General features: G+C 41.1%; 1 protein-coding gene across 3 annotated transcripts; it reads right to left on the reverse strand.

Annotated features, from left to right (window-relative positions):
- Positions 1-20,767: 20,767 nt before the first annotated feature.
- Positions 20,768-51,032, reverse strand: LOC112566867 (ras guanine nucleotide exchange factor P-like). Of its 3 annotated transcripts, none has more exons than XM_025243275.1 (4): positions 50,653-51,032; positions 47,963-49,191; positions 35,413-35,491; positions 20,768-22,664 (listed from the first exon to the last, which is right to left on the reverse strand). In XM_025243275.1, the coding sequence occupies exons 2-4, from the start codon at positions 49,112-49,114 to the stop codon at positions 22,513-22,515; spliced, it is 1,383 nt and encodes a 460-aa protein (XP_025099060.1). In that variant the 5' UTR covers positions 49,115-49,191; positions 50,653-51,032; the 3' UTR covers positions 20,768-22,512. The 3 variants fall into 3 exon arrangements, with proteins under 3 accessions (XP_025099060.1, XP_025099061.1, XP_025099059.1); XM_025243276.1 differs by having other exon boundaries at positions 50,638-51,032; XM_025243274.1 differs by having other exon boundaries at positions 50,623-51,032.
- Between the last annotated feature and the right edge of the window lie 21,057 nt (positions 51,033-72,089).

The raw sequence follows: 72,089 nt of genomic DNA on the forward strand, positions 1-72,089 counted from the left end.
TAGATGCATTGACGAGCACAGTTGGCATTCCCGTTCCGAATACATGTAATAAATACATATTGTAATCTAGCTGATGCCATTTTAACTCTTGTAAATGTACAACCTTTAGCTAAACACAAGCACATATATATATATGTCTTTGTATGTATGTTTCGTGTTAACATACATCAGCACGCTTGCAATTATATGGATAGATATAATATATCCATAAATATTATATCCTTACTAAATGATCAGCGTCTTTGGCCTGCAAATAAATTAGGACGTTAAACACTAATCTTGAATTTTACAATTGAGTTTCCCAAGTTCATTGCATTGTATATATAGCTTGCTAGACAACTTGTAATACTACGTTGGTTATTTGATATGAGCATTGAAAAATGGGAAAATGATGGGTAGTACCAAAATTTGGGAGAGAGAAATTTTTCCCGTAAGCGAGTATATTGTGGATAACACTATAAAAATGTAATTCAGTTTCTTCAATGTTTTTGCATAGGAAACAATTTTTGATTAATTCTTGAGAGTTATATACCTTAATTTGTGGCACTTTAGGTTAGTAACACCTAGTCTAAATCTGACTAGGGCACTTCTCATCCCTATGATTTAGATTTTGTAAATAAGAACACTGGGAGAAACTAGTTTTAAAACAACGATAAGGATAGAAGTGGTCACTACTAGACTAGTTAGCCTCTCACTCCACTCTTCCTTGTAACTATCAATCTTTGTTTAAATTCTTTAAAAAGATAATTTCCTGCACTTTGTTGACCCCATACAAAGCCAAAATCATATCTGTACAAAACCATCATGATGCTGTTAACCTGGGTGATCTTATTGTTTACATGATTATTATATAACATTGTGTAAACCTTTCTAGAAATCCTGCTCTTAGGAGGGTAAACTATTCTTAACCACTACTCTTAAAAAATCTTATATAACAGTTTATACAGGATACATCCCATATTCTCCATAAACTATTATCTTTGGTTTTTTTAAAGACAAAGGTATGAACCCTTTCAATTTTTGTATCAGCACAAGTCAGCAGGATTCAAAACCACACAGAAGGACAGGATGAATTAGTGTCTAAAAAAATGTTGAAATAGAGGGAAGGAGAATGATTGTTAAGCCAATACAATATTTTCAATGTTCACATCACTGCCTTGCGGGATTGGTAAATCCTTTAGTGCCTGTGTAGACACACAGTGGGTTGATAATATAATTCCCAGGTATTTGTATGTTTTTTCATCTCAGGGTTATATGGTGCTAGTAGCACACACATACACACACATTAGGGATGGTAATATTCTCTAACAATCTATACTTGTTAAACAGTCAATGTGAGATAGGTTTGGTTTTGGCTCTGCGGTGGTTTATCGTTCATTTCACTGTGTGTGTAAAAAGCTTAAAGCTTTGTAGTATTATATATTGGCATTCAGTCTTTGGGGCTATTTAAAAGCTTTCAAATAATTGATCGAGGACTTCACGACTATTAAAATTTCTTTCGAACTGCAGAGCTTTGAAAATTTGTTTCCTTAAAGTTCGTCATAACAAGACAAACATGGAAAAAAAAAATAAACAAGTTTAGCAAACTGTTTATGTGACGGTTATACAAAATCTTTGGTCAACCATCCACTCATATTTGTCCTGCAGAATTTAGAGAGATTTAGTTATAAAGGGGAGAACCGCTAGAAACACAAAGGGCCACAACTCTTAAATTGCCGAGCGCAGATTGTACTATTTATGTCCCCTATCGTATTTTCCTCCAAAAATTGGTTTTTGAGATACATTTAAGCTAAAGATTTTGTTTAACATTAAAGATTCTTTTTGCCTTATGTTTGTTATTTGGGGGTGAAAATATGTATGTGTGTATATAGCATGGATGCACGTGTATGTTTTCTTTTTGGTTGGGGATGTTGTATAAGTAGAGGAACATGAGTGCGTGGCCGTTTTTATACACGCACAACAGACATACTAAACTCTTCGTCCAGTGCTTCAAGCGTAAACCGTTCAGTAACCATGCAAGAATTACAAGACTGTGTGGAGATCGAGCAAAAGCTAACAGCAGACGACAGCTGTAGCTACAGTGAGATGAAACTCGGCCTCAAATCACCACAGCCCCACATCCCCCCACTCGCGTGCGACTCTCTCCCCCAGCGTCCCGAGGACCCTCGACAGTGTTTACCTTTCGCTGCAGTGAGATCGTGTCGCGCATAGTGTGGGATGCTCCGATTCCAGACAGATTCTTCAGTAGCATCGGACAGGTGCGCCGAGGGGGGAGAGTTGGGGAGGGTGAATTTTGTTAAGGAAGAGAACGTGACTCTTAAAGTCACATAAACTTAGTGACCGTCATGCTGATAGAAGTTGATAGTTCTTGCACTGGATCACATTTTTGCACTTCCGGAAATAATGTCATAGCAAGCTCCATGTTACTGGGGTTTTTTTTTTTTTTTCCCCGTAAATAATCGTATAAAATAAAATCTTTAGAAGACATGACACCAGGCAGATGGTAAAAGAAACTAGTATGGTGTGACTTACCATGTCTTAAAAACTGAAATAAATAGGGGCTTAGGCTACAGATCTTACACAGAAGTTCCTTTTCTTACAGGAGGGAATTAAAAGAAACGTTCATTATTGTCTATATCAACGTTTCACTTCAACTTATTTTCATACATTTTAAAAAACTCTCCACGTTGATATCTTATACCATGCTCCTTTCATAAATTATGCAAGTGCGTCACTGAGTGCGAAATATCTCAACACATAGGATGGTGTGTATTTTTTAGACTTACTTTCAATTCACAGTCATAATAGCTGTGTGTGTGTGTGAAGGTGGGGCACAGGTGACTCGGAGTGATCACAGACGAAGCCCATTATTTACACACACACGCAGACAGCAATATGATTTCCCATACCACATCATCAATAGCAACAGTCTACAAACCTCAAAATAATGACAGGTCTCTGTTTTCTTATCCTACCCACCCACCCTGTTAGTATTAATCGCAAAAGGAAACCGAAAGAGTGCGCATCCTTGCCCGACATACCGCATTCCTCCAGCTGGTATGTCAACAGAGGCCCACGGAGACGCACTGCTCACCTCGCCGCGCCACCTGGCCGCTGGTGATCGACTTAACGGCTTCAGCAACAGTTCAAAAGACTCTGGAACCGCCGCAGACACCAACACCCAGTGCCTCCTGTTCCCCACCGCACGTTACGGAACCCCAAACATTCGAGAAATCAGGTAAGGTAACTCCAGCTATGCAGGCGCCTGGAATGGAGGAGTTGTGAAAAGGATCTCCTCCCCTGTTCACGCACAATTTGCACAAGAACTCGCGGTCTGCTAAACGATCGTGATTGGTGTGGAGCAGAGGAGGTGGGAGGACGAGGGGGACCTAGAAGCAGGCAGGAAATGTTTGTTATGTGGGGTATGAATCAGTCCTTGCTATGGCGTCTTAAAAGTGTTGACGGTTTCTATTTTCTTAAAGAATAATAAATTCATTTTGGGGGGGGGGGAAAAATTCTGAAAAATGTTTAGTTGTTCACAATAAAGATATATACGCTCAAGGTACAGCGTTAGACAAAGAGTGGATGAGATAGGAAGACAGGGATCGAGAAAGATTTGGATACATTTGAAAGGGAAGTCAAAGATAATAATTTGTACGAAGTGAATTAGCGAGCGAAAGAAAGATGAATTTATTTTCGAGCACAAATTGATGGCAAGCCTCCGATCCTTTCTCATAGTTCACGCATTTATGGTCAGTCTGAAAATTGATGATCATTTCGTCTATCTAAATTAAAATAAGCAAATAGAAAAACCCGCTCTACCGTCCCACCTTTTCTCTTGATCAGTCGCCTGCACAAATTAACAGCACGATGTCAAAGCGACTTTTTTTTTATCAAGAATATAAAAAAGTCCACATTAACTCATTGGTGCTTTTGTATAATTAATTGAGAACACGAGGTCGTTTCTTCAATACCTTGTATTATTTTTCTGTTATATTTGAATACACAGTGCTTACATAAGCATCCACTTTATTCTCAATCACACCTGGGCAGAAGAGACAATGATGATATATGGAAATTCAAATTACGGAGATGTAAGAAACAATAACAAGTCATTTATGACTTCAAATAACTGGGGATTCTGTAGCAGGGGAACTTAGTCTACGTTTTTCATCTTTTATCTTCTTTCCTTCATCCTTTATTTCTTTCATTCATCATTTGTTTATTTCTTTTGTTTGTTTGTTTTTTTGGTTTTTTTGGTACCGTTGCTTGCGTTCATTTTTTAATTAATTTCTTCTATCCATTCTTGTTTACTGTCTTTCCCTCTGTTTTTTTTCACGTTTCTTCGTTTCTCTTGTCCTAACTTACCTGGCGCGTTCAAGCATTTTCTTCCTGTCAACAAAATCTATCCACATTTTTGAACAAGTCAAGAGGTAAGCTGATAAACAACTAGATCATTATTACAACCTCCCGAGCATTATTATAGTCAGAAATAGGCTGTATATTTCTCTAAACCCTCGTGTAGTGCTCAGATTTATTCCTGCAAAACTTGTTAATACAAGAAATTTACTGGTTTTATCTCCCGAACAAGGCGATAAATCATCGAGCGATGTCGAAAACAGTGCATCGTCCGTACATCAGCCAGGACATGGACGCACATTTAAGCAGTAAATTGTATCACAATAAAAACTTGAAGCGCTGATGTATTATAGCCAATGGAAATTTACTCGCTAGCATCACCTCCCTTTGATGCTCCCCGACGACGCTGACGAGCATCCCAACTCTCCTTGGTGTTAATTGCGGTCCGCCATGACAGTTGGCTCCGCGAAACCTCTGGCGCGAAGAAGGCGCGTGACTTACGACCAATTTACGCTCAAGGCCCCTAACCCTGCGCTCCTCTAAGGGTTAGGGGAGTTAACTCTCGGGAGAAAAAAGCCTGTACGCAAGATGGGTATAAACTAAAGAGGGTTTTGCTAAGGCTGTGTGCTGAATGTGGGCAGCTTAAAAGGCCCGCAACTACGGAAGTGGAAATGTCGAGAGTATGTAATAGCTCAAGAATCCTGATATTGAGGATCCGCCCATTAGTGACATGAATAGGCGAGAGTAAATATTCATTTAGGGAACACTAGTGACAGAGAACGTGAGGCTCCGAGTGCTTTATAGCAAGAAGGATGCTAAAAGAGTTATCTTCCGTGGGCTGGCGATAACCGCAGAGTTATCTCTTCGAATTTGGCGCGTGCCACCGTGTGCAAGTGTATTAGACTAGAGTTGTCTTCCCTACCCCCCCCCCTTCTCTTCATCCTTAAAATTAAATAGGTTTTGGGTCAGGGCGAACAAGGAAAGAGTTACCTACCCATTTACCCGATAATTCTTGGCTTTCCACCCGCTTGTCCCTCCTCCTGCACCCAGTCTACACTCTCCATCACCTTTCCTTGGCTAAGCGTCTTCATTAATGCTGCTTGTGGGAGGTTGGTGTGGGGGGACGATTATGCCGATCAAAATCGAGCGAATCATGAGAGCTGTTTCGTCAACAAGACCAATGTTTTTGGTGTCTCAATTAAGGTGCCATTCTAAACATCACTCGCCGCTTTTTTCTGCTGTGGACTGCGAGTTTCCTGTTTTCCAGAGGCTGCGAGGAGCGTATCGTTTCCAAGGCTGCGCCGAAACCCGAGAACGCAATCCCAAGGTGCACCACGGGGATGTTGTTTTCTCGGGCATTCTGTTCGCTCAAAATTCGGCTTCTTCTTTCGAGATTTAATAAGAAGACGAGCTTTTTTTTTTTTTTAATTTCGGAATAAATCGTTTTGTGGCGGAGCCGCAAGCCCGGATGTTCCTATCCCGGATAGTTCATTAATCCTCTCCTGCGCATGCGCACGTTCGAAACCCTACTTAGCACGTCGGCAGGATACTGTTGCACGTGCCGGGTACCACACCCTCTGTACTCTCGCTCCACCGTCTGAGAACGACGACTTCTTGGCGTCTGCGCATCCCAGGGCTGCCATTCCATCATAAGGGAGGTGACTCCGCAGTTTGCCATCACTTAAACGGTCCTGTGTGGTTAATTAAGTCCCCTCAAGCCTGTGTTAGTCGCCTTCATCCGTCGATGCCCGTTGTGCTACAACAGGAGAGCTTTTGGTTTCTTGGGAGGGCAGGATGTGAAGGCATGCTAGTGAGGTGATCACTCACAGAACTCACAAACCCGCTTCTTGTGTTTTCATGGCAACCTGGTGAAGGTTCAAACACATATCAGTAATTCGGGATTCATATTCCTAATTCCACATGTGATGCCAACTTCATGGCGCCCATCTTCAGTATCGTAAACATACTTTTAGTGACAATAAAATAAACATCGCTTTATCATGATGAAATTATCCTCACATCTTGTTTATTCCTAGTGTGTTGTTTATCACCTTTACCTTTGTCTCTTTTAAAGCCTTCCTCTCTCTCTCTGTATATATATAAATATATAAATAATATACAGCAGCGTGAACGCTGTTGATGTTGCCGTCACCTCTGTACACACACTCAAACGAGGCAACAGCAGTTGCATTTTTTATTCTCTCTCTGTATAAATTATTTATTGAATATTTGCCACATTGTTTTATTTGTTTGTTTATTATTTGCTAGTAAGGCCATCCACATATCATATCATGTTATACTGCAGAAGCAAATCATGAAAGGAGTTCAGGCAGAAGCGGATGAGACCGTAGTAGTTGGATATTTAAATAAACCCGAGGTCCAGCCCTGTGAGCATCCAGCCCTGTGAACAATGTTTCAGGTCCAGAGACAAGCAAAGTGTCTAGACATGTACTAGTATGTATACTTGCTGTTTGGTCCACTGTCTGTTTGGTCTCACTCCCGACAAATCTCTTCATCAAAAGTGACTTTCCCAATGTCTCCAAAGCCAGAAGTTGCTCAAGGGTTGATCAAACATAAAATTTCTAACGAGACAGAGGAGACTATCGGTGACTGCGGTGGTGCTAATCACCGCTGGCCAGAGAGATTTTATTTCGCGGATTTCTGTAATGAGTTGTCACGATAAATGCTGGGGCCTGATAAATGACTATATCTACGGCAGTCATTAAAGCGAGTAAAGCCTCGCTCCTGCAGAGGGAATGTATTCTGGGTGGATATCGGGGAGGCCCCCGTCGTTGCCCGTTGCCCTGCCGACAAGAAATCGTGTGTGACACTATCTTCCAGATTTCATGCAACTCATAAGACCACTGGCTTCTGTGACCCGTGGGTATAAAAGTTGTTGTTCGGGGGTAGTGGTGGGTGTGTATGCATGTCTGTGTGTGTGTGTGAGAGAGAGAGACAGAGAGTGGTATGAGAGTTTTTTGTATGTATGAGAGAGAGAAAGAATAAAGAGAGGTTGTGTACACGGATGTTTGTGTTTGTTTGTGTATGTGTGAGAGAGAGAGATAAAGAAGAAAGAGAGATTGTGTTCATGTATGTGTGTGTGAGAGAGATGTAGAAAGAGAAAAGAGAGGTTGTGTCCCCCGTGTACCTTCACTTCTCTTTCCCTCTTTATCAGTCCACTTCATTTTGGTATCTATAAACTCACATCAATTTTTTTCATCTAGTTCTACAATGATATTTTCCTAACTTGTACATTCTAACCCCTCTTTTTTCCTACAAGATCCTCCCCAAACCTCCTTAACCTACAAGAGACACGACCTGCAGAATTACTTTGCGTTTTCGGCAGCCCCTGCACTCAGGTCCCTGTCTTCATCCGGGTCTTCACTCAAGGTGCTGCTCCAGCTTTTGTCTACACAGTCGGAAATTATCGCCCACTTACAGAAGAGGAGTGATGAAAACAGGATTATCTACCTTTTTATCAAACGGCTCCCTTGTATGCTTTAAAAACCGACGAGTGCTTCAAGATCTGTAACGAGCGGTCTCGGTTACTGCCTCTTGCTGAGCTCTCTAATGGGAAGAGAATAATAGGTGAGGCGATAGTTACAGCAAGTGTATTATCGGAGCGGCTCCCCAGGCGTCTGTCTTTTTTTAACTGCCTGGCTGCTGAGAACACGAGATGCAGGCACTCGACAGAACAGTTCCTAGGGGCCAAGGTAATCAGTACTTTGACATCCTCACTCCAGTCCGGGACTTTGATGTGCTGGGGATTCCCGCTGTCAAATATTTAAAAATATAGAAAAATATAGAAAATATATATAAAGTGTATACTAGTGACTATATCACAAAGTAACAAACGATACTTGAGATGGTATTGGCAAATATTTGTAACAAAATTATTTTTAAGTGAAATGACATATCATAACCAAAAATTTAAATTATTAACTAACAATTATTTTTATTTATTTCTATCTTATTTCTTTTTTTATTTCTTTAACTTCACTTCTGGTTTTACTCTGAATCTTAACTGCTTTTTACGGGCAAGCAGCTGTCTCGCATCCACACATTCCAGGGCCAGCTGGGTTGCATGAGCGGGTGTATCTTCAGTTCCATACATAAAGCTGCCCATAGGAACTGTCCACGTTGTGAGATTTATGGGCGCTACTATGTGCGGAAAGGAGATATGATCCACCCAGGGTCTCCCCTCATCGATCTCTTTTAGGATCCTTGAAACTTTTGTGTCTCTTTTTAGGATCCTTGCATCTGCAATGTGTCTTTCTAGGTCTACACATATTCTGGGACTCTTTGAGTGTCAGTGTCTCTTCTGAAATTCAGAATCCGTGGGTCTGATGGGATTTTCTTCTCTGAGAATTTAACCTCTTCGACTAACATTTTTGTATCAAAGGACAATGTTTTGTACACTTCAGATAATGTCGAAATGATAGTGGCCATTGATGATGGATGTATCAAAGACATCTAACACTGATGCATGTCACTCTCTGCATACATGAATATCAAATTATTAATTCCAAAGTTTTCAGTATAGTTTATAACAGGATACCCTTCTATGTAGATGTCCTGGTCAACAAATGCTTGCTTTGTCTTCTTATTTTGGTGATAAAGGGGTTAAAACCTCTACAGCCTTCGCTTGGAACACTTCTCAGGCAGGCAAGATCCAAACTCAGCTCACTTGGCATGGTCCTGGGTTATCACCGACGAGCATCCATCATGGTCTTAATTCTATCGCCTACCTCTCTTCACTTGGATCAACAATTTTATGCGCGCCGCTCTATCACACTGTGTCCTGCCGAGATAAAATATAGCCCACTCGTCTACAATCTGTTGGCGCGTGCAGATCGTGAGGGATGCCCGGAAGACGAGCAAGAGTTTGGGGAAAAGAGGGGAACAGGTACTTTCAACTGTGCTGAGTGGGATAGGTGCCTGAGGACGATATGAATATCGCCATCTTTGTTACGTACCCACACAGAGAGAGAACCGAGATAAAGGATGGAAGATAGAAGGGAGAGACAGAGAAGGAGAGAGAGAGGTTCTTAACACTGATTGATGCACTGTGCAAGGAACTTGTTCACACTGATTCCGATCGTGATAGGAAGGCGGTTGTCAGCCATTCTCTCCAGAAGAGCGGTGAAGCCGTACGGCATGGCAGAACTAATTCGACATTTTGTCAGCCGCCATAACGTGTGGTTAGACCTGTGTCTGGTCTGTCCGCCTACAGGTTCATTTGGAGACAGTTAACAAAACTGTTTTACTTTGCCTCATGCCTGCAGCAAAGCAGCGGAATCGCAATAAATTAGTGGTATCCTTGGTAACCCTGAGTTTTATGGTACTAGCTTTATCTCTGGGTATGTCGTGTGCACGTGCACACACACAAACAAAAACAAACACCCGCGTGCCCACACTCTCAAACACACAGAAAGGATGTAAAGAAGACTAATATTAATTTAAAGTAGTTTTGATTTTATGTAGGGAGTATTATATGTCTGAAAGGAATTCCATCCTTTCACCTAACATAATTAGAATATTTTTTTTAATTTTTGTAACATTTTAAAGTTTTATTTGATATATGAAAACAACAGACAACTCCTATTCCATCCCTTCATCTAACATAATTAGAATGATTTTTTTAAATTTTTGTAACATTTTAAAGTTTTATTTGATATATGAAAACAACAGACAACTCCTACTCTACTGTAAAAGATAAGTTATGGTCATCCCCTAACCTTTTCAGGTTGTTTTAGGTGTGAGGGGTTAAAAATCTCACTCGGGGCCATCTGTACTCGAGGGCGATGTCCAACTCCTCTACCTCGCTGCCTTACCTTTCTCAACCATCGATAGAGTCAGGTACCCGTTCGCGCCAGATGAGTCTCTGAAGACGTTTACTGCTCTACTCGGGTATCGAACTCTCGCGCTCTCAGTTCAGACACCAGCTCTCACCACCCGCTTCCCCCTGTGTAAGGACAAGGTGATAAATGAACGGATGTGGAGCTTAGGAATACAAATTATGTTCAGCATCTTTATATGCAAGTAGTTTGCACCATAATAAAATAGATGAATGAGGAACGTTAAGCATGGGCAGTCGCACAAACACACTGACAAACTAGTAAGTATCCATGCCTGCTTATCTCAATCAAAGTTATCCTTGACAAGTCATCGCATTTTGAAATCGCCAGAAAGTGACTTTTATAGAGAAAAATAACAAGAAAAAACAAACGTGTATGCGTGAACAAGTTTGCAAGCGCATGTGAGTGAGAGAGAGAGAGAAAGAGAGACGGTGGGGAAGGAGAGAGCGTGGCAAGCCAAGCACACAGTGTATGGGTGTTCCAATTCCTACCCTCCCATGTGCTTCGCTTACCGTGGAAAGGAAACACTCCAGATTATGTTTCGAAATTCCATCCCAAATGCAGCCGACTGCCTCAAGTTTTGCCTTGATAAAACCAGTTTCCATCTGCACTTCAAGACAGTTCTCAAGCAGCTTTTCCTCGGAGCCACGAGTCTTCAAGGGAAAGTTCACCGCCGAGAAAATTGTAGCCCTTTGACGACATAATTTAATTTTGCGAGCCCCCAATTTCTCTCCAAGTGAGAACCGCTTTACTTCGTTTATTTATTCATTTTCATATAGATTTCACACAAAATTATCTTGCATCTCACAGAGTAATTGAGTTGATGGTAGGTTTACAGGAGCTGTCAGAACAGTTTAAAGTTGGGAATCTTTTTAGCATCGCTGGGATCTATCAATATTTATCTACTGATGGAATGTTAAAAAAACAAACATACAGACAAACAAATTCGTTAACTATGGTTAATCAACTTTAAAAGTTGTACCAAAACCATTGTAACAGAAATAGAAACAATACAATAAAGATGAATGAAGTAGAAAAAAGAAGTTATTAAGTATGTGATACTGTTCATACAGTTATATTATATGACATGAGCCAATGACATTCTTAACTTTTAACTAACAAAAAAAAAAAAAGAGAAATCATAACAGATTCGTGAATGAAGTGCAGTAAATATTCAGAGATATAGAAGCATTTGGTGAAAATAAAGTGGATTATTTGTGATGTGGCGAAATCACAGAAGGGATGCTCGACCAACCGTTGATTGTTTCAGATGAAAAGTGTTATAAGCAAAGAAAATATTTGAAGCCGGAGACAAGAAGTTCTCATTTTTATAAACATAGAAACATAAATCTTATGTTTAATAACTGCTGGAAACGAAAAACTAGACTCTACTGAAAATACTGATCACTAAATGATCGCAATTAAATTTCATTCTACTGAATGTTTTCCTAAGAAAACAAAGAAAAAGCACCGAACATTTTTATCATCACAGTTAAACGAATGAGAAAGATCTTTAAAATATGCGTCTACGAAATAAGTAAGAATAAATTCATAATGATTTTCAAAACTCCCTTGGAAACGGGTGTGACTTGTCTCTGGTGATGAAAATAAAAAGACACAGAAGGATGGGGGAAAGTCGGCTCGTTTGGTTACAAATACTTTTTGTTGTCGTTACTGATGGCTTGGAACTGGCTTAAGCTAATTTAAGATTCACTTTAGATAAATTATCTCATCAGCAATGCAGCAACATGTCCACAAGATATAACTTCTGAACACTAATGATAAAAAATACTGAAAAGAAAACAGTAAAGAAGAACAAACATTATAATCTTTACTTAACTCAAAAGAAACAAAAAGCAACCAAAATAAATTTACAGGACGAAAACATCAAATTTGCAGTTTATGAAGCTTAAAGAATCATTTGCACGTTTGCTTTAACCGTTCCAATTCTTCCACCCCACACTCCACTCCCGCTACCCGCGACCACCCTGGCTCGCCGTGTGCACGGTGACGTGCGTCTGTAGCCGGGGAACCTGATTTGATCGCAGGGGGGCACGTGCAACACGTGTGCTTCCAGCAGGCGGCGGAGAACATGATGGTGGTGTTTGGAAACCTCATCTGGCCTTTCGCTTTCCAGTCATGTCTTTACGGGAAAAAACAAGAGTACTCAAACAATGACACACACCCCAGAAAAAGCTCCATCATCACCATCTTAATCGCACTCTGAGTCCAGGTAAACATGGCGGGAATCATAGAAAGGGAATCAAGCGTCGCCTTCATAGTACTAGACACAGTGAACCACTCACGTCACCTGACTACGGCTATTAGACTGTTGGAAGTGTTACCATCACCATCGCCATCTTTCTTTTCTTGCCTCTCGCCCCATTGCTCATCATAGATGATGATGACGAAGACGACGACGATGATGATGATGATGTACTTGTTACTCCTGTAGAAGTCATATCAGAGAAGTAGAGTCGGCACCCTAGGAGAGGACGTTTGCTATCAAGTTCTCACATCTCTTCCCACTGGCCTGACATCCAGATCCGGCCAGTGAACAAATCTCGAGGCCGAGGCTGCCGAGGTCTTGCGTTTCACCTTTTAATCTGCGCGCGACGCCTTGCTAATTGACTGGCGGGGCCCCACCGCCGGGACCTTATCACCTGCAGGGAGAGGGGAGGGAACTCCTGGGGAGTGCGACTGCCAGTCCTGGCATGTAGCTGCCAGAGTCCCAGACACTTTCGTGCTATTGTGACAATTGTGCCCTGGACAAGATACTCCAGTCGTTAAACATGGCCGCTACACGACAGCGCTTCAGTAACCATAGTAACACACGCACGCATACAGAGAGAGAGAGATGCTGGGAAAGACGGAGAGAAATGTCATCTAGTGATGTATCATCAGCCTTATAGGAACTTCATGTGTTCACTGTGGCCACCTTACTTGTAACGCGTGCTCTGACTGGTTGAAATATATTCAACCGTTATAAATGCATTGGATGCGATTTGTTTGCGGCTGGTGGTCCACTTTAAACGCAAAAATCATTCACATTCGCATTTTCAGCGCATGGTCAAGTAATGTTAATGCAGTATTAACAGCCATAATCACCAAATCTGACTAGATGCTTATAAATATCAGCCAATCAGATCACGCTTCTCTCGCTAGCGTAACTATAAAATATTCACTTGTCCCCACTTCTGAGAACCAGAAGGTCCTGGGTCCAGATCTCATCTGAAAGAAACCTCTTTATGTGACACCTGTTCTCATGACTGGCCGTCAGGGATTTTCTTCTGGTTTCGTCCCTACTCCACGTTACCTCTATGAAATCATCTCTAGGTGGAAGCACTTTCCCTCCATACCAACTAATCAGCCAACCACGCTTTTATCAGGTCATTTCTGCACTAGAGTTATTATCGAGAGCAATCATGTTATGGTTTGTCTTCTGATTGATTGATTGATTGATTGATTGATTGATTGATTGATTGATTAGCGTGCAGACCCTTGATGCCATCTTCATCCTTGACACATGCTATCCCCAGAGAGTCTTCTCGGGGTCCTCAATCTCCACACGATCACATCAGGCTCAGGAAGATTCCAGGTATGCGGTCCGAGGATGCCACGTTGTGAAATAGAGTTTTCAAAGTGGTTAATGCCGATGTTTTGACACAAGCGACCATATTATCCGCCAGAAGATCTGAGCTGCCAGGGAGTCAAGTGGCGCATTGAGAGACAGTGCAATCTGGGGCTGCACCAGACCCGTCGTCAGGCTCGCTCCATCACCAACGCCACGAGAGAAAAAGAGAATTGAGAGACCTTCCCACGCGTGGTGTGGACCCCACTTCCATTGAGATGCTGAGTGAGGCCGAGATGCTTTATGAGGTGAACACATTTCGTAACATGCAGCCTGCGACAAGGAGGCAGAAAGATAACGAATATTCTAAACAAAACATGCCTTCCTCCCTCCCGACCCTCATCCCCCAGACACACTCCAACACCTTCCTGTTGTTGCGCTAATGGCTTTGTCACTGTGATGCCTGGTTTTGATAATTTTTGAAGAAGGAATTCAGGCTTTCAAAATCTTGTTTGACGTATTACTTGCACTTTGGTGTGAATATTCTCTTCAGGTGATAAACATTTCGTCAGATTCATCGCTCCTTCTCTCTCACGCGCACGAACACACCAACCAACAAATTCATTTCTACTTTCTCTCCCGTTCTTTGCCTGCAAAGACACACACATGAATGTTTGTTTTAGCTTATATTTGGTCCTGATGATGATGATGATGATGATGATGATGATGATGATGATGATGATGATGATGATGATGATGATGATGATCCAGGAGTGGTTGTTTGTTTACAGAGAGGGTGTCACGGGTGAGTGCGGTGGCCAGACGAACATAATTACGAGACCCCAGCAGTGAAGACGATGAGGTGCATCGATACACCACACACACAAACCTCTATACAGCGTATCGCATGTTCTCGCACTTCTGGTGATGTTGCTGTTGGGGGTGGGGTTGGCGTTAGTAGGATGGACACCTGCACTTGCCAGACATATGTCTGTCATTACTCGAATATTCTCGCAATCACATGCTCAGCTGTGGACACGAAAATTACTTCGTGTCTTCGTGTCTTTATTATAATTTATTCTGCCATTCTTAGATCACCTCGCTCTCGTGACCTTTGTACCACGTATCAGGGGTCAGAATTTTTTTTCCTTTTTTTTTCTTTCTTTATTGTGAGATATCTGTTTGGCTGGTTAGGCAATCTTGTGATGTCTGCTGTATCTGCACAGCGTATTACTTGCCCTTCGCAAGAGCATCGCAAAGAGAAATAAGCAAGGATGCTAGATAACTGCTCTCACACCGGGAAGTTTTTGTTGTGGTAAGTGGCCGACTGCCATTATTCACCTGAATAATTCGAGGGTTTTTAAAAGGTAGGGGAAGTCACGTGACCTAACGGTGGTAGCGGGTGTGAAGTGTTCTAGACATCACTTATCCCTTTCTACGATATTTAATGTTTCCACCCCTGTACAGACTCAGGTACCCGTTCTACAGCTGGGTCGTCACCCGGATGCCAGACCGTACCCGTGCTGTTGCTGTAGCCACGAAACTCTTTCCACATTTTCAGCAACTACGTAACTATTACGACAATGTCGACATCGCTGTTGTTGCTGTTACCGGTGTTGTTCCAACCGTCCCTATTGAAACCTCCTACAGAACAAAACCACGGTCTGTGATGGTGCCAGTGGTTGCGACTGTGGAGATGGTGGCCGCAGCCCTACAGCCGCAGTTGACGAACTTAATTATGATTGGCGGCAGGGTGTTAACAGCCGCCGCGGGTCCCATCGCGAGCTGGATCTGTGAATACTAGTTTGCACTTTCGTGACCGTGGTGAGGGGAGGCTTTTTATCAGCGGGGAACTATGTCTGCGGATGCCGTTCGAATGAGCATCACTCGACACAGTCTGGTCGTCAGTGACGATGACTTAGCGCGAGCCAACGGTGCGCTATCAGATAGGACCCCTCTCATCAGATCTGGCGCTGATTGGCCCTGACAGCCTAGGGGCCCGTCTCGGCCCCGACTCGCGATCCAGCTGAAACGAGGGGCACGTGAAAAATGCAAGTGCTTAGCAAAACCGGATTTTTTTTTCTTTTTCCTCACTTCCTCGCTGCATCCCTCGGCCAAAAGTACCCGGTTGAATAAGTCGCACTAGCCTAGCTGACAAGTACTGTCAACTTCATCGGTGCTCTACAGAAAACAAGCAAAGAAGAAACAAAAATTTAAAAAACCCTAAAAGCTAAATCAAAGCCAAACATGTCAAACAAAATAACAACCAAAAACAAATAAAAATAAATAAGCAAATAATAAACAAAAGAACTAAACAAAATCAAACAAGGCAAACAAATATAAACAAACAAAAAACGAAAAATAACAAACAAAATAAAAAAAAAAATAATAATTCAAACAAAAATAAACAAGCAAAAACAAAAAATAAATAAGCAAATAATAAACAAAAGGCATAAACAAAACCAAAGAAGGCAAACACATTTAAACAAACAAAAAACAAAAACTAAACAAAATAAAAACAAAAAATAATTCAAGCAAAAATAAATAAGCAAAACCAAAACAATAAAGTAAAAATCAATTTAAAATTAAAAAAAGTAAAAGTATCCTTCAAGACCATGTATTGTGTTGGCACACATTTTCTTAGTCTGTTGAGAGAAAACTCTCTTGACTGTCGGACGATATGCAGCCTTGTCGTTTCAATCAAATGAGTTGAGTTCACTTCCAATTTTCTGGAGAACCTTTGCCAAATAGTTTCTATTAAACATTCTTGGAGCGAACCACACAGCTGCACCTCGTCTGGCAACATTACAGACATACGCACACAGTAAAACAAACACATAAATAACCAATCAATAAAACAAAAACAAATAACAAAAAATCAGACAGGCAAAAGGACTTGTAAAATGTCAGACAGCAAAAGCTTTATTATAGCCTTCGTTGTTCGAATCGAGGAAGGCGTACATGCAATGTTCTATTATCGATGACATAGATAACAAAAAGGTAATAAATTAGTCAAATATCTACAGGACAGTTTACAGGTACGATTATTGTGCTTTTCTTTCAGTTGTTCGTACTGATGAAAATATACACACACAAACACAAAAACAAACACAGACACAAACAAACACAAACACAAACAAACAAACACAAATAAACACAAACAAACACAAACAAACCAAAACAAACAAAAACAAACACAACACAAACAAACACAAACAAACACAAATCAAACAAACACAAACACAAACACAACACAAAAACACAAACAAGCACAAACACAAACACAAACAAACACAATCAGTCCGGATGGAGTGCAAAAACAAGTCCTGTAGAGGATGTTTGGTGAGAAGAGCTTCACTCCGCATTGTGGAGGGAGTCGTTCTAAATATAGCCGCCTTGATAAATCATCCCTGATTGCCCAAAACAATTTAGCGGGATCGCAGTGGAGATGGAGAGAGTGGCGAAACCACCCCGATAAAGCCAAGTTGCCTGTCAAAAGTAACACCCGTTGTCGATGAGACTGCGAGACCGGGCTCCCACACTGGTGCGGAGGTGAGTAGGTAAACAACACCTTCACCTCGTCTTGGCGATGCTCTCCTGCTCTCCTTTAATAGGAGAAAAGTAATTAACACAATTGTTTTATTGTTGTTCTTTTTGTTTGTCTTTGAGAAAGAAATAGTGTATATGTATGTCTGTTTTTCCTATATTCGTTTGTAAAACACACCACACGCCCTGACAGACAAACCAACACGACTAAAACCATTGTTATGATAGTAATTGTAGTCTGGCAATAGCACTTCCTGACTAAACCCTGAACTCAAAACTGATGGTAGATGAAGTGAATCTTGAGGAAGACATGACGAAAAAAATATGTTAAGAACACTGATATCATTAATGGAATCAATGGTTACATTGTTTTCTATAATTAGTCATTCACTCTCTTTCTCTCGTTCTGTCTCTCTCTCTCTCTAACACACATACAAACAATGTCCGCCTTTGTGAGTGAGTGAGCGAGCTACGAAAGGAAGACAAACTAACAAAAAATTTAAACTTTTAACGCCAGATATTCTTCATAGATGACAGCAACCACCGAATCCATCCATCCCTCCGTCCGTCCATCGGTCCATCCATAAAGTGTACGCCTCGGAACGGGTCAAGATGGTGGCCGTGTTCACCAGCTCCTCCTTTCTCCTCCTCCTCCCCATCCCCTCGCATCTCTTTCACAAGCATCCTGCGACATCCTCCAGCATCTTCACGTCTGCTCGGTGCTTCCAGTGCAGAGCACTCTCCCATACTGTGTACGGTGTCACTAGCAATCTGCCACGCACTCCAACGCACCCTGCACGCGCTCACAGCACTGGCAGTCCCAAGAGCCGCTTGGAGAGCTTCTCCTCAATTTCTAACAACCTCATGAAGTATGCGCAAGAATTTTTTTTTCTCCTTCTCTTCTTTTTTTTTTTTTCGGTTGGCGTTTTCTTGTGTGATGCGAGATCAAGGGTCCCGTAATCTCTCCTGCCAAAGGGGAAGTCTCCACGTTCGTTCTTTGACTGAAAATAAGACATAAATTGTGTTGTGCTTCAACTTGAAGATGGTGTCGTTGTGGTTTTATGAGGCAGCATGTCAGAAACATGCGATGGAAAGAAAGAAGATATACAGGGCGAGACTGCTTGCCCAGCCTTCACTGAAGGAGAAGGAGGTGTAGAGGGGAGGAGAAGCAGGGAGGGGAGAGAAAAGAGGGTTTGAAACTAAGTGACAACAGCGCTGAAAATATATTTTATTTATTTCCAGATAGATCGGAATGCTCTCTCTCTCTCTCTCTGTCTGTCTCTCTCTCTCTCTTGTTCTCTCGTGCACAAACGCACGCACAGGCCAGTGCATCAGCTTCTCTATTTCACATCAGCTCGAAAACAAAGAACTCTTCCTGTTTGATGATAACTTACTGACTTGGTTTCATTCTATAAACTGTCATTTCCCCCTCTTTGCCATATTAAAAAAACAACTATTTCGTTCTTCTTTGTCTTGGCATCATCATCGTCGTCGTCGTCTTCATTATCATCGTCGTCGGCGTTATCATCAAGCTGTAAAGATAAGTAAACTAATTTTCCAATGTTGTTTCATTCTACAGATTTTATTTATACACCTTTGCAGGTGCTACTTCTTTCAAGGATGTAATCTTTTTATATCTCCTGTTAATGTGAGTACGTGAAGAAGGAATAATCATTATAAAGCGGCGTGTTTAACAGTAAACAAAAATAATATTTTTAAGTTAACGATGAATTGTTGTCATTGTTGTATAATGAGTTATGTCAGATAATATACTTCACAAGTTAGCTTCATGTGAGTGTCATAATGTTGAGGATATTTCCCTTTCAGAAGAGCATTTGGTACATAAGGTGTTTTTACCTATTTGTTTAGTTGTTTAAACAATAAAAATACCTACATGTGTAAGGAATAGATATACCTATCTGTTAAGGTGTTTATACACTGGCTATACCTAACTGGAAAAGTGTATGTACAGTAAATGTATCTACCTGGTAAAGTGGTAAGGTGTCTCCTTACACTTACCTAGTAACATAATCTTCGTGAATATGTTTGCTCCTGATTAGTTTGATCCATATATGTCTTTACAGTGTGTTTGTGTGTGTGTGTGTGTGTGCTCACTATTTCTTTTTAAGTCCCGCCCTCTCCTCATTTCACTTCGTATCTCTTAGCTTCTCACAAAGTTTTCAACTGCTACGAAAGCATGCAGGGAAAAGATGTCAACATCATATTTGTTACAAAAAGGAAGAGAGGACAATTAAGCGATTTGTCGTGAATACAGAAGTAAATGAATTCATAGTTTTCCTAATCTGTATGTAGTAGAGTTTGTTAACAGTTACACCAGTCAGCTCTCTCTTTAAGCTCGAACTCGTCTTAATTGTGTTCCATGATAGCTAAGTAAACACTTCCATTGCTTAAAAAAGCAAAGCTATGTCTTAAGAATGCGATGAACATAATAAAACTCTGTTTCCCAATATTTATGCTGTTTGTTTATACTTTTGTTGTGGTGTCACCTGTTTGCTAAGGATTCTGTTTCTTGTATGGTTCACCGTCGGTTTGTTTGTAGTCGGTGCGAAGAGCATTGAGCTTGCATCCACATGGAGAAATGCACTTCTTCTTCTTCTTCTTCTTCTTCTTATTATTATTATTATTATTATTATTATTATTATTATTATTATTATTATTATTATTATTATTATTATTATTATTATTATTATTATTATTATTACAATCTCGCCTTTATACTTTGTCAACAAAATACTGCAGCCTCTTTTCTATTCATGTCATCGAATGCTTTAGTAGAAGGTGAGAAGTAAAGGTACATATTCACATCTTACTTAAAGAGCCCCAAAAGTATTCCTCACTATTTTAGAACAATGGATGTTCCAGACAGAGTGCTGTATGTTATTCTTTCCTCTACCCGTATACCCAACACCTTCTATCCATTCTAGCTGTAGTCGGTTTCTCTAGCAGCCTATAACACTCTAGGGAGAAAGAATGAAAAACGACAAAATAGGAAAAGAAAGAAAAACTCTAGTAGTGGGATGGATCGCACTTCGTCATGCATGGAGTCCGTGCCGATGACGTGGCTCCGAGATGCTTCAGCGGCAAGGAAAATATTTCCTGGACCCGCAAACTGCTAAACCCACCCACTATCCACCCATCCTCCCATCTACCCATCCCCACCCCACTTCACGCTTCATGCAAACAACAACGCAGAAACCACGAGACCAGGGCCCGTTGCATGGCCGTTTCTTATCCATGTACTTCAGAGCTCGTAGCTTCTAAAATAACTTTTTGCTTGTGATGAGGACATATCAATGTTCACACAACCTAAAACAGGACCGTGACTGTCATCACACACTCGATGCACAACACAGAGAGGCTAGAAAAAACGAAAAAGACACACACAAACCACCCAAGACATTCGCAATTTTGTCAGTCAATGTTTTTATTTAATTACAATATAATTTCGTGAGAACGGTCCACATTTGCTGCTTCCAAACCTCTTCAAAGAAATCTTTACAAGCAAATACCTTCATTTTTGCACAAAAATCAAACGACACAAGATTTAGAAAACTGCAAACAGCTACTTACTGGTGGAAAGTTAGACCAAGGGTCGCTTAAATCTCTACCAACACTGTAAACCTGTAAACCGTGGACAAACAACAACAGACAGGCGGAGTGTTAGTGAGCTTGACTAACAAACATTACCCTCGCTTATCCAATGGGCAAGCAAAATATATTTTACAGAAACCAAATCCGTAGAAATGAAAGTAGGCATCAGCAACTGTTGTTTTCCAACAGACACCAAAAAATCACGAATTTCAAGAACACGTGTATAAATATGCAGCAAGGCACTCCAACATCAACCAGTAAGACACCTTCCATTGTCACGTGACAGTGGCTTTGCATAGAATGGACGACATAACAAGAAAAGGACGAATACAGCATTTGTGTGAGAACTGAGAGGTAGTGGGTCTGGACGGTTCTCTTGTCAAAAGACGGGTGGAACAGCACTCGTATCGATGCCGCGGTCGTCGAACATATCATCGCAAAATACAAGTAATACTTTTTTTCTTGGAGGGATTGAGTGAAGGCGTTTGTTCCGTAAACCGGAAGTTTTTTATTTCTTGGCTTCACAAGGCAGTTTTGTGGCAAAGACAGGACCGAAGGACAAAATGACAATTTTTTGGTTTTCATTTTTATTCTTCTGCTTATTGCTGGTCATTATTGCTGCAAAAGAAGCAGCTTGTTAGTTGAGAAGTGACTTACATAGAAGAAGCACCTTTCAGTTCAGGCTGAATAGCTATCCATCGTCAGGTGACTAATATTCCTGGGAGACAGGTGTGAATACGGAAACCACAGACGAGGATCCATAATATCAAAGATGTTGTGTTTGTAGCAGTGATTTCTTTGGAAATTTGCGCATCGAATTTTTTATGTGATTGTACAAGATTTAGAAAATTATTATACCAATCCTTCTCTCTTTTTGTTCGTCCGTTCTTTTTCTCTTTTCTCTTTCTCTCTCTTTGTCACACACACGCACACAAAATCTCTTTTTTCTTTTTTTAACTAATTTGAGAAGAATACGATTGTCATGGATCGATAGCCTAACAAGAAAATTTTTGTTTGAATTATCGGACTCCTCGCGCGCGCGCGTGCACACACACGAGGGCGCTGGACACTTTCTCTGATTTCATCCATTTGTTTGTATGTAAGACGAGTTGTCAGGCCATTAGTCAAGCACTTTCTGCTAAAAGTAGTCTTAAAACTGTCTGCAGCTCTCATTTAGGCTGACATTTAGTTCTGAAACACTTCACTGAGATATCTGTCCCACAGTCACTTCACAGACAGATTTGTCCTCAAATTTTCCACCTCATGAAAATTCTGTCACTTCACTGACTTCTGGCGCACAATTGTCACTTCACGGACAAGTCTCACCCAAGGCAAAGTCACCAACATGGACTTGAACTTCATCTTTGGCACTGTTCACTCACATTGCAGTGACAACATGCAATCATATTGTTTGCAATGGTTTATACCAACAACCGAGAGAAATGTTTACGGGAGTAAACTTCACGTGGCGCGGAGTTGAGGGACGGAGTCATCTTCAGCTCACATTGGCTGAGGTCACCGTCGATGACCTGTCAGATGGTGTCATCTTCTCGATGTCGGTGTCGTCTAGAGGGGTCTGTCGACTGAGGTCATGTTGCTGAGGACGGAGGCGGTGTTGTTGGGCGAGATGCTCTCCACGATCAGAGACAGACAGTTGAGGCTGGATGCGCCGTTACTGCCGCTGGTGGTGGTGGAGGAGCTGGACATCTGTTCGTATCCTGCAAACACACACAGAAGCTTATAGAAAAACTGCACAACCAACAAGAGAAGCTGCTTTGTACACTGATATTATTTGCAAACGCCGGTAGTACATACACATTTAAAGAACTGAAATAAAAATGGATACTAACTGTAGTTTTAACTACTGTTAGCTTTTGGGTGTCATGAATAATTAACCAATATGAAATTGTATTATTGTAACTATTGTGTCTAATACGCCTAATTCATACCCATTTACCGTCCTAATAATATTATATCCTCATTTCCTGTCCTAATATATCTTTATTTACTGTCTTGATATACTCCCATGTTCTGAGAGATTCCTGATAGTGTTCACTAACTTTATATGAAGATGTTGAGGTTTATTTCCAGTTTCTAAATAAATTATATACATTTCTGAGAATATAACGGAATTTTAAATGTTTATGTGTTTATGTGTAGACGTTATCTAAAGCGGCGCGTGATAGATAACAGACACCCCGGGTACGATACAATTTGCTTGAAAACTCAGTGATAACCCAAACACAACGGCGGGAAGAACAGAACGAAGAAAAACAGCGATAAGAACTGGCGACAAGCGATGAGGATCACAGTTTGGTCTTATCAGCTGCATGTTAGAGCCCTGCGTAAGAGCTTTGACGCTCTGGTTTGTTCTCCGGATGATTGGCTTTAACCCTTCGCTTCCTACCACCAACCTACCACGTGGACGGCTGTCAAATATTTCTGACAACTCAAGCGTGCCTTGGTAAACAACCCCCTCTCCACCTCACCTCCCTGCTACTACCATCCCACCTGCCCATCCTCCGCATCGCGGCTCTCGCAGCCGCTGAAGCCTCCCTTCGCCAAGTGGAGCTTGAAGACGTCTCGCGCAACGAGGAAGACGTGGAGCCCGTCTGACGTCCCCGGCTGTCAATCTCGCGCCCTCGCCTCCTCGCCGCCGGCGACGGCTCATTGTTTATTTGGTCAACAACTCGTCGAGGGCGAGAAACTTTTGCGAAAACGATTCGGTTTGAAGCAGCCGGCACACTCGAGAGAGCAGCGGCCCAAATCGAGAATCTTTGTCGACGGGAGGTAGTGACACCCAAGGTGCTGGACGAAGAACGTTACACAACAACCAACGGCGAGGTTGATAACGAGGGTCTGGGAAAAGCACGGTATAGTCTGTTGTTCCTAATTGAAAACCAGTGATTATTCCGCGAGTTTTGCAAGAAACTCTCAGCTATAAATAGCATTAAAAAGTGGATAGAGTTTATCGCACCGGACCTGAAAAATCGTTTATGCCGAGCTGTCACCCATCCCTATTTCCTAAGATCAGAATCTGTTTGATTGACCAGATAGCGTATAATATCTCCAAACATTCACCCTAAACCTACCTTTAAACAGTAACAGTGCATTAATTACCGATGTGTAATAGAGGTGTCTGTATATTTAAATCCCATTGTGTGTTCGGAATAATGGACTGACTGTGAGGTCACTGTAACCACAAACTTGTATTACTGGACTGCCGGCAGACGATTTTTTCCAGTTAACTACTAAAACGAGGCATGAGACTACAAAGCTTCCGGTTTAGTCACATGCTTTGTTTAGCCTTGCCGAGACTAATAGCAGAGAAATTCGCAAAGAGTCTAAGCGTTGGTCTTGGCAGACAGACAGCAGTCCACCTATACACGCCCATGCTGTAACCAATCAGTGACCAGAAAAGAGAAATGATAAGAAGTAAATGACAATAAAACGCATAAGAAATACGGTGACTACAACGCTCATCCACCCTTCGTTACACTAACAATCACACAGGTTCTCTAATTGCAATCTCTGCATCCCGTAGTCGCCATGTTAAAAAAATCTCGTTCACGAAGGATGTTGCAGAATTAAAAAGACTTCTTAACGCTGGTGAAGCTGGCGGAAGCGCTGACTGATGCCATGGCAACCAGCACGGGTGCGAATTAGACGCGGGTAGAGCGCGTGGGGCATAATTAAGCCGGGGGTGTTTACGCAGATTAAAGCGAACGGAGGAAGTCCGGCCTCTTCTCCCTCCATCCACCCATCCACCCACACACACATAGACACACTTCGAAACATCTTTTTTTTTCCAGGTGTAGGCACCCAAGATGGCAGCTTTACCTCCGAGTCCTTTTTCCCCCATCCGACACACTTCCTGCGATTTCCAGATTCTTTTCCGTCCAAGCTCCGTCGTCATGACCCGACGCCATTGTACGGTTCTTTGATCGTCGCCTGCTTCGTCAGATGATTAAACCGTTAGTGTCATCGCAAGTCCACTTCTGAGTTTCTTTACTCATCGCAAGCAGCCACTCCTTCCACAATTTTCTTCACTTTCTTTTTCCCTCGTCATAAAAACACTATTAAAAAAATTCTGAAGATAAAAGCGGGTAGCTGCTGTCAGCGAGTCAAGTCCATGATTGTTGCGCCACAGTTTGTCTTCCTGTTGACTGCTGATATCTGGAAATATTTTTGGCAGCAGAACCGCCTAAAGAGTTTCGGGTTGCTTTTACTGTTTTTTTGAGCTTCTGGCTTTTTCTTTTACGGCTCCTTAAATGATCTGTTACTTTAAGTGCACCCTTCAGCTCTTTCACATCATCATTCGTCGTCGTCATCACCAGAGTCTTTCACAACCACCTCCTCTTGCTCCATATTATTATTTTTTTTTTTTTTTTTTAGGAAAATGATTTTTTTTTTTATTATCTGATGACAATGCCTTTTCTTAATTCTTATTATTTCATTGTTTTCCTCTTCATTCTCGTCAAATCCGAGTGTAGCATCTTGCTGACCTTCGCTGTCAGATGTCTTAAGAGTGTCGAGTCAGTGCATCCACCCTTCACAGCTGCACACCGTGACCGGCAGGTCAACCGTCTCCACGGGGAGGCTGGATGAGGGGGGTAAATGTTGTGCCTGGTGCTGCGTCAAAATGCAATGTCCCCCTTCTCTCCTCCCTCTCTCCACACACGTCCTTCCCTACCCACCCTCACCCCGGCTCCCTGCAAGCGTTACTGATGACTTTTCCAGCTCGACATCCTCTGCTGCCAGGTAACTGCCGGAGTGATGATACTGATGAACTTGATGTGAGAGAGTGTAGAATGGTGTGGAGGGTGTGGGGAAATTTTAAAAAAACAGGATAACGAACAGACAAATTTCTTTTGACCACTAAAAGACAATAATCCAGTCGATGGAAGATAAGACATTTTTTTTGTCAGAGTCTTTCCAATCTTTCCCTCCATCGACATTCATCTCCAGCAGAACCCACAGCTAACAAACTCAAAACCTCGTCCATCGTCACCGCACGTTTTTCTCGCAGGTCATCGGTGTCCACATCTCCAACTTTCTCCTGCCAACTTCCGATCATGTTTTGTCCTCGTCCACCACCACCACCACCCTCTGCCACCCCTAGCTTGATGTATGCCGGAGGCAGCGTCCCGCAGTCCAGCTATTAACATTCTCGATTGTCCGCCTTTTGCGGCAGCCGCTCCATCAAAGTCTGGTCTGACACCTCCGGGGTCCTTTGCTTGCCCCGCGCTAAGTACTTGGCGTCTGTCAGATTCCGAGAGCGTGCTTGTGTTTCCTTCGTGCACGATGGAACTCTGGCACCTCTTTCCAAAGAGATTATACCGATTAGTTTCATTGCTCTTCACCGTTACCCTCTGCGGTGCCGATACCCGCGCTCCCTCCAATGACTGTACAGTCAGTCAACTAGCTCAAGACTCAATAGAGAAGACGAAGAGGTTTCGTACAAAGCAATCTTGCCGTTTTGTGGTAAAGACAATAGAAGGTAAATCAACTTTCACAGGGATTGAGGTAATAATCGTAAATTAAATCCACATTTTTGTGTCTGACAATACATCGTCAAAAAGAATGATGAATGAGTTTAAAATTCAAACTTTCTGATCCTTCAATCCTATATGCACGTATTATGGATGTATAAAAGAATTAATATTTTAAGTGTATGTACTCAATACTACGTTGTGTATATGTGAGTGTAAGTGTTTGTCTATCTTTCAGATACAACCTACATAAAATGAGAGTTACAGTGACGTATACCTATAACCGCTTCGAAAAAAGGACGTTTGAACATCCTCCAGAACCATCTCCCATGGTCAAGTTCGGTTTGTCCTTGCTCTTCTTCTTACTTCTTTCTCGTCAAAATCTCATCTTTTTATAATTTGCTTGAGCAATTATTGCTAACATAAGATATTATATAGTCAGACATAACCAGATCCTCTCTAACTTCATCAAAAAAGTTGTTTGAGGAGATCACAGGCCGAGGAGAGTACAGAGCCTCTATGAACTATTAAAGGGGGAAAGAGATTCAAACTTCAACTCAAAAAATATTCGTTTCTATCAACAGAACAGTAAGTCCAGCTTTAAGATCTGAGAAAAACACAAATTTCAAATCATATAAAATAATTTGTTACGATAACTAACCGGCACATGCCTGTGAGACAAATGCATGGCTGCAAAGCATCTTCGAGAAAAAAAAACCCTTGGTCCAAGGTAAAGATAACAGGAAAAAATTGTTTCAGAAAACAAAAAGTCCATGACAGGCGAAGTCATAGAGGAGAGTTCTGACACGCTGGTGTCGCCATAAACTAGTGCAACCCGCTGGAGACTATTGCACGTGCGCGGGTTGAGCAAACACCAGCAAGTAGTAGGTTAATAGAGGGGCTCGGGGGCTGCCGCTTTCCAAACAGCAATCTTGATGGGCCCGTGGAAGGCGGGCATAAATTGGCTTTTTTACTTCCTAACTGGCGAATTAGAGACAGTTTAGTGAAGAGATAAGTAAATCCTTACTTGGGCGGGAAGTTTTTATATTTATTTGGTGTTAAGTATCAACACACACCACCGCTGGCTCCGGATCAGCAGTACCTCCCCCCGTTTCCTCTTTGCCCCTTCTGTCTGCTCGCTAACGAAGGCTTCGTACAAATCATTGTCAATAGGGGATTGTGTTGCTGATACTTCCTGGACTAAGGGTATTAAAAAGGGATGAAACACAGGGAAGGTGGATAATAAAGTAGTGGTAGCATAAAATGGAAGTAAACACAATACAATACCTCTCACATCAAGTAGCTTTATCATTTCGATTTGTGTTCATGGGGTTTGTTCTTTGTGACAGTGGAGCAAACCCCAGGCTGTGAGATTTTCTTCATACCTTCGCATATCTGCTTCATTTAGAGCATCTTCCCTCCCCCAGAGCTTATAATTCTGTCTGTCTGTCTATTTGCTTGCTTGCTTGTTTGTTTGTTTGTTTGTTTGTTTGTTTGTTTGTTTGTTTGTTTGTTTGTTTTTTTGTTTTCTATATGTCCATGATGAGGTTTCAAAGATGGACTGACAGAATACGTCTTATTGGTAATAAAATTTTTCGACACAAACTGAGAGCGGTGGGAGTCAATGGCCAATGGTGGCCAATGACCTCACCAGACTGCAGGCGACATGTGTACAAAAAATCCATGAGGAAGGTAATATTGTTTTTTAAATAAAAATGTGAATCTTCATGTAGAAGTCAGACGCTTCCCTCAACATCCGCTCGAGCTCTGCGATGCCGTCGAAGAAGGGAGAGAGACCATCGAAGACATTCAGCCTCAGCCGCCAACTCCCTTGTCCTGCCGGCCGTCGCTACTCTGATGTGCCAGATAGCAGGAGGAAGTCATCATCGAAAGCAGGTCCAAAATCAGCTATAAATCATACACCAGAGATATCGATACACATCTATTGTCAACAGAAGTCCCCAATGTATCAGTGATAACAACACACCAAAAATATATAGTGTAATGCAGGTACCCAGGAAAGTCGCTCTGTGGACGACAAGAGAGGATTTCTTTCATCGCAGCAGGACAACTCCGTGCTCCTAAGTGTTCTGTCATCCCAATACGAGAGGATGCCAACTAATGACAAGCAGGGAATACTTCCGACCGCATGGAGTGGTAAGACGGTGCAAGTAGGGATGGTGGTGGTGCAAAGGAAGGACAGGGTCTGTAGGGTGGGGCCCTCAGGTGATGATGCATGAGAGGAGTCTTAGTGTGTCTACCAATGGATATCTCCCTAGATTGTATCTATTGATGTATATATGTGTATATATGAATGAAGATTTCTGTGCATGTGTTACAAAAGTCAGTTTTAATTGTTGTTGCTATAATTGCATTATGGTCTAAGAATGTGTAATTATAGTAACAGGTACTCTCACCCTTGCTGGAGCTATCCTTAAGCAATAAAGAATTGAATCGAATCTTTTGTTTCTTATTTCTAACAATCCAGGAAACGAGTTTGCCCTTTGAGAACAGCCGCGCTCGGTGCAAACCACTTTGAATTCTGGGACTGAAATTGCCACCTGAAACGTCCAATAAATTACGCCTTGCCAGTTCACCTCATCATCCCCCCCAAAGGCACCATCCGACAAGCTGTGCACTCAGACAGAGATGCGAATCTCGGAGTGTTAAAAAAAAAATCCGAAAAAAAAGTGCGTGGGATTAAGATACGATCCATCTTTCTTCGAGATTGAAAATGAAAGATGAATGAGCGATATTGGAGGTGCTGCTCACAGCGACTCTTCGGGAAGTGACTTGCCTCCGCGTGTCTCTATCATAGCACAAACCGCAACATCCCAGCAGGCTCCGCGCTACATGCTGGGAGATGCTGCGAGACTGAAGGAGAGTTGCACTTGAGCTAACGTTTGTGATAACGTTCAACGATGTTGCAGTTTGGTTTCAGGTGAGTACATTAGTTTAGTTTATTCTTGTTACTCCTCGAGGAGAATAGACCAGCAACACAGGTAAGTACATAAGTGAATAGAATAGATCAAGTAATAATGCTGGTTGTTGAGATGGTTCAATCGCAGGGTGGATTGCAACAGAAAGAATAACTTCAGCAGTTTGAAAAATTAGACTTAAATACAAACAAACATCAACATTTTCATAAAACATTCCAAAATGTGCATCTATACCAAGTTAGATTTTCTGTTTTACCGATGCTGTTGCCAGACAGCAACCGTCGTCGTATTCAAATCTCAAACGTTTCGCTTGACGCTAGCTGAGAGGGAACTGACGAAAGGCGGCCGTCAAGGAGGAAGATGAATGGCGTGCTGGGCATAGAAGTCTAACTTGAAATTCGCTTAACTTGAGAGCATGATTTATCGATGCGACGACAAGCGCTGCTCCGATCGAAGGGGAATGCACTCCAGTTTAGAAAACACACAGCGGAAACGGCGGCCATCAGCGGATCGGATTGTTGACGACCGGTGTCGGGAACACGACCCTGTCTGCTTCTCAAAGGCTGTCTCCTGGCAGGATTCTCTGACTTACTACCACAGCCGTCACCACAGGCTGTAGATAACTAGTATTAGAGTTCTGCACACGAGGTTGTTAAGTAGCCAGAGTTGTACTTCCGCTGACATCCAAAGCACGCGGGAAATAAATCTTTCGAAATATTAAAATCGAAATCTGAAAAGTTCCACATCTGAAGGTGCATCTTTTATGGAAAAATGACTTTAAAAATTGCAACTATTTGCTGTGATGAGCTCTTGACAAACCAAGTGAAAGACTCATGTGTAGCGGTAGGTATGTTTGTACTATGAAGACTACGTAGGTTTGTATACCAGAAAAGTCTTGAAAAAAATTACCGAAAAATCATTACCTAGATAATTGTAAATATCGAGGAAAATTGACATTGGTCTAGAGCTGTGAATGAAAAGATGACCCCCAGTTGTCTAATCAAGCATGATTTCTACTCATTCTTTTGTCATTCTTCATTTTCTAATATATAAATAAAAAATCGGTTAATTTTAAATAATTTGGAGTGAGTGACAGAAGAAGGAAAAAATAGTGAGAGATTGTGGGTTTCTGCTAATAGAAACAAAGTTTTTGTTGTGACGAGTCTGAGCCTGTTTGCGGGTAGTGTGCATTCATTCGTTGTCGGTCGTCCTTTGATCACCGAACGTGCGTGGGCGCCGCTGTTCTACACTTACCTTCACAACGCTCTCATTGTTTCCCCAACTTCCTCTGCCCTTCTGTCTTCTTTCCCCCAATGACTTCCTTTCTTTCCGGATTGTCTTCGCCTGCCTGTATCTTTTCTGGCTGTATCCGACATATGTTCTCTCCTCTACAGGACTGGTGCTGGCCTCGGGGGTTTGGCTGTGCAGCCCAGTCCGCTCCATGCTTCATTTCCACAACACGTCTACGAATCCCCTTTGATCCTCCGCACGCAATGTGCGTTTTCACTTAATTTCTTAAGAACCGAGGGCCTTGACAGCGCCATAAATTGCTTGATATAGTTTTCAACCATCTCGTGCCCACTACGGCGACCAGCCCACTGCCTTGTTTTATTTATTTATTTTATTTTATTTTTAATGAAGCCCAAGGGAATGGGTATGAGGATTATTGAATGAAAACTGAACTCATCTTTAAAGTTTTCTTTTATATTTAACGAATGCTTTTGTGACTAGGAGTTGGAGAATGGATATATACATTCAAGTGTGTATGCATGTACAGGCCAGTACATACTCGAACTCAGGCAAACGGGTGTACATTATTAATAATAAAAGTTTTATAAGTAATAAGTTTTAAATAATACATTACATACTGTTTATTGATGGATAAGAGGTAAGTCTACTGACACGTTTCTATCTACTTTTTTTAAAAAGGAATTTTACTTGCAAACTACAACCATAACTCATGCTTCATATAATAATTTTCTTGCATCGAATATTGATGTCTTGGTGACTTGGGTATTTTGAATTAATATCAAATAATTTGACAGCATTAAAAATATTAATTTCAAGTACATCAGAATGTTTAGTGGACCTGGTTGAGATAAAGCTGTTCTTTGTCTGTTCTTGTCTGTCTTTGTCTTCTCTTGTCTGTCCTGTGGCTCCACTTCAGTCACGATGCCTGAGTGTGGAACACTCGTTATGGCAGCTCCCATGATGCCGCAGCAAGTATATCTTTTTCCGAGCGAGAAGAGTTGCTGAGAGAAAAAAAAAAGCAAGCCCAAGTTGGGGGGAAAAACAAACCGCCGGGAAGCTGCGAGCACGTGCTGGCTGTTCCAATGTTTGTTTGTTTACCCGCCTTATCGTCACCTTCCGCGCGATCTTTGTTTATGAGATTTCTTTGTAATTACTCTCCGCCGTCAAGTGGAGAACGGAATTGCATTGAGAAGAGTATTTGATGTTTTATCTAAACGGTTCTACTGGCCGTGACTCAATATTGCCTTTCGACGGACTGCCTATCGCCACTCTTAGTCTACTTCCGACAGACAGGAAAGGATGGAAGAAAAAAAAAAGAGAGAAGGGGACGAGGGAGGGTAATAGAGAGTGGTAGTGGAGTTGGAGACGAGCCAGAGAAAATACATGGGTCTTTCACTGACATGACCTTTAGCACCTAATATTTTAAGAGGCTAAAATGTAATAGAAGACAAAAGGAAGAAAGAAAAGAATAAAATAAAAGAGCTGTAAGATAGTTTAGACAACTCTATTCCTTCTTTCCAGACTATCTTACCATCTAGGAAAAAGGTTGTCTGCGTTTATATTTGTTTCCCTCATTGTCTTCTGCAATCTCTTTGCTTCTCTATCTTTGCAAAAATTCTTTTTCCAGCATTCCAGTAGAAGTTTGTCTATCGACCTTCATGTCTAGTCTACCTGTCTACCTACCCCTCTCTCCATCTTCTCTCTCTCTCCCCCTCTCTTCTCTCTCTCTACCCCTCTCTCCCTCTCTCTCCATCTTTCCAACCCCGCCAGCTCCTTGATAATCATGCAAACGGCCAAAAAAGACTTAGTTGCAAGACTCGGGGGCTGTGTCCAAGCAACTTTACGTTTTCATTTTGACTTATACCGACCCACAATCTGCTGGAATGAGTTGCAGTTAAGAGTGTCAGAGTGGTGTTCCCTTGTGAAAAATGGCCGCGAATCGACAGTAAGCACAAAAAGGCCGGCCCGGTGCTGCCAGCGAGCTATGTGGGTGGCTTCGCCATGATGCCCCCTTCTTGCCTGTAAGCGTTCTGTTTTAGGGGCCGGCCTATCGGGTGCCGAGGCTAAATATTTTGGGTTTATACGAGGGCCCATCTTCACGCCAGTTTTATGTGCGCGCGCGCTCCCAGCCCCTGATAACGTCATAGGGAGACGGCGTGTTTACAAACATGGCGCGCTGTTTTATCACTAATGACGCAATCAACGCTTAGTGTCGCGCACGTCAAATTGCATGCAGTTTCTACAATCACGTGACTAGTAAGTTAAAGCCTCGGAAAAGCCTCATAACATGGTCGTGGGGGAGGAGAGGGGATTGTCGAGACACGGTTTTTCTTTGCCCAGGTACTCTACGGGAAACAGAAATATGGAGCATTCATTTCATTCATTCATGTATTCGTTTATTTGTTCGTTCTCTAAATTAGTTCAGTAGTTATTTTCGTCTTGCTTCACTATTTGTCTTTTGTGTTCTCTCTTTTTTTTTTTCTTCTTTTATTAACTCTGTCCCCTTCCTGGCCAGTTGCTTTGCCTTCGTTGCTGACTCGGCGTAAAACATCACTCCTCCTCTCTCTCATTCTTTTTATAAAAATAATTAATTTTTGCACAGACAATATTTCTTTACAATAAAAAGATTCAATTTCTTTATAACAAACGTACATCAGCTGCTTGAACAACAAAATCCTCCATATCACCCTCTGCCATCGCTGTAGTCACACATTCAACTGTCATCTTCATCATCAACTCGTGCTTAACATCTTCACCTTCATTATCCGTCATCTACTTATCTCTTCGCGCTTTTAGCTGCATACGTCACCGTCGACCTCCGCGGTTTGTTGAATTAATTCACAGCAACCCACCTGCACATCGCCACCCCACACCCATCTCCACCAGAAACAACGAGAATGCGATTCAAGAACTCCCCTGAAAGCGCCCAGAGAATGCCGCTATGCCCAGCTCTCCCTCCGGGGCTGTAAAATCCCTGGAGGCTGCAAGTAGATATCGTAGTATCGACAACGCAGAGAATGTGCATCTGGGAGTTGGAGGCAAGAGAACATTAACATTTTATTAGGGGAATTCAGAAGCTGCACCCGTAATGAATTGCAGGCGGCCCTCGCGCTGAAGGCTGGGGGTAGATGGGTCGGGGGGTGAGCACGCGATAGAGATGAGGGAATTTGGTGTCCACCCTTCTTTACGTGCCGACAAGCCTATTTATTTTTAAATTTATCTAACAAATAAAACCCAAAATAAAGTCTTTATTTATTTATATATATTTTGAGTGCGATATTCTGAACCGCTTGCTGTAGTCGAAATATTTATCTTCAGGACATAAATTCTAGTCCATACTAGACTGTAGTATGGAGATGTCGAGTTGTAAATAAATATATATATATATTGTAAGCATCCTAAAGGGATTTACGTTCCATACATTGTGGCTTCCATCGGATTAAAGGCAGCCTGGCACCAGTCTATGTTCCTTCTACACTGTCTCCAAGGGTTAGGGTTCTGTCTTCTGAAGGTTCGGGTTACCTGTGAGATAATTCTTTGCCTCCTAACTGCTTCATCAGCCACTCACAGAGTTCTGCTCTGTGAGTCAGTTTGAAAAACACTGAGCTGCTTTCATATTTCTAGGATTAATTTAGTGGTCTGGCTGATTTTTGGTTCGCCAAATAATTCTTTTTAATTTAGACCGGGGTATTTTTTTTTATTTCAATCTAAACTTGTTTTTAACTTCTCAATCTATTTATTTCTCAATCTTGACCTTTTATACCTCTCTACTCAGATTTCTCTTCTGAAGTTTTCTATCACCTCTCGCTCTACACAGTATATATATATATGGTCAAGAGCTGTAGTACAGCTTTATTCATTATTCATTTTTTCCGTCACTTCTCGCTCACCCCCGTCCCCTCTCTACTCCCAGTCACTTCCCTCTTCACTCAAGCCTTGTTCTGTGTCTTGCCACTGCCTGGCTACGACAGATAGGACGATACCCTATCGCCCCCTAGACCAGGCGGTCTGGCAGTAAAAGTCTTCTCGTCGTTCACTTAACTTTACGGTCCTCGGAGCCCGCATTTTATTCGACGACTAAATCCCCAATCTACCTGCTCTGTGTTTCTGCTGAAAGCCTTATTAATAGCATGCATGGGAGGGCTGGCTTTCTCTGTGGTAAATGTGTCGAAGTCTTAGTGTGAGCTTAATGCCTCTCCTGAGTGCTGGTGGGGGAAGAGAAGAGGAGGGGGACACGATCGTTACATGTGCAGGGTTACTTATCCTCCCTCTTAATTTTCTGCATCGTTACAGAATACGCATTTCTTTTCTGTGCATAATAATGTCTTTAAAGGCCCACCAGAGTGCAAATGTTTGTGCTTAATTTCTCGAATGTTTAAAAACTGGATTTACTGGAATACCTCCCCCTCCACACACACACACACACATTTTCTTTATGAAGATCCATATCTATAAACATTTCCATGTTAAGAAAAACCACCGAAACAAAGACGAGAGAAACAAATCCATGGCCTCATGAATATACAAAGGTACACACCTCGTCAAGACGGAAAGGGAAGCAACCTAGAATTCCTGGCTATTTGTGAGGTCATGGTTTTGACCTCTGTCCATACATGGAGATGTTTGAAGTGTGTGTGTTCAGATTAGACAGGGGTCAGGAAGGAATCATTCACTATTTTGAGAAATACTCTCTGCTCTGAGCTCAGCCCAACCAGTGAAAAATTAAATTGCCTCTTGCTGGTCTTTAATCTTTAGAAAGGTGGAGCTGGGAGAACTTCACTCACCATTGCTGGAACTGAAGCCGTTGCCAATGTCGCCCAGGGGATGCAGTTTGTCCGAGTAATACTGTGGACTGTGGACCGTCTGCAAGCACAGAAAGAGCAGAGCACTAAGTTTCAGTCTTTAAAGACACAGTACGCAGAAGAAATAAAAAAGAAAAAAACAAAGAAAGAAAAAACATTTTTAAACAAGTTTCATAGCTCAGGGCAAGGTTGGGTGAGTGTTGTTATTTTCTTTTAATGCATGAAACTTCAGATAAATTTAAACGATTCATACTGAATACTGTAAAACGTATATATTAAAGCATCATAAACTTTATTTACATATTAGATTATATATATAATTGAAATATTGTTTCTTACAAGACACCAATATCCATTGACATGTATACATCTAGATATTCATTTCATACTGCCACGCCCATTGTCATCTGCATAATCATGGTCTCTATGGTTTACAAATATACGAAAAATAAATATTTAATAAAGAAAGAAAATGAGAAATAAAATAAGGAGTAAAAATTGGTGAGAACATCAAGCAGTGATCATAGCTAAGATTTAATTTTAAATAATTACATGGGCTCTGATCATTGTACACTGTGGTAGTCTACACTAGTCGAACTTCTCGTGATGATGAGAAAGAGAGAAAAAAAGAAAGAAAAACAAAGACTACTAGCTGCCCATCAGCATGAAGAGTGTTCACACACATGCTCGGAGCGGTGGAGATTGCCAGTCCTCATCCTGTGCTATCCTGTGCTATCCTGTCCTACCCTGTGCTATACTCGGCGCTACAGTGCAGTGCTCCTCACTTTTCTGTCACTGGAGAAAACAACATGTCCACAGGGTGCCATCACCCAACCGTCGGCATGTAAATTAGTTCTCTCGCCTTTTCACTATACACCTCGGCGTCAGGAGGGATGCGGTCATGTGCACTCGCCCTCATTCACTCCTTCTTGCCTCTCTTTCCTTCTCTCTCTCCGTGCGTGTGTGTGTGTGTGTGAAGAGAGTAAGAGTTATTAAGCTATTAGCAGCTTTGATTAGGTTCGTCTAGAAGTTAACAATTAATTATGAATGACTCAAGGCCAGCAACTCGCACTTGGATTGTCGTTCGTTCGCTCCTGCTACTCTTCCTTCCCCCTCCCCGCGTCAACTTACTACGACTTCTGCTGTTGTTGTTGTAATCGCCTCAGAGCTAATACTTCTAGCTATAAACTAGACGTGGACTTGGGCAACTAAGTTCTGTGCCTTTAAATGCAGAGGAGTTTTATAATATTTTTCCCAAGGATCATGCTGTAGCTAAGACCACACGAGACGCCATCATGTCGCCGACTTGAGCATCTAGCTATCAGATAAGTCGCCTTACCTTTAATTTCAGTTTAATTTAATGCAGGTATACTAGTTACTAGTAGTTAATAATAGTTAATATACTACTTAATAGTAGGGGGTTGGAAGGTGTGTCACGTGGCTACATCTCTTCCCCTTCAAATCTTCCATCTGGTGAATGAGTGAAGGGTCCGAAAAAACAGGATCATAATCGAGGAAGAAAAATTATTTATCACCTTCGCAACAAACCCAACCTGAAAAGACTTGAAAGGACTTGTGAGTTGTATGCAACAATGGAGACAGACATGTTCCAAATTACCACCACTTCCTTTTTCTCTCCGTCAAAAAGAGTAGAATGCTGACTACAGTTCTCCGCCTTCTTTTTCTACCCAGAACTGTTTTATTTATTCTTCCCTTCCTTCTATCATATGAATATGTCAGCAGGTCAATATACTAAATATATAAATCGATTCATCAATAATTGCCTAGATGTTTAGAATAGTACCAGAAAAACCTACATTTAATTCATTTTCACAGGTAAGACGCAGGAAAAAAAACTTTTTTCCATTTCTCCCTCCTCACCCCCTTTCTCCCACTTTTCCTCGTGCTAATATATATTCATCTCTGTGCATGATGAGTATCTTCTGGCTGTTTAGCGAAGGAAAAACAAGATGAGATCATCCTCCTTCGGTGACATCTTCTGTCTCAGAAAGGCTGTTCCATTTCCATCCCGGTATGACCAGAAATGTAATAAAACACATAAGGACATATATTTTAGCCGCGGAGGCAGTTAACGAGCAGCCCTGTCGCCACTGGGAGAATTCAAAGCCTCTATCACCGTATTTATCTTAAAGGGGGCGTTGAGAGAAGAATCCTCGGCTATGCAGACGACTTGCAAGAACAAATTAAGTGCCATGCGCTCGTTTTGCCATATGTTCATCCGCATTCTTCAACAATACACCTGCTTCTTATCGCTCAAAACTGCTTACCCGTGACAACATGTAGCACTTCCTCTCTTCCCCCTCCGCAATCAACACACGAAACGTTAGGAGGAGGAAACGAACGAATGAAAGACAGAAAGAAAAAAAAAAAGGAACGAAAAAAAATGGATGGGCAGTTAAAGAGCAATATATCGACGATAACAGAAGTCTCGTCTTTTTCAGTTCGTTATCCCCAAAGTCACATAATTGCTCGTTCGCAACACTCCTCAAGAGAAGACAAGCCCTTATGGGTTTCTAAGAACTCACGTTTTCATCCGAGCTTTGAGTCGGGGCTTCGCCTGCTGGGATCCCGCTACACAGGCCATTAGTCTTGAAGTGGAATCGCCCGCAGGAAGTCTGATACTGGCGGCAGAGTACCCGCGCATGGGGTGTCGGGAAATTAATTAAGAGGGAGACGTTTTAATTTCCTCGAGGTCCTCGTTGCCTGATCCAGACTTTACTTTGAACCAGCGCAACATGAAAGTTTCGTCTGCTTGCAGTACCTTTGACCTTTTGCGAAAGGGGCGACGGGAGTTTACGAAGCTGACTTTGAACCGACGCCATGTTTTGTTTGTTTATTGCGTTTTTATACTGATTTGAGTTTCCTGGTGGACATGGGTGGTTATATATGACATCGTTGGTGTCAAAACATCGGCAAATACTCGTCCTCTTTTAACTGTCTCTATTTCTTTCTTCATAAATCCTTCTTTCCTTTTAACCCCTCCGCTTTTCTTTTTCCTTGCATTTCACGCATTTTGTTATGTATGTGTCTATGGTTCATTGACTGTAACACCCCAAGCACGAACAATTAAACAGAAAAAGAGAAAGAGGGAGAGATCATTAAATTTAAGCGTAGAACAAAAAAAAACCCCACTTTAATAAGGGAATAAAATAAGAATACCAATTCCTAAATATCTAGTAATGGCTATAGATAGTGTTTACCCGACTTTAATCTTCTTTAGTTTATAAAATCTTAGAAAACACGGATCCAGACCAGAAGATGGACATGGACAAAAAGCCTACAGAATGGTCAAAAATTTTAATAAAAGAAATGCCAAAATGATTTGTTAAGTTTGTGTAGCTGTGCAGACAGGTGAATCGATTGAACGACAAAATAAACAACGAAAATAAATATTTAACCTCCCTCTTCTGTCCAGCTTGCACTCACACTGTTCCTGAAGTACAGCTCCAATATTTGCAGAGCGCCAATAATTAAAGAGTGCGGACTCATTTCCTCTGCGGCTTTAATCTCTTTCCCACCTGCAGGTCACCGATGGCTCCTCCAGCCCTCAGCGCACGCGCACACAACTCCTTGTCACGTGATACGAGGGTGGATCGCGATGGGGTGCAGCGAACGGGTTAATCACGGGGTGTGTTTGAGGGGAACGGGTGCGATGCGAAGATTCTTGAGTAGCCCGCAGCTTGATGAAAGACTTTATCATTCACCCTTCAGCTGTCCTCATCCACCCGTCACATTCGCCAACAGTCAGTTGGTGACATTTCCAAGAACTTCGACGAAAATAAAGTTACCGCGGATTTTTATTAGAATTTTATTAGAACTGTAAATCCGTGAAAGTTTCTCCTAATTAAAATAAGGTAATCTGAGGGGAAACCGTGCACGAGTTCACAGGCAAACCAATGTCAATGACTGATTAACAAATGAAAAAAAAATTAAAGAAAAATGAAAAAGATAATTATCATGCTAAACGAGAAACATATTCACACGCACAAACACCACAAGAACATACAGAGATGCATAATAAATAATACATCATTCATACATACGGACAAACATTCAAACATAAGAAATTGGAAGCTGGGTTGGTCGAGAGAGAAAGAGGGGCTGGGAGACAAGGGGGGTGGAAGTCTGAGACGAAATGCAGGGAGGGACAGGGAGGGTAATGAGGTTCGCGCCATTCTCCGGGGCATTGCGATGGAGGAAACGCGTCTCCGGGTGGAGGGGTGGAAAGGGGAAAGGTAGGGAGGGGGAGACGCAGCGCTTTGCACACGGCACACAGCACGTGGGAGCGCTGCGAGTCGCAGACAGGCGACGCCCCGGCCTCGTCGCTGGAGGGTTCTGACGACTTAACCAAGTGGCCATTCCACGCCCTATTACCGGCGCCGCCATAAAAACGAGCTTCGCTTCTCAAAACTGAAACTTTTCCATTCCACGCTTCGCCGCTAGTTCTACCCTCATCCCACCCGTCCACCACCCTACCCTCCTGCGTTCCCTACCCACCCTCCACCACCCTTCGTGAAAGTAAACTGTAGACGTCCTTGTGTGTGACGTTCCTCGTGATCGCGTGGACAATGGAAAGGAGGAAAGTTCCAGATTACTGAAGGGCACGTTAATTTTTTTGACCCTAAGAAACCACTCTTTTTTGTATTTAATAGACAATGAGAGCGCACCCGAATTGAATAGGTTTAGAAATTAATTAATATCGAACTGTGCTCGCTTCTGGTATGTTTGTGTCCTGGACCTGAGGGTTAATAGTTTTGCATATTTGTTTTTCTAAATTAACTCAGATGCATTCATTTCTTTTCAAAATCTGCTTATTTCTCCGCCATTATTATCTTCGTGTTATGTATTATTTTAGCCTTAAATGATAGTTTCTTTATTATCATAACTCCAGTTGTAACAGACCACAGCTTCACAAAAATCTCTCTCTCTCCCCACACGCCCAACTCTCAACCCTCTCTCTCTCTGCCCAGGTTGGTCAGTCCGGTAAAGAAATTAAGACCAAAGCTCCATCCATAACAATCTTATCTGGTGGCGAAGCATTTGAAACACTTCGCCATAAACAAACATCCAAGTTGGACACGTCAAATGCCCACGAGAAAATCCGATACCTACTTCTTGCCATCGTAGTCGACCACCAGCAGGAGAGAGAAGCTAGCCCTATAGGTCAGAGGGCAAGATGTGGAAACGGACACCTGGCTGTTTTCTAAATTCCTGCCTGAGGAGAGTACAGGATCGCGATCCTTCTGGGATTGGTATCCCGCTGGCCTGATGGGTCCGGCATGCTCTCGTCATCGAGGAGAATGACGGGTGAGAGTAGCCAGTCTCCCGCTCGACAGACTTGATGACAGAAGGGTCAAACTAAGGAGGCAGATAAGCAGGAAAGGTCATCTCAGGAATTTTATGGGCTGGTTTCCACTATTTGTTGAACCACAAAAATCTGCTTGTGAGTACTCGTCCTGTGCTGAAGTTGGGGCGAAGGATGTCATCGCGGAGAAAGTGGAGTACCAGAAGGAAGGAAACACAAGCAAAACAAAACAAAAACCTAGGAAGGGAGGAAGACAAAACTCATTAAGTGATTGATACAGAAAATGTGTTATCGGGGGAATATCTCAGTGGCAAATAATTCTTGGGCCATCGTTAAAGCAGGTTTCTTATAGATATTTATAGTACGAGGGGGGGGGAACTCTTTCTGACTTAACTGTTGAATCTCACCGACACAAACACTACAAAGATTTTTAAAATTTTAATCGAAAAAATAACTTTACCGTCCGCATAAACTCCATGAGCAGGAAGTAGAGGATAGAGCAGAAAATATTAATAATACTAAAAGCTAAAGTCTATTTGGAATTATCCTGCGTGGTTGTATGGGCGATAAACGACTAAATAATATTAATAATCCTTTATCCGAAATCGGAAACTTAAAAAAAATAAAGCAATATTTTTAAGCTGACAACGGCTCTCACAATTAAGCGCCATTCCTAAATGAAACCTTTCAGCTATTTTCAATTATTAAAAAAAAAATCAGCGAAACATTCGTTGCTCTAGGTTAATTGAAAGTTATTTTTTCCATGCGCCAGACAATCATCCAACGACCCATTTTTCTCCTTCGCACATAAAGTCTTTTCCTAAGTACCACTGCCACGATGATCACCCCTTAAACGGTTTTGCAAGAGACCCGCTAATAGAGCGCATAGCTTACTCTCCGACCCTGTGAAACTCTACCCGCTTTTTAAAGCGGTCTGCCATCCCCACCCTTCCACCCGACTCCACTTCTCCCAGATTTTCGACTAGCCCAGGACACCCGCCAACCACCCTCAGAGCCAGCTCCGGGGGAAGAAGGGAAGTCGACAATGTTTTGACGTGCAGCTGACAGATCATGCGAAAGTCTAGACCCACTTCTTCCACGACACCGGAGAGATGGGAAGATGCCGAGAAAGATGTTTCGACTTCAGGCGTATTGCCGCGGTTCTCGCAGTTTCCAAACATTTTACGCATAGATTGCCCGCTCGGGCGAATCTCATAGGCCCGTAGCTATAAACAGGAGGTAATGCTACCTTGGAGGTAGCTATGGACTGGCATCGGGGTGGAAACAATCTTGACGGCCGACGATTTCAATGAGTCCCGTCCTGTGGACATTGGAGTTCTTTGGGCTTTGAAGAAGAGGTAAAGTAACTCGGGAGTATTTAGGAACATGCCTTCTCCCCTATTCAATTTTTTTATATTTTGCAACACAGCTTTGATTGTACAGATGGACATGGATCAGAGTGCTGTCCTAGTCTAACATTTGAGGCAATGGTCACCAGGTCAGACGCTATACTTCATGAAACGATGTTCTTCGTGAAAAATGCTTTCGCAGGATTGTTGTGGATCATAACTGGCAGGCATGAAGAAAAAAAAACAAACTTGCAAGTATTCAAAAACAGAAAACACTTTCATCATTCTTAGGATGAATTTAGCATTATTAAAAGAATGGATTCAGAGGTCTCATACTTTAAACGCTTGCTCGTACTACCAATAAATAAATCAACAAAGCACTGCAATGATGGAAAGAAGTGACAAACAATGAATACTGTTGTAAATCAGTAACTGACTACAACAGAAAACAGAAAGCAAGCGAATCTGCAGGAAAAGAAAACGAAGCCACACCACCACCCGGGGCTTAGAAGCTTTAGCCGAAATGGCAGAATTAGTAAATTTATTGTACATGGATGTTCCTAGTGAAAGGAACAGATTTCTGTTGGCCTTCTGCATACGAGTTAAAAACCAGATTGCAGCCACCGCGATGTAATACCACATGTGCATGGATGCATGTTTTAACACTCGTGATGACGAGAAAACCTGTTCTTTAACTTAATTTACACCTGTTGTGCACTACTACACTTATCTTTTAACGATATATCTCTCTCCCTCTTTCTTTTACTTATATTCTAGCCCCCGCTCCATCTATCTCTCTCTCGGTGTATAATCTTTTGCAAAAAAAAAAAAATTGTTTGCGTTCATGTTGGGGTGCATAGGATTCCTACTGGTCCGACCATCTGTCTTTTACGAGAGCCTGAATTATTTTTCATCGCTCGCTTCATTTCGAAGACAGCACAGTATTTTGCTGGGGACAACAAAACAGAATGTCTTCACTCAGAGTTGAGTAATGTAGTCTGCAATATACTCATTATTGTCATCTCCCATAATCAACTCCATGCTGCTCCTGTGATGACTATGTTATCGCCAACACCCTCACCAACAACAAAATCCACCCGCATCTAGCAAGAAAACCCAGTGAGACATCCGAGTAGAACTGGTGCGATAATATTGTAGCGAGTCACAACAAAAAAAATCCCAGCAACCTGACAATTAAACACCCGATTCTAGCAAGCAGGTTTTATTTCACGAACTTGGTAAGTTCTAGAACAGCAGAAAGTTGTCCTCGGAAATCTGAAATCACAGATGATTTCTTCTTAACATTTAATTGTAATTTTGTATTTTCTATGGGCTATGTTGTTGTTGTTGATGCTGTTTGTTTGTTTTTGGTTGTTTTTGTTGTTGTTGTTGTTGTTGTTGTTGTTGTTGTTGTTGTTGTTGATGAATTCCAGGCTCGCCTTCAACACTCTCGTTTTAGGTTTCTTTTTGCTGCCGTCAAGCATTTTTTGAAAATAATTTCAGTAAAGCACGGATGCTGTATGGACGACGGAGAATACCAGCCTCACCCGAACCTTTTAAAGCAATTAGTCCTGTGATTACAAATTAACCAGCCTCTCTATCGAAAACCAGATCAGTCAGCTAACACTGAGCGGTTTTCTGAGGGATTACACTGTACACGGGAGGACCTCAGAGAAGCAGCGAGAAGAACCAACCTCCTCAACGGTCCTTGGACAAGAACTGTGAGAAAAAAGCGAAAGCGATGGAAGGGGGGAATGTAGAAGAGAGGTGGCCGAAGAAAGTAGGAAGCAGAAGGTTACCCGAGAAGTCACGCTCAATTGAAAACAATTGCGGCCCGCCTTCGGGACAATTTGCGGGAGGAAGTGGAGGAGATGAGAACGGTGATTATGTCGCGAGGGCAAAAATGAGTTGTGAGCTTGAAATTTTTCTGTCTTTCTTGGCTGCCATTTTGCCGAGTTCCCTGCGCATAGTCTGTCAGTATGTTTTAGAGCTCCACCGAAACAAAGATAAACTCCTTAGTCAGCAAAAAAAAAAAAACAGAAAAGGAGAAAAATTGTGAGCTTTCCGTGCCTCTCAAATGGTGCTTGAAATGTTTGAAGAAGATAAATAACTCGAAATGAGAGCCTTACCTGTCACTTTGTTATTTCTTTAGCTATTCATTCATTTCTTTAATCCTTTCTTCCCTTTTCTTTGTGTCTGGATACTAGACTTGCTTCTCGTTACTAGTTTATAAGAATTAAGAAGCAAAGAGAAAAATAAAACATAAAAACTTCACCTGTATTTGACATTGATTAGTTTCCACTTTTCTTAAGAATTCTGGCAAATATAATTTTCTGTGATCATACCGTGTCAGAGTCGCTACACCTAGTTCTTAACTTTTGGCATAAATGTGGGGTTTTTTTCTCCTCCCGTCCTATTTTTGAGCAAAACTTTCTTCACCCGAATCCGAGGCAAGAGAACCTCGACGAGTCTGGATGCAAATTTCGCTTGCAGAAGAAAGAAATATAACTAGGCTGAGTGCAGACTAGCGTGGAATCGCCCCGGCGACTTGAAACCCAAGGCAAGAGCCAGCCTCGCCCCGTGGGAACCGAGGAGAGATAACTCAGCATCAACACAGTACCGGAGAGGAGAGGGATGTTCATTTAACGAAAAAAAAAAAAAAAATCCCCGAGTTTTACTCAGCCGAAAAAAAGGAAGTTTCTAATTATTGTAGACCAAATTCAAGCTTATTTTCATCATCCCGGGTTGTAATCTCTACCACAGCCATTCACAAATCGGAATCTTTAAATTTAGCTCCCTTCTTCTTCCCCACGGATTAGTTGTCCTAGGTTCAGATCTCGTCACAGGAGAATTGATTTTTTTCTGCATCTATTTACAGGACCGGCATCTTTGCCATGATAGCTGTTGGCTCGGTGTAAAACATTACTTCTCCCTCACTCCTTCCCCAGCAAGTCAAGTGCAAAGAATTGTAAATGAAGATAAGTTAGGAGTTATCCAAATTTTTTTTAAACAGTTTTCTCGGACACCATTTGTCTAACTAGTTACGAGATTGCTCAGATATTATCATAGTGATTTGTTATTATTATCTTTTTTGTTGGGGTGAGCCAATGTGTTAATAAACAACACGTGGAGATGATGATAAGAGAGAGAGATTATTTAAGTATTCGACGGAAAACAAACAACTAACCCCACACAGATTTCGTAAACATCAGTGCATCCTCGTGGGGGTCTAGAATGTATGGAGGTTGGGGAAGGAGGGTGAGAGCAAGTTAGTGGCCGCTTGCTTGATGAAGTCGTCGTAATGCTTTCCCGATGACGAGGCCGTTAAGGCGTCGTCTTGATGACCTCCTGAGCATGCGCGCGCGGGGGCACTCGGTGACCCGTGACTCGCGGCCCAGCACCGCGGCTCGGCTTGCCAACAAAGCAACGAAGTGTGACAGGGTGGGCAGATGCCGACGCCGATAGCCGCACACGTGCATCTCGTGCCCGGCCGTGCACCTGATAAAATAGGACGAGAGCACGACGACGAGCGGCACGGGTGGGGAGAGTCAGTGGAAAATTGCCTGCTCCAAATATTTCCCAAATTTTCTGAACATTTTCAGATGGAGCAAGAACGAGGCGGTGTGTGTGTGTGCTTATCGTCTAGAATAAGATTTACGTTTCAGGATTATTATTGTAAGAATGTTTTCTTTCGCTTTGCTTTGTTTGTCTTTCACGGGAACTTGTAGCTAGGGAGGAGGCAGGAGTGGGAATGGGGGCGACAGTTATTTACATTTCTCAGTCTTCGTTTCACAATAGCTTTCTGTGACTCCTTTCGTGAAAAAGTAGCTAAAGTAGACCATCGTAGAACTTATTCAGCTTTTCGATAAGTGTTTATTTTGGATTAAGACCTTCATAAACTAGTAACCTCTCCTACCAAAATGGATAACTGGTTTATCCTTGCATCCTTGGATGCGTATCGCATCTGTAATACATCCTGGCAAAAATTAGCATGGAGTAGTTAAAACAACAGAGAAAAATCTTTCCTCGAGAAAACATAAGTAGAGGTCTATACTGCCATGAGAATCAATGAATTAATTCGCGAAAGAATGTGTGCAGCTTTCAGTAGAGAAGCCTTTACAACACACTTGCTAATTAAGTGGTGAAAGTAGAGATAAACAAGAAGAAAGAAGAAAATGTAACTCAAAATAAAAATCATCTAATTACTTAAATCCTTTTGAATCACTATTAATTTTGAGGCATTGAAATTTGTCAGCCACGTTTTTTAAAAACAGAGAACAGTTTGTAGTGACTAAAACCATCTTCTTTCGACATTCAGAAATGTTATTTGCTAAAAAAAAAATGACAAGACGGTTTGCAACAACTCCACATTCTCTGCAGCTGAGTAATAGTCAAGATCACAAACCGTATCGGACTAGTGGCAGTTAATGTTATTTGTGTTATTAGGATGTCAAGTCAAGATCAGTTTAAATAAATAAATTGTAAATAAATGCTGGTGTAGTGTACTCGTTTCTCTAGCTCGTCTCACCGCCTCCTCAGTCCAAAAAAGCAACGTGCCAGCATCACCATCTGGATGCCATCACATTTCAATCTTCGGGGTGCCGGGTATGTACGAATTCACTAGACCTTACACCTCGTGACACCACTGAATATATTAGCTGGAATATTAACCCTATTGTTTTTCTCGAGGTAATCAAAAAAAAGCGAAGGATAAACAATAGGTAGAAGGCACTCTCATACCTCGAGCTCGGTAGACAGAAAGACAGCAGGAGGCGGAGAGACAATGTGAAAAGATAAAAACAAGGAAGATGACTTTTGCGAGGAGCTGAGCAACTCAGCACATCTGTCAAGGCTGGTGTTATTCAGCTACACCTACCTAATGTGTTGTATTTCCAACTGTGTAATTGCTTGCCACTGTTTTTACTGATGAGTCTATTCCAGGGTACTTTCTAACATTATCGAGTTTCTTTTTACTCTCAGAAATTAATGAATAAAAATAGTTTCCTCTGTAAAACTCTGTCGAAAACGGCTAATTGTAGTGTTCTTTTGTGAACATCAACAGCTAGATGTTTATGATCAAGAACTTTAGTATTTCCCACAAGTGTCGAAGAAAAAAAAAAAGAGTATGCCAGAGTGTGAGAACTTCGGTTACAACAGTGTGATTTGTCACTACACATTGTCTTCTATTTTTATTACAATATTCCATGTTCTATACCTTCCAAAAATAGCATCATTAAGTATTACATTCGTAGTTTTAAAAAAATGTCTCTTAAATACAATTTTGATAACTACTTCGATAACCAGCGAAGTGTTGCAAGTTTTGCACTGTACTGTAGCATCTGCAGTTTCTTTCTCCATTTCTCTCTCTCTCTCACACACACACACATCCGTAAAACTTATCGCTTTTCTCCATGTGGTAGCATTTGGGACTTTAATTCTTTTTTTAATTTTTTTTTATTTTGGAAACTTTTTTTCTCCAACCATACTCGTCTTTATATAGCGAGTAAAAAATTATATTCTATTTAAGAGTATTAATTTTAAAACATGTTTGTGATGCAATGTTAAAATTTGGATAAAATTCTGCAGCCCCATGTTTTCTGCAGATTGATTGTTTAACGAGCTTTTAAAAATAAACAACAGATAAAACAGTACCACACAATAAAAAATTGTCGATAGGAAGAAGAAAGGCAGACAAAAAGACAAAGAAGGAAAGAAAAGCTTATCCAGCACAATCGAGACAGTTGCTCAACATGGCTTCTTGTTGCACCTTCAACAAACATGGCGTGTGAAACACAAACAGATGGAAGATGATAAAGACGACGAGGAGGTTGAGAAGCAAAAAAACGAGCGAGCTTACCATGTAATCCGAGCCGCCGCTGGAAGAGTTACCGTCCGTGCCGCACGCCGCGCCGTCATCCGCGCGCGGCACTCGCGAGCCGTGCAGCAGTTCCTCCAGGCTCTCGATGTACTCGATGGCGTTGCGAAGGATCTCCACCTTGGGCAGGCGCTGGTTGGGGTTGGGACACGTGCGTCTCTTGAGGATCTCGAAAGCCTCGTTGACGCGCTTCAGCCGCCTCCGCTCCCGCATCGTCGCCGCCTTCCGCCGGTCCACCGCCACCGTCTTCCGCTTGCACGCCTTGCAGGCCCACAGCAGGCAGCGGCGGTTGGGGCCGTGGTAGCCAGGGGCCAGCACGTGAGGCACGTGGTCGTCGGAGTCGTCGTCGGAGTTGAGCGACCCCGTGTCCTTGTCCAGCAACGCGTCGTCGTCGATGTCGTCTCGACCTCCTTGACTCAGCGCGGAGCCCTCGTCGCCCCCGAGGAGACCTGCCGGCGAGCACGGCTTGCAGGGCGAGGCAGCGTTCACATCCTGGGCAGATTTTTCCGAAGACAAGCTGCTGGGTCCTTTGCGGTTATTGCTGTTGTTATTATTATTGGTATTGTTGTGGTGATGATGGTGGTGATGGTGGTGAGTGCCATGGACAGCCGAGGCGTTGCTGCTACTGCTGTTGCTACTCTTACTAGGGATGTTGGCGCTGTTGTTGCTGCTGCTGTTGCTGCTGCTGTTGCTGATGTGAGTTTTGCCCTCCGCCTCTTCTCGACAACTTGCCGTCCTGTCTTCTTTGTTCAACGACAGAAAATGCTTGTCTTTCTCCTGCGAGACTGCAGATCCGACTCCTCGGCCTCTGAACTCCAACGACATCGGGTGTTGGTCGGGGAAGTAGTGTTGCGATGAGAAGGGGGCAGCAGGGTACCCGTACATATCTCCATACTGGCGTGACAGACCCCGCGGGTAGGACCCCCCAGGATGGGGAGCGAAAATGTCCTGAGGCGAAGCATGGGCGTAGGACATGTCCATCAAGCTACGCGGGTCGGCAAGGTCACTTCCGTTAAAATGTCCTCCACCAACACTCACACCACTGAGAGAACCACCCCCGCCTCCACCCCCGCCACCAAAAGCAGAGGCGTTGTGGTCGTAGCGGCAGCTGCGGTAGTCGGCCATCATCATCATGGTTGGTTGTGGTGTTGCTGGCGGTCTACAGCGGTGTCTACTTCTGTGACATCAGCCCGAGCGCCACCCGGGTTTCCCTATGAAAAGATTACAGAAGAACGAGTCGAATCGTAGTAACTAGCTGCAGGCAGAAAATGTGTTTTCATTCGGGAAACTATTGCAAAGCTAAATTATCAATACAGAAAATGAATAGAAACACGTTTATGCTTACTCTGTAAGTACAGACAGTTGTCTGGAGATGTTAGCTTCCTTTTATATATATAATGTTAGGCAACGGGTTGCAACGGCACCTTTACGTTCTATTACTGCTTCTGCCATTTGTATTTATCTAGTTAGACAAATACTCATTTTCAACGATGCTACATATATTTTATTAGCTCTTAAGCCTCTCTATTTCTTTCATTTCTATTTCCTTCTCTCCTGTTCCTTTCCTTTGCTCGACCTATGCAGTTCTTGATTTAAAATATTGTAATAGACACAGACGATGAGAACAAAGAAAAATATGTCAACAACACAAATGTCTCAGGCGAATCAATGATCATCAGAGAAGAAAGAGAGACTTGGGAAGACAAACAGACAAACAGACAAGAAGGGGTGGTGGGTATTCTAATACAAAGATTAATATATATATAAACTCAATGCAATGACTTTTCTTCTTTTTTCTTCCCCATCATCGTCAGTATTTTTTGCTGTTTTATTTCATCTTTAACTTATAAACCTACTTTTTTATAGTTCTCTTTAAATTATTTCAGACAAGTTTCTTGAAATATGAGAATTCTGAGTCCTTTCAGGCACACACCCGTAGCCTCAGAACAAAAGTGATATTTGTCTGTTGTATTAGTGTTGTTATGCCAACAACTCTGCATAAACTAAGATGTTACATGCATGTAAAGAAAGACTGTGACACTAGAGGGTTCACTGTGTCAAAAGGGTCTTGAGTGACGCCGACTGTGGATTCTTGTCTCAAATGTTTGCTTTCCTACACCACACTTCCTCCTCTTTCATAGTTTTGCGAAAGTGTTTAACAGATATAGTGGCTGTTAATGCGTTTGCAAGCCTCTAGTCTTGACAGGAATCTATCAGGCCCTCCTCTCGGCACCACAGCTTACCGAACCTTTCATGTCTCCTTTCTCTCTATCCCTTCAATCAGTTAGCGGGTGTTTATGTAAAATGCATGTTCCTGGGGTGGAGATAACGGTTAATGATAGGATCTTTAAAGTGCACCGAATGCTCACAGAGAGAGAACACTTCTTAAGAGTATCCTGATGCAAAAGTCAAGATTATCCCGATTATTCACTTCGATGAGCAATGTCTATGGTTCCATTTTAAAGAAGGAAAATGTTTAGAGTTTAAAAAAATGTTGTGATCATGCAGACATGTAAATTTTTTCTAAAACATACATAAATGTGTTAGTTTCTGTCATGACAGCTAGGACTGTAAGCATAGCTATATTATTATTTTTGTATTAAAAAAAAACTAAAAATATTCATGCGAATAAATGCACTTACGGAAGGACAACATACTCTTTTAGGACTGACCTCGGTTCCTTCCTGATGTAGGTCAAGTAGCCAGCAGACTTGTCTCTGAGATGTCCTTCTGTAAACGGAGCTAGACCAGCCACATCCTTCGACTTTTCAAACTATCCTGAAAGTGTGAGTGAGAGAGAGAGAGGACACTGGATGGTCTTAGAAGACTTTCCAAGATCGCATCAACGCCTTGGACGCGGTGGAAGGTTTTGAGGAAGAAAGTTGTATCACGAGCGACAGCAAAGATGAACTGAGAGAGTTTCTTCCCTGCAGCACTTAGCTTCCATTCGACAGTCTGGGTTCATCGTGCCCACGTCTGGAATGGCGAGATTTGCAGACGCTGCCTGGTAATGCAAACCTCTCGGCAGGGCAATGAAAGCAAGTGAGATAACGAGTGCCCACGCTGGCTATCGGTCCCAGCTTGACCTGTCAATCACTGTGCAGGCTCCGCCCTTGCCAGACCACTGCAGCCAGTCGCTGAGCGGCGTTCAGAGCTGATACCCAGGGTTGGCGTGGAGAAGGTGGAGCCAGTTGTCCGACGACCAAACAGCAGACCACATGGGAAATGCAATGAAACTAGTGCAAGATATGCAAAGTGAGTGTGTGAGTGTGTAGAGAGAGAGAGACAGAGATGGGGGATGGTAGGCTCTTTACCTTGCTGGGGAGAATATGTATGTTTATTCGCTTAATACGATTTTTCTGCAATAAACAACAGTCTTATCACAGAGTTCATTGCTTCGCTTCGCATCCCACAGTTTTTTTGTTTGTTTGTTTTTTTGTAACGGCTATGAACTGACTTCTATTCTCGTGGTTCGGAGGATGACTGTGAGTGGTGCTCAATGTAATACATGTACGTGTGTCAAGTGGAAGAGAGTAAGAAAGTAAACTAGAGTACCTATTTACATCTAAGGGTCCCAAAGCCCTAAAAGCCGTGTAAGTGGTTCACTGTCACTAGGTCTCGGGGTGTGAATCCCACGCACTTCTTCCGCTCCTGTTTACTCTGATAAATCCGGAAACCATCAGCTGGTTTAGTGGTCTCAGGCCCTCTTGCCTCGAGGTTTACCAGGACAAAGGTGACTACTCTGGTCAACTTCTGTCCACGGAAACGCTTCTCCGGTTATAAACAATGTTTATCTTCCTAATCTGATATGTGGCATTTGGTATTATGAATGTTTTCTTCGAACTACGCCACTAGAAGTATCATCAGAGTCGATAATAACTAATTATTCGGAAAGTTGAAAAAATAGTGATCAGAGCTATTACATCAGCAAAATATGGCGGACTGGGACAGATGGGAGGCCACCTGTGATGGACAAGGTGCGAAGCCGTTGAGAAATCGCTATAGAACCGTCCAGTGAACTTATGCCTCCGTTCCTCGAATATTTATCTCATCTTCTATCTTCCTCGATCTCTTGTGAAGCAGACGACCACGTGTTAACTTGCAGAGGAGGTACCAGAACCGCTCTGTGAGGATCAAGCGAAACCACCAACAAATATGCAAGAGTGCTTCTTCTATGCTTTTCAATAATCTCTTCTATGTGAAGGAATGGTGGTTACCACGGACAAACAAATAGTAAATAAATAAATATTATTCGTATGCTCAAGATGTGTTATTACGCTTGACAGTGTGTTTACTTATTACTGATGTGTATTCAGATGTACTTGAGATCGTGTATTAATTAAAAATAGGATTAAATCCTTTATATTATAGTATACTGTGTTTGTATTGGATGACTAGTTTTTCAGCCGTGTAAGAGAGAATTCACTTGCCCACTGAGTGTAGGACATATTCTCACTCATCCCAGGACCAACAAGAAGTGAGAGTATTCTTTCATGTATTTATTTACTTGGTAATCGTTTATTCCATACTTTTAAATAGTTTAACCCAAGCCAACTTAACAGTGTAAAACTTAATTTGAAACAATATCTTTATTGCAATATTTCCTGACCACCAATGTTTATCTTATCGAGTTTACAGGTGTCTGAAAAAGTCTCTGCTGGGGTAGTAGAGAATCACAAATTTTCCAGCAAAATATGATCTCGGCCCCTCCTCACGTCGGGACTTTTCAGACTAAACCACCAAATGAAAGCAGTCTAGGCATCCTTGGGAACCACGCAAGGCGGAACAGTTGGCCCCTAATTAATTCCAGGCTGGTCCTCTTAAGGCGGTGATCAAAGAGACTGACCTCGCTACGACGATGTTGCCGTCTGGTCGTTGTCACTTCAGCTCACGTTGTGAGTAGCGAGGGCTGAGAGAGGAGAGCAGAGTTACGGTAGGGAGGAGAAAGAGGAGGGGAAGGAGGCGGGAGAAACGGGCGGAAATGACGTAACCGATTAACTCTTGGGCTTAGGACTATCCACCCACTACTTGCTGAAAGCAGCAAACAGGCTTTGATCCGGGGTGAGAGCGATTCTCGCGAGATAGCGTGGCATGGTGCCTCTGCAAGAGGGAGAGAGAGAAAAAAAAATTGATTTATTAGCGTCGTTCCGATCTTGAGCAGATAAAGTTCAGGATCGGAATTATTGCGGATACGCATCGTTGATAGGCACTTTTTTCTCTTCAACGCTCGACCCTCTGGTGGGGAGGAGGAGGAAAACCCAAGAACTCGACTGCCGGAGATTGAGATTGAGGATAGAAGATATCGCGAGTTTTATTTTCTTCTTCTTCGCTTTAGCTGTCATTTAACCATCGAATAACAGGACTTTACGTGCACTTGTAGGGGAGGGGGATGCGATGCCTTCGGACTATGAAAGTGATATATACTTAAAACACTTCATGATGGATACAATTTTCGAACAGTAAGAAACAAAATGAGAAGTCTAAATGATGAGAGAAGAGTGAAACAAGCAAATAAAACAAGCAGAAACCACAGAGAGAGAGAGAGAGAGGTGGAAAGCTAGTCTGACCGAAAGAAAGAATTCAAAATGAAGTCAGTCCATTGAAATTCATCTTGTGTAAGCAAGAGAAAAAATAATATATAGTGCAATTCTTCGATGAGAGAGGGAAAGGGAAAGAATGCGAGAGAGTTGTCACCCTTTTATCATTGGATAATGCTAGTTGTTGTCTTTTTTATTAGACGAAACCAACTTGAACTTTTCTGGAATTTAAGCATGAAGCGGATAGGCAGTCAGAAATAATTTATATCGGATATAGGAGGGTTTAAGAGAACAGACACGAAGACATGAAGACATGAAGAAGACATACCAACAAAGATATGTGGATACAAATGGTTGCAGTTTGTAAATAGCCGCATAGATAAATAGAGATGGTTACATTAGCAGGTCATTACAAGCGGATAACCCCAATACACGAAAGAGATTTTTTTTCAAATTTGAGAGAAATTTTATCTCTCATGGACCCAGAAAAAACAGTCCTTTTTTTAAATTTACACAATAATCGATGCATCAACGTGAAAATTAAAACTTTTAACAAAGAATAATGTATTAACATACTCTTAACGAACTTTGCTACACCAACACATTTTTTTTAAAGTCACTAGCACTTAAGACTTACCTCGCGCCTCTAAAACCAACCTTAAAAACGGTAGAGAGCTGAGGAAGACTGCTCATTTCGTTCCATCCTACACAGGCTCTACTCCTCAGCCCCCTCTAACCACCCCAAAGCTTGATTTGTCTCGCGTGTGCGTAGCTCGGGGCATGCGCGGTGCGGTAGACGCTTCAGTGACGAAGGCGGCGCGTGCGAGTAAAGATGGCGGTCTGATAGCCGAGGGGTAAATTTCAAGCATTAAATTTGTTCCCGACTGCTTTTTCGCTTATGGCCGAAATTCCATAATTTGTATTTTACTTTGGTTGCCAGCTCGCGCTCTTCCCTTGTCAGAAACTAGGCGTGGCCTCTGATTATCAAATAATATAAACTGATTACCTACCCCGCCAACGGGTTTTATTTACCTTCTGAGTTTTATCTTCGTTCTGTCCATCTCATTGAATGAGAAGCGTGCAAGGGTGTGTATGTCTGATGTCGTTTCTCTCATCGCCATTACTTTCGGAAGGTCTGGTGTGATTAAACATCTCCATTGTTTTGTATACAGAGAGACTAGTAACTGATGTGAAACGAATTTTCCAGACATGACACTTTCCCCACATCCCTGAGGCGCCAAGGAACTCGATGATGTCATCAGTTTCTACATTCTGACTAAGTAAAAAAAAAATATAAATAAATAACATGCCTGCTACGCCATTAGCTTCACCTTGCTGGAAGCAAAAACAAAATGAAAAATATGACCTAGGAATCGCGCTCGGTATTTTATTTTTGGAGGATATTCAGCCGAAATAGCCGAATTTTTTCTTTCGTTTGTACTTTTTGTTTCTTTTCTACTTTTTTCTTTTTGTTTTTTACTGTAGGTAAATCTAGAAGCACAGTCGATGACTAGAAATCGTTTACAAGCATACAGAAATACGCAACACTAAATTGAAAGAATTCATTTGCAGTGATCTTAACTACCATAAATGCTAGGTTGTCTTCTCCTCACCATCTCGATTTGTCCTTTCTATTCTGAACTTATCTAATGCATTCTTCATTAGTTAACATTTATAATCTTCCTGCTCCAGTGGTTTTTGTTTTTGTTTTTGTTTTTGTTTTGTTTTTTTTTTTGTTTTTTTTTTTTTTGTATTAATGGTGGGGTTTTATTTTGCGATCTTACGAACATAATTTCCGTCAGTGTTACGACAAAATCGCTTATATAATACAATATCATACATGATAAAACATTTTTTCAATTACCGACAGAAGAGTAGTTAAGATATAATGCATGACATTAAATAGACCGATGCATTCTGTTTTACTTTTATAAGTGAGAAAGACTATGTCATGAAGTTGCCACGAGCATTCCTAGACCCGTCAGTTATAAAACTCGTGTTTTGTGATAGCCACTTCTGTTGCTATTGTGATTGACACTGTCACTGTCATTCTGCCTGTCTGTCATCCTTTTATTTCTGACTTCGTTTATCTAATGTTTGCCTTTCCTGCCGGCGGATGTTAGCTCTCTCATCTCTCATCCCCGATAAGTAATACTGTCATGTGATCAATAGAGTTGTCAATATATTCTTTGTAGAGATTTGTGCATTACTTCATTCCTCACTCACTCACTCACTCACTCACTCACTCACTCACTCACTCACTCACTCACTCACTCACTCACTCACTCACTCACTCACTCACTCACTCACTCACTCACTCACTCACTCACTCACTCACTCAAAGCCAACAACTCAATTAAAGCGGCCGCTTTCTGAATCCACAAGCCTCCTGAAAACAAAAATCCGCGCTACTCTACTTGCTGCCTAGAAGCTTACCATCTGTGTTTGGGACACTGGCGAGTTTATTTATTCTCCTGAAACAGAAAGCATGTTAAAACCACCAATCCTGCTACTTTCTTTGATAGCACTGACATGACTTATGTTCAGTCTACCCTCTCCTCCTCACAAGGCACATTCAAAAGCAAACCGGAAATACCTTGAAAATGACCTTTTCAGGTGTTTGAGTATCGCAGTATCGCTTTCTCGTGAATAATGGTAATAACAAGGTACATTTCCATATTTGACAGAAGGTTCAATGTCTTTATAAGAAAAAAAAAATGTACAAAGAAAGGCAAACACAAAATTCATGAAACACTCGTAGAGAGAAGTCCAAACGCCTCCCCAAACAAAGGAAGAGACGCATTTAACAACTATGGACAGAAGCAGACGAAAGACTGACAGGGGAAAGGAAAGATTGAGGTAGCTCATAGAACCGGTAGAAAATGTAGATCATAGTAGAGCCGAATCACCAATCTTGCGAGTTCCTCATCAATCCGCTACTTCCTCTTAACAATTAATTTTATCTCGAAGCCCCGAGTTCAAGTGTGAACAATGATTTGTTATTATCTTTACAATTGCAGAGCTTTACCTGGAGACCTTTGTATACAAGTATAAATGTCCCTGAATAATTCTTTCAAAGTTTGTCTATATTTGGAACCAACAAAGAAGTAGACGAAAAAGTGTATAGAAGCGCCCATGAAAGACAATATTTCCATGATGCTTACAAGAAAGAAATGTGTGTTAAAATACCTGCCTACGCCATAAAAGTCAGGAAAAGACACACACAATATTCTAAATATGACATTAGGGATGCAGACGATCACAAACTCCGTGGACAGGGCAATCAGCATCTTAGTGAGCACAACTTCTTTTTTCGACAAAGCCGAGGAAGCCGCTTCCCTCCATTTTATGACTTGTCGCAGTTTCACTGTCATGGCAACAGTGCAGCCAACCACCACGGTGATAAACAAGCCAGGAAGTAGGAATCCGAATATGGTGCCATCAAAAAGGTCGACCATTTTCTTGTTTTGTAGATAAAAGCGACTTGCTGCTGAAACCTGGTGGAAAGACGTGTTGTGAGCGATGTCGACAATGCAGATGACTGTGTACTTCTCTATGACCACGTAGTAGCCCAACGTGATGATCAGGCAGGACGTAGTCAGAATCGCCGCCATAGTCTTTGTCTTCAGGACGGTCTGCGAACGAAGAGGACTGTAGATACAAAAACATCTTTCACCGGCGATCACGGCAGTCACGAAGGAAGATGCGAAGGGGATACCAAACAAAACCAATAACATGGTTCTCTACACAAAAGCTGTAGAGAGGACCAAGCCTGAAGAAAGATAAACAACATTATTTTCGTCATTCAGAGAAAGAATGGCGGAATAACATCTTTCTCTTCCTGACAGGTGTGTAAAGTTTGCGTATTTCATACAAAGTAAAGAAAGAATACAGAAGAAAGAAAAAAAAAGGTCAACGACAAAATGTCTTTATTACCAAGATCACAAAATGCTTAAAGTTGGACAAACAACTTTATTATTAAAGACACAGGGTGACTCTGTCAGAATTTTCATCAAGGACCTACCTGGGCGTGTTTGGAGAAAAAGCGAACGAGCGCTCGCCATACAGGAGGAAGATAAAGGCGAGATACAGGAGGTCAAGGAAGGTCAAGGTGAAGAGACACAAGGTAGTTCTGTCTTTGAGTCCCTGCCTGTAAAACACAACGAGGCTGAGACAGTTGGTGGCGCCGCCAAACAGGAAGAACAAGGGAACAGCTAAAGCCGCCTTCACACGGTCAGCGATCACCTCCACCTCGGCACTGATGACGTCATCAGGATGGTCCCAAGAGCTGACGTCAAGAGACTGCAGCACCAGGCAACTGTCCTGATGATGTCGATGACGAGAGTTGAGTCGAAATGTTAGACGAGTTTGTTGTTGGTGGTCCTTGGCCAGGTTTACTGGTAGATAGGTCCATGATTACTTTGTGTAGTGGATAAAAGTAACTGATTAAACATCCAATAATGTTTCTTTTTCTCGGCGGTAAGAGGAAAAAATCGTATCTGATTTCTCGAGAATACCAAGCATATCATGTGACTCTTAAAGACCAATCATTAAACGATTAATAAACTTCAGTGAGCAAAAAAAACGCGATGCCACTGGTTTGTGTCGCTACCTCTTTCGATTCTACACGAATTGAGTACTTTCAATAAAGTCTTATTATTGTCAGAACCGCAGTATTACACGTTGATTATATAAATAGCTGTTTTATTTTACCTAGTTGTACTAACTGCATATTTTATGTCCTACTATTTTCATCCAAGAAATTCCTTTTTTCACAAATATAAGCTGTATTGGCAAGAACTCTCAGATTAGAGGAGACGTTTACACCCTTAGCATCACCCTCAGACACAGCAAAATGGCAAGTACTATATTTACAGTAACACATTTATCTAATTTCTCTTTATGAAATGAAGTAAACCCATTCTAGACCTGTAAAAAATATCACAATAGCTTTCATTTACTTTCTCCCACATGCAGTAAGAATCTGTCCGAGATCACAAAGTAAGCAAATACTCAGTGCTTGCCCAAAGCAGTTTTTCAAAGTTGTTTCGACAGCCACCACCTGACATCTGTCAAAGGAGCCTTTTATACAGTTATATATTTTTATAATCATTAGTTACGATCCAAGCGTGCAACAAATGGATGTTACTTTCAGAAAAAATATTTCTATATAAAAGAATTTTTTTTAATTTTTGTTTTATCAAGGAAATGTCAAATATTATTTCCCAGTTTTTAAATACCCGTCACAGTCTCTAAGACAACAAACCATATAGTTGCTGAAAATTTGAGCGCACGCATGCACACAAACACACAAACACATCCACACGCGAGGAAGATTACTTTAAAACGCAATAATGTACACTGTTTCCAGTAAAAAAAAAAAAACTTCGTTAATCATTGTGTCTGTTTGGTGTACTATAATTACAATTTCGAATAACCTCCCAGATTTTCGTTTGCAGAAAGAAGTGATGGCACACAGGAAATTTTTTATGTTTACTCAAATAAGGATCGAACAATTGCAGCCTGAAGTGGTGATACAAATGTGAAAGGGTGTGGGTGGAGTCTTTAATCGTCGTGAGTCATGAGTTAGCAAGGGACTGCAGTCCTCGGAAGTTCCTGTCAAGCGAACTGTTTGTCGTGAAAACATCATAGAATGTACCAACATAAAATAATAATTTATCACTAGTAAGTACTATGTACTCTATAATATCAATTGAGTATGTTATATACTTTTACAAACACTGGCAGCTTAGTAGGTTTGTTGATACAAACATCACCACGAACTGGTAAATAATGCATTGCTCTACGAGTTATGGCGGCTGTGACGTCCGGCTGGTTGTTTGAGTTTTATGCCGTGACAGTTACTAAGGTTACATCACGATGAGTGCCACGTCACACGTAGTGAATATGCAGCTCCATTATAATATAATCCTACCTGTCGACGTGGACAGAAACGTCACTATGCAACGTCACATGACTTTACAGAAGTTCAGTCTTTGTGTTTGTTGTCGGTGTTCTTTGTCAGCTTTTCTTCCTACTGGCCTGAGCGACGGACTGAGTCTGTCTCAGCCAATCAGTGAAGATCACGATCTCGACATATTTGAAGATGAGGCCAGGATGACATCAAAAGTCACCACATCTTACACCTCAAAATACCAAAGTGACCTAACTCATTAGAAGAGCGAATCAATTAGTAACGTAGCATATTTATTTCATGAGTTCGGTAAAAATTTCTGTTTCAGAGAAGTATAGTCTGAAGTCCATCATAACATGACTAAAAAATATTTTTTTGAAGTTTTTTTTACTGAAACTGTTTGAATTTAAGCTTTTCGCTTTGTTAACGTACCAAACGCTGATGATTCTGACTAAAATTATTATTTTAATTATTGATATCTTCGTGGTCTCTTAATCGGCAAGTTTTTAAAGGTTTCTTTTCTAATATCAAAAGGTTTTCGCGAGGGTCGACATTTTTACCAGTGATGTTATTGATATGAGACTTTCCGTACTTATCACAACCCTGACTTTTTTAAAAAAAAAGATTTCTCATGTATGTCTTTCTGTAAATCTGTCCGTTACACGAAAACGTTCAAAGGTTACAAAGACGCTGCCTAAGGAGCTTTTAACTCTGCAAGCAAGAAGATGAAGTTCTTTTCAGGACCAACTGTGTTTACACATTCACCAAAACCCGTCACATTGCACAATCACTTGCAAATTGCAACAGCAAGAATACTCCAGACTCAAGAAATATCGGTTCTCAGACAGTGGAGAGCGCCACATTTCTTGCCTGATGGAATATAGATAAGATATCGTCTGCTTTTCTCCTTACTTTTCCACCAGTCATGTTTGTTAAAAATGACACCGCCAGGCAATGGCGTCCTTCAAAAACGAAAAGATAAATATTTCATGTTAATTTTTTTACAGCTTTACTGATGCATACCAATATTCTAAATAAAATTTACCTTCTTCACAATTTACAGCATAAGCCACTTTTGCATAAACTCATGATGAAATGATTTGATGAAGTTTATATTTTTCTCATTATTTTCTTTATCTATTATACATAATAAATCCCGTTGCACTGTGCAAGTTTCCTTGTTTGTAGATAAGTAACAAGTGTGAAAAAAAGAAATCAAACTCATTCTGGGAAGACAAGCAGTAAAAAAATATGTATTACTGTCGGAAAGGTAACGTTAAATTTAAAAACAAACACACCGACAAGATCAGTACAAAGTTGCACATCATGTTTACTACTCTGGATAATACCCGCTGTCAGTTTCTTGATAAAGAATGAAAATAAAACGGGACTAGCTAATCTCCTTGTTTTAAACACTATTTAGAAAAGAAAATTAATCTCTCAAAAGAAAACCCTTTTCAAATAAGAAGCTCTTCGATAGATAATAGTATGCATCAGTCAAGCACCTTTTGAAAAGCTCTGAAGCAAAGAAGCACAATAGTATATACCAGGGATGCACAACCTACGGCCCGCGGGCCATATCCGGCCCGCGACGCGGTGCCATCAGGCCCGCGAAACTTCTGCCCACAGTACAGGAAATCGGCATGTTAGTAATAAAAGACCTTAAAAAAAAGAAAAAAGGAAGAAGAAGTATTTATCCCTACGTAGGGAAGTCTCTCAATCTTTTTTTCGATGGACGAACATTTCGATTCAGTGCTCCGACTTGGTGTCTCTACGATGCAGCCGGACATTCAGAAGTTTCTGTAAACAACTTCAAATATCCACTATTACTACATAATTAATGGTAAGTACAACTTGTTTCTAATAAAAAATGGTATCTGCTCTATTTTTTTTTCCTTTTTGTATTTTTGCGGCGAAGTGGCCCGCAACACGGCTGTCCGTAATGGATATGGCCCGCAGGCCGAAAAAGGTTGGGCATCACTGGTATATACCAATGGAAGAATAGGAAATTACTTTCACGCAGTTTTCAAAGGGAACCAGGACAGTTACATAGATACTCAAACGTAGTTGTCACTGATTTCCAAAGGGCATTTGACGCGATAAAAGTTATGGCAAGAGCCGCGGAGAAAGGGTAAAGGTATCATGCTTTTAAGAGTATTTGCACAATTTTAAACCCACGTGTACGCGCTAAGGCTGGCCTCTCTGATTTCGCTTTACTCCCAATGGCTTAAGGTTTACTTTTGTCCGGAAAAAATGTTATACTGGACAGACCTGTCTTAGTGGATACTACGTAAAACGCTTTATCAACGCTTCCAACTTTTCAGCATCCACTAACCTCTAATTTGAGATTCAAACGTCTTCTGTTTACAATTTTTACAAAGTGAGATGCCTAATTCTTTATGGTGAACCTATTCTTCTGTAAATGTAAATGGTAAGTAAAAAAAAAACTCTTCCTAAGACAATGTCAACGCAGAAAAAATAATGTGCGTTTTACAGGTCCTCTTTTCCTGTGTGCTTTTGGTCAAGCTTTCCAGGATAGAGCTAGACTTTTCACCACTTTGATTACAGCCGAATATTTGTGCGAAACACTGCAATCTACAGAGCAGATATATGTGGCAATATCTATACATATCTAGAACAAAAAATTTTTTGGTAGAATCTTATATGATATCTTATATGAAATTCGAACCGGTTCTAAAACTGGAGTGCATCAGCATTGACACTAAGAAGGCGACTTTTTCTCTATGAATTAACAAAAAAGTAAGAGAACTTTATTTTTTCCTCCTCCCTCTTCTTTCACACGCAAACACACACAAAGGCACATATATTGGTGATTTACATTAATTTTGGTCAATTTTTAAATGTTTTTATCCTCCACATTGTATTGAATAATATACAGTAAGCTTATGTGTGGCACTTGACTGAAAGATTTATCGCTCTTTCCTGTGAGCTGTGTTTACTATTACAGAGAATTGTTGTCCTAATCAAACTGTGCTGTATGTGCTAACATTATTTAGTGATTCTCGATATTTCAGGCAAAAAATAGTACACCTCGAAAAGTAACGAAGTGTTAAAAAAATGTACAGACCTCACAAACACTAATCATCAATATCAACTTAATATATTTTCAAGAACAGCGCATGCAGGTGAAACACTTTCGCCAACAGGAGGTAGAAGCTCGGTGTCCAGTAAATATACTGGATGGAAAGAAAGACCAGCATTTTTGTCAGCAAGGCTTTCTTGACTGACAGGTAAAATAAACTTGAACAAAAGTTGATACAAGTAGCCAAAATACACAAAATCATTTCAGCACCTACAGGACTATCGTACTATCTACGCTTGTTTTCCTCGACAGTTTACGCCTAAATGTTAGTATACCGTGTAATGTTTCTCGATACTTCGATCCAACAAAATAGTACACGAGGAAAGGTAAGGATGAAGACAGAAACGAAAAGCATTCACAGATACTGCTGAGTGACAAATACATGTTAAAATATTTCCCAGCGCCGCTCAGATCAGGAACAAATAATGCGGTGGTTCGATATAAAAGGTTAGGCACCGACAAAATATTAAACATGATGGAAAAACAGATCAGCATTTTAATCAGCGTGGTTTCCTTGGAGGACATGGCCGAAGACGTCTGATGTCTCCAAGAAAGAGTTTTCTTTAGCTTCACAGTCATCGCCACAGAACAAGCTGCAACGATGACATTATAGATGAATGGAAGGAAAAGACCGTAGACAGTGTTCTCAAAGATGTCCACCAACTTCCGATGGCGGACGTAATAAGACGTTGCCGTTGTCATTTGCCAGACTGTCACGTTACGTTTCACGTCATGTATACACATGATATTGTATTTCTCACCAACCACGTAAAATCCTAAAGTAATCAGAAGAGAGGACAATACCAGGAAGATGGCCATCGTCTTAGTCTTCATCACAGTTTGTGCTCGCAGAGGAAAGTAGATGCAAATACATCGCTCACTTGTAATGACGACAGAGACAAAGCCTGTTGCCCACGGCAGCCCGTATAAACCGTAAAAATGGTTTTCAACGAGGAAACGACGTAAGGGACCGTATCTGAAAAAAATCATCCATAATACACAACCCAAAAGAGAGACAAATTTACTTCAAGCACTAAAATCCTGATATATTTTCAGACAAAAAAAGTCTGGTCATTCTGCAAATCTATGAATGTGGGCGACACAGTTATCGTAGTTAAGGAGAGACAGAAGAATGTTATCTTCAATCCGGCTTAAAACTTTCTTACAAAACTCATTATTTCTTTTACATACCGTGGATAAGAGGGAGACAATGCAAATGCACGTTCGCCGTAAACCAGAAAAGCAAACACGAGATAAAATAAGTCCACAAACGAGAGAATAAAGAGACATGTGTTGATTCTCTCCCTTAGCCCTAGTTTGTAGAAGACGGCCATGTTGAGGCAGTTGTTAGCAAACCCTATTAAACAGACGATTGGAACCACAATGGCGGCCTTGATGCAGTCCACGAGGATTTCAAAGTCAGCGCTGACAAGGTCCTCCGGGTTCTCCCAAGGAGCGAGACTGAAGGACGGCAGCACAAGACATCCCTCTGGGGTAGTTGATAACCTCGTAGAGTTAAGAAGGCCTCCACCTTTCCGTCCCTCACTACTGGTATCGGTGTTGAACGGTGTAGTGGACATGATGACGATGACACGTGCTGACTGTCATATTCTTGTCCTTGAACACATTTATTAAGGTTTTAAGTTTGGTATGAAATATATGTTGTGAGTTTTTAGATACAGTTTAGGCTCGTGTGCATCAAATCAGAAAAAATTCCTAAATATACGATTTCAATAATTCTTATAGAAACTCGTCTGTTAAGACGTTCTCATGTCTCTAACAAAAGCTGTTCTGTTTATTTGTGTAGATTTTGTAAGGTACTACACAGATTATTATCACTGTATGTATGCATGTGTGTGATTGATATCCAATTGTAGGTAAGTGGCCAACGCAGTATTTTTCTGTGCAGTTTGCGTGTGTGCATAAGACTTGGAGACCTTGGTCGGCTTTCTTCTTCAATCTCTTTGACGCAAAAATGTAAAGAAATAATCTTTCCAGCAAAAGCAGATGTAGGTTGGTTTAATTTGAAAAATATAATTCGAGAACATTTGCATTTATCTCTTAAAGTAGTATTTCTTATTACTGCAATGGGGGATGATTTGTTAAATAAACATTTCTTTTTGATGATTATTTACTATTTCGGAATTTTGTTCGCAGAAATTTTTTTTCAGTATTATAACTGATGAGAATCTTTATCGGTTAATTTATTGTTTTAATCTAGACAATTGTTCTTTGAAAATACTTCCAGCCCATGATATGTTGCTCATCATCGGCGATCTCAATGCCAAGGTGGGAAGTGACAACACTTTCAGGGAGCATGTCATGGGCAAGCTTGGAATTGGAACCATCAATGGCAACAGAGAGAGACTGGCAGACTTTTGTGAAGAAAACAACCTACTGATTGGAGGCAAACTCTTCCCACACAAAGACATCCACAAGGCAACGTGGACATCACCAGATGGGAGCATGTCATCATCAACCGAAGATGGAGGAGCTCACTTCAAGATGTCAGAGCCTACAGAGGAGCAGACATTGCCAGTGACCACACTCTTGTGATAGCCACAGTTTCACTGAAGCTACGTCGATCGAGGAACACAGGCAGTCAGCAGAGAGTGGACTCCGGCAAACTGACAGATCCAGCCACCAAACGGGCCTTTGCTATGGAAGTAAAGAACAGGTTTCAGGCACTCTGGTCGAGGCCTTATGTGCAACCTGATGTATGAAGAGGAATAGATAGAATAAAGTCTTATTATTGTCGGGGACCGCAGTATTACCTGTTGATCATATAACAGCTGTTTTATTTTTATCTAGTTGTACTTATTGTTTATTTTATGTCCTACTTTTCCATCCAAGAAATTTTTTTCATAAGTGTCAGCGGTATTGCCAAGGAAACTCTCCAAGACTGAGCACTTTTACATCTTGGAATCATCCTTAGACCTAGCAAAATGGCAAGTAATATATTCACAGTAACACATTTATCTCATTTCTCTGTGTGAAATGAAGTAAAACAGTTATATACCTTTAAAAGATCACAATCACTCGCAACCACCTTCACAAAGTAAGCAAGTACTCAGCGCTTGCTGAAAGAACACTTTCATCGAACTCACAAAAGCTGTTTTTCAAAGTTGCTTCGACAACCACCACCTCACATCTGTCAAAGGAGCTTTTTATACAGTTATATATTTTTATAATAATTAGTTACGATCCAAGCGTGCAAGAAAATGCGTGTTACTTCAAGAAAAAAATCATTGTCATTAAAAAGCATTTTTCAATTATTGTTTTATGAAGGAAATCTCAAATACCATTTCCCAGTTTTTAAATACCCATCACAGTCTCTAAGACAAGATGCCAAATACCTGCTGAAAATTTTGAGCGCGCATGCACACACACACACACACACGTACGCACGCACACAAATACACACGCAAGTGGATATACTTTAAAACGCAATAATGTACACTGTTTTCCGTAAAAGACAAACCTCGTTAATCACTGTGTCTGTTTGGTGTACTATAATTACAATTTCGAATAACCTCCCAGATTTTCGCTAGGAGACAAAAGTCTTGATGGCACAAAAGAAATTTTCCATTTAAACATGTTTACTCACATAATGATCGAACAATTGCAGGCTGAATTAGGGATACAAATGTGAAAGGGTGTGGGTGGAGTCTTTAATCGTCGTGAGTCATGGGTCGGTTAGCAAGGGACTGCAGTCCTCGGAAGTTCCCGTCAAGCGATCATTGTCGTAAAAACATTATAGAATGTACCAACATATAAATAATCATTTATCACTATTAAGTACAATGTATTCTACATCAACAGAACGTGTTATATACTTTTTCAAAGACTGACAGCGTAGTAGGTTTGTTGATACAAACATCACCACGAACACGTAAATAATGCATTGTGCTGCGAGGTTATGGCGACTGTGACGTCACAACTGGTTTGAGTTTTATGCCGTGACAGTTACTAAGGTTACATCACGACGAGTGCCACATCACAAAGGGAATATGCAGCTCCATTATAATATAATCCCACTTGTCGACGTATTATGCTTGGACAGAAGCGTCTCTATGTAACGTCACATGACGTTACAGAAGTTCAGTCTGTGCGTTCTGTGTCGGTGATTTTCGTCTGCTTGTCTGCCTGCTGGACTGAAGGACGGACTGACTCTGTCTCAGCCAATCACTGAAGATATCCATCTCGACATCTTTGAAGATGAGGCCAAGATGACATCAACAGTCTCATCTTACACCTCAAAATACCACTTTGACCTGGCTCATTAGATGAGCGAATCAATTAGTAACGTAGCATATTTACTTAAAGAGTTCGGTAGTCCTGTTTCAGAGAAGCATAGTCTGAAGTGCATCATAACATGACTAAAAATATGGATTTAAAAAACATGTTTTCACTGAAGTTGCTAGAAAGCATTTTAGTACCAGTGAATGTCATTGATATGAGACTTTCGTACTGCTCATAACCCTGATTTTTTTTATCTCTGTCCGTTACACGAAAAGTTCAGAGGTTACAAAGACGCTGCCTAAAGAGCTTTTACACTCTGCCAGCAAGAAGATGAGATTTTTAATTTTTAATTTTCTAAGACCGGAAAATGGCAGCTAACTGTGTTTACCAAAGCCCATCACAATGCAGAATCACTTGCAAACTGCATCAGCAAGAATATTAATCGTTTCCTTAGACGCCAGAGTCAAGAAATATCGGTTCTCAGACAGTGGAGAGCGCCACATTTCTTGTCTGATGGATTATAGATAAGATATCGTCTGCTTTTCTCTTTACTTTTCCACCAGTTATGTTTATTAAAAGTGACACTGCCAGGCAATGGCGTCTTTCAAAAATGAAGAGATAAATATTTCATGTTAAATTTTTTTTACCTTCTTCCCAACACAATTTACAGCGTAAGCCACTTTTCATAAACTCACGATAAAAAGGATTTGATTAATTATATATTTTTATCATTATTTTCTTTATCTTTATACATAATAAATTTTTTCCGTTGCATTGTGTCAGTATTGACTGTTTGTAGATACAGAATAAGTGTGAAAATAAGAAATCAAACTCATTCTGGGAAGACAAGCAGTAAAAAAAAAATTATTACTTTCGGGTATCGACAATTTCATGTCTGAATATACGGTACGCTAGTATTTGCTTTTTTATTACATATACACGAGAAGATTCACTATAGGTTAAAGTCTTTTCACAGTTTAAATCATTGATATGTTAGTTTTGTCCCTCATAATTTTAGACTGTGTGTAACATCTCCCGTGTTTTTAAACCGACAAAGTAGCACGGAGAAAGGTAACGATAAATTCAGAAGCAAACACACCTTCGAGAGACTAATGGGAAAATTAAAGTCTTATCTTAAAACATGGACAAATCGTTTGTTCCAACGGAGAGTTTTGCTTTGCATGACAATGTTGCACCATGCAGAGATAAGACTGAAAACCGGTGAACGGAACAAACTAACGAAGTTATTAAAGATTTCCACCAAGTTTTGATGATGAACATATTTTGACTGTCGAAAAGTTCGAACAGTAGGTTTGGACTGCAGACCCCGATCTTCCAAAGTATTTTAAAGATTTTAACGACACATTGTTTACCTTTCATCGATAGATCACTGAAAGAGTAACGCTAGTCATAAAGAATATACCAAGATGTTGATAAGATTTCACTATTTTGATCGTCTTGGACAGGACAGGTCCATCTTTCTCTGCCTGCCCGATGACCTCTGGTTCTAATTACAGTGATATTTGACTCTTGTAGGTTTACTGTGATGCTTAGTGCTTCAGCAGGTTTGGAGAGAACGTTTAGCAGTGTCAAGTAGTAATACAATTTCATCAGAAAATAACTAAATAAACATTTCTACAAGATCAAGGCGAAGTTGCACATCATGTTTATCACTCTAAAAAATATCCTGCGTCAGTTCCTCGATAAATAATGAAAATAAAACGAGGCTAGTTAATCTCCTTGTTTTAAGCCATTGGGTGCAAAAGGAAATCAAAGACGCGAACCGACTCACCTGTAAATTAGAGATAAAACGTCTTCTATTTAAAATTTTTACAAAGTGAGATACCTCACTCTTTAGGGATAACCTATTTTTCTGTAAATTTAAATAGTAAGCAACAAAAAACTCCTGAGTAAGACTATGTCAACGCTGGAAAAATAAATAATGTGCGTTTCACAGCTCCCCTTTTCCTATATGCTTTAGGTAAGCTTTCCACGATAGAGCTAGATTTTTCACCACTTTAATTACAGCCGAATATTTCAATAATGGCTGCGCGAAACATTGCAATTTATATATCTAGAACACAAACCATAATGTACAATCTTATATAATATCTTATATCAAATTCTTACCGGTTCTAAAACTGGAGTGCATGAGCATTGACACTAAGGCGACTTTTTCTCTTTGACTTTACAAAGAAGGTAAAAGAACTTAATTTTTTCCTCCTCCCTCGTCTTTCTCACACGCAAACACACATAAATGCACATATCTCTGTGATTTACAATACTTTTTTGAAAATTTTTCAAATGTTTTTCTCCTCCACATTGTATTGAATAATATACAGTAAGCTTATGTGTGGCACTCGACTGAAAGATTCTACCGCTCTTTCCTGTGAGCTGTGTTTACTATTACAGAGAATTGTTGTCCTAATCAAACTGAGCTGTATGTGCTAACATTATTTAGTGATTCTCGATATTTCAACCAAAAAATAGTACACCTTGAAAGGTAAAAAAATAATACAGACCTCACAAACACTGATCCTCAATATAATAATGTTAAAATATTTTTCAAGAACCGCGAAGACCGAATACAAATAGTTCAGCCGACGGGAGGTAGAAGCTCGGAACCCAGTAAATATACTGGAACGAATGACCAGCATTTTCATTTGAAGGGCTTTCTTGATTTACAGGTAAATAAACTTGAACAAAAGTTGATACAAGTAGTCAAAATACACAAAATCACTTCAGCACCTATAGGACTCTGTACACTTTAATTGTTCATCCTATTTTCACTTGTCTTCCTCGACAGTTTACGCCTAAATGTTAGCATACCGTGCAATGTTTCTCGATACTTTGATCCAACACAATAGTACACGAAGAAATGTACGGTTGAAGACAGAAACGAAAAGCATTCACAGATACTGCTGAGGGACAAATAAATGTTAAAATATTTCCCCGCGCCGCTCAGATCAGGAACAAATAATGCGGTGGTTCGATATAAAAGGTTAGGCACCGACAAAATATTAAACAGGATGGAAAAGCAGATCAGCATTTTAATCAGCATGGTTTCCTTGGAGGACATGGCCGAAGACGTCTGATGTCTCCACGAAAGAGTTTTCTTTAGCTTCACAGTCATCGCCACAGAACAAGCTGCAACGATGACATTATAGATGAATGGAATGCAAAACCCGTAGACAGTGCTGTCAAAGATGTCCACCAACTTCCGATGACGGACGTAATAAGACGTTGCCGTTGTCATTTGCCAGACGGTCACGTTACGTTTCACGTCATGTATACACATGATATTGTATTTCTCACCAACCACGTAAAATCCTAAAGTAATCAGAAGAGAGGACAATACCAGGAAGATGGCCATCGTCTTAGTCTTCATCACAGTTTGTGCTCGGAGAGGAAAGTAGATGCAAAAACATCGCTCACTTGTAATGACGACAGAGACAAAGCCTGTTGCCCACGGCAGCCCGTATAAACCGTAAAAATGGTTTTCAACGAGGAAACGACGTAAGGGACCGTATCTGGAAAAACAAAAATCAGCCATAATACACAACCCAAAAGAGAGCCAAATTTACTTCAAGCTTGCACAAAAATATGGACATATTTTCAGACAAAAAAGTATGGTCATTCTGCAAACCTATGAATGTGGACGGCAAAAGGGTTTAGAGAGAGACAGAAGGACGTTTTCTTCGATCCCGTTCAGAACTTGCTTACAGTTGTCATTGCTTCAGATGTTTCTCTTACATACCGTGGATAAGAGGGAGACAATGCAAATGCACGTTCGCCGTAAACCAGAAAAGCAAACACGAGATAAAACAAGTCCACAAACGAGAGAATAAACAGACATGTGTTGATTCTCTCCCTTAGCCCCAGTTTGTAGAAGACGGCCATGTTGAGGCAGTTGTTAGTAAAACCTATTGTACAGATGATTGGAACGACAATGGCGGCCTTGATGCAGTCCACGAGGATTTCAAAGTCAGCGCTGACAAGGTCCTCCGGGTTCTCCCAAGGAACGAGACTGAAGGACTGCAGCACAAGACATCCCTGTGGGGTAGTTGATAATCTCGTAGAATTAAGCAGGTCTCCACCTTTCCGTCCCTCACTACTGATATCGGTGTTGAACGGTGTAGTGGACATGATGATGGCACGTGCTGACTGTCATATTCTTGTTCTTGAACACATTTATGAAGGTTTTAAGTTTGGTAGGAAAGATACTTTGTGAGTAAGTTTTTAGATACAGTTTAGTGTGGGTACACTAAATCATTTGTTTCTCAAAATGTAGGGAAAAAGAAAATCACGGTTATTTTTGAAAAATAGAATTTATCTCAAACGATTTGCTTACAGAGAAAAACCCTTACACACGATTTCAATATATCTTATAGAAACTTCATGTCTCCAACAAAAGCTGTTATAACTGTACCGTGTCCGCCACACCCAGTAATCTCGCTTTTTATAATTACTTTAACCGCTGTCGCTAAAACACTCTTTTCATTTGTGTATATATTCTAAGCTACTACACAGATTATTATCACTGTATGTGTGCACGTATGTGACCGATATTTAATTATGAATAAGTATCCAACGCAGTATTTTTCTGTGCTGTTTGCGTGCGTGCACAAGACTTGGAGACCTTGGTCGGCTTTCTTCTTCAATCTCCTGGACGTAAAAACTTCAAGAAATAATATTTTCAATAAAAGCAACTGTAGTTTGGTTTAGTTTGAAGAAATATAATTCAAGAATATTTGCATTTATCTCGTAAAGTATTATTTCTTATTACTGCGATGGGACATGATTTGCTAAATAAACATTTCCTATTGATGATTAATTATTATTTCAGAATTTTATTCGCAGAAATTTTTTTTAAGTATTACAACTGATAAGAAACTTTATCTTTTAATTTTTTATTTCATTCAAGACAATTGTTCTTTGAAAATACTTTTAGTATAATTTTTGTATTTTTCTTTGAAAATACTTCTAGTATAATTTTTGTAGAACAAATTTGCTTGAGGGAGAGTGGCGGAGGAGTATTCGATTTTTCTCATCGTGAGCGGATGGATCTTGAAATTTATCAGCCTTCATCTTGGACAGGAGCAGACGACTGTGTATTACCGCTTTTTCTGTGTGTTTAATTTCAGCAGTGTTATGTGTGGTGGGTTGGTCGCACAGTGGCTCAAGAAATTGTCCATTCGACAGTGACAATCGATGTCCTGGATTCGAATCTCGGCTCTGAAATATCTGCCGCTGGATTTGACACCTCCTCACAGGACGAACGGTCGATGGTTTTCTCCATTTTTCCATCCTACC

The sequence above is a fragment of the Pomacea canaliculata genome, linkage group LG6 (genome assembly GCF_003073045.1).
Source record: "Pomacea canaliculata isolate SZHN2017 linkage group LG6, ASM307304v1, whole genome shotgun sequence".
Classification (NCBI taxonomy): Eukaryota; Metazoa; Mollusca; class Gastropoda; order Architaenioglossa; family Ampullariidae; genus Pomacea; species Pomacea canaliculata.

What these genes read in the sequence shown, in the direction of transcription:
- LOC112566867 (XM_025243275.1), bottom strand. Translation starts at nt 49,114, where the DNA reads ATGATGATGATGGCCGACTACCGCAGCTGCCGCTACGACCACAACGCC. An exon ending in GCGGCGGCTCGGATTACATG is followed by an intron (nt 35,492 to 47,962) that starts GTAAGCTCGCTC and finishes CTGTGCTTGCAG; the next exon opens with ACGGTCCACAGTCCACAGTA. An exon ending in CGGCTTCAGTTCCAGCAATG is followed by an intron (nt 22,665 to 35,412) that starts GTGAGTGAAGTT and finishes GTGTGTTTGCAG; the next exon opens with GATACGAACAGATGTCCAGC.